Source organism: Pinus tabuliformis, chromosome 2_2 (genome assembly GCF_031772625.1).
Source record: "Pinus tabuliformis cultivar Carrire ecotype Pingquan chromosome 2_2, CPIR1, whole genome shotgun sequence".
Taxonomy (NCBI): Eukaryota; Viridiplantae; Streptophyta; class Pinopsida; order Pinales; family Pinaceae; genus Pinus; species Pinus tabuliformis.
In genome coordinates, this window is record NC_142300.1 from 75879551 (window position 1) to 75951639 (window position 72089).

Sequence of the window (72089 nt, forward strand, 5' to 3'; positions counted from 1 at the left end):
TTGACCGCTTCAGGCAGACCGGCTTCCAGGTCGACCTCCACGCAGATTCTGGCGCATGTATATTGGCCCTTATGGTCAGCTTTATCAATGAAACGACCTAGCCCATTTCCGATCTTTTGCAGGGATTGATAGCTCCAGCAGTGTATCGGAAGGTTGGGAAGGTGAACCCAGACCGGCGCCTCCTTAGGGACATCAACGGAGGGGTCGAAGTCGGGGCTCCATTTATTCAGGTACAGACCTTGATTACCCATAAAATACGGCCCGTTTCTGAACACCAAATCCCGGTCTTCTTTGGTTGTAAACTCGAAAATGAAGTAGCCTCGTCCCACAGCATAGCAGATCACATTGTTTTTTAGCTGGGGTCTCCAGTTCCTCTGAATCCATTCGTCCGTGATTTTTGTGGATGGCCAGCGGCCCATAAACTGTCCTACTAGGCCTCTGTCAGCCAGAGCCAGGGCGATTTTGATCGTTTGTTCCTCTGGGAGATCAATCTCAGGTATCTCTTCTAGTTTCTTGATGAACTTTGGCACCTCTGTAGCTTTACGTTTCTTCCCTTGCTGTTTTAATAGACTACTGAACGCCTCTGCAGATGAGACTGGAGGGTTGGGAGCGGCCTCCCCGCCCCCTGGACCGCTCATGGCAGCGTCAACCGCAGGCCTGCGGCTCTGTTTCGTGCGGCTAGGTTATTCAGAGCAGCGTGCAGACTCGATAAAGTTTTTTTCCATTCGAAGGATCATTGCATGCCTGGAATGTTACAGGAGGTTGGTTGTTTCTATTTTCTATCAGCTAGGGTCCTATTAGTGATAAGCGGTGGTTTAATGGTATTTTAAGGTAGTTTCAGTAGTCAGGATTAAATCACGATTAGTGGTAAGGAGTTTTTGAAACGAGGCGAACGGTAAGGTGTTATTTCTCTAGGAAGTATTTGAAGTTTGGGTCGTCTTTGGGACCCTTGAATTAGAAATTTGATGGATTACCTTAGTGTTTTCTTGTTGGATTTGGATGAGTTGGTAGAGATTACAATGGAGGTCGAGAATAAGGCTAGAAGACGATCGAAGAGTTGTGCAAAAGCTTCATTGTCTGAAACAGGAGAGGGAGAGGATATTCCCGCTAGGAGAAAGCTAGATGGGGGTAGGCAGGTTTTTGTTGGTTTAATTTCCATGCCACAGAAGCCCTGACCTCACAAACATAAGTCGATTAAGGTTTCAGCTCATATCATAGTCTGGATTTTGGAGTGGATGTGTTCTAGGACAGGGTGGAGAGTCTCAAATTGTAGGCACTAGTCAATAGGTGGGAGTTCACTAAGATGGATTGGGACACTTTGAAAGGTTGGTTCAATAAATTTTGGACGCCAATTCTAAAATATCGACTAAAGGTTAGTATCCTCCTCAATGGATGGTTCTGATTTCACTTTATCATTCCAGAGGATGCAAATAAAATTGTCTCTCTTCCTTGGGTCAGGGGACAACGGTTTTTTTCTCTCCAAAGGTGGAATGTGGGATTTAATCCCTTAAAGGAAGTCTCACATTGTAAGACCTTATGTATGAAGTTGTTGGGACTTCCTTTAGAACATTGGTCAAAACAAACAATTATGAAAATTGCCAACAAGATTGGAAAATTCTTTTATGTGGAGGAGGGGAGCTTGGGGAAGCTGGACAAGAGGGTTGCTTGGGCATTGGTCGAAGTGGATTTTAGTGGAGGCCTGTGGATGGATATTGACTTATATTTGGGGCCTTTTTCCTTTTGATAGGATATTGATTTCTAGGGAGTCCCCTTTAGATGTTTTGGGTCTCACGAGATAGGACATTTGGTTGTAGTTTTCCTAAAGAGGTTTGGGGGTAGTAGAACATTTCGGGCACGAACATATGATAGTGGGCCAGTCTCCAAGAACCAAGAAGGAAATTCTAGCGTTTTGATTCATGAAGTGACAAAGTTTTTAGGTACTCCTTAAATTTAACTCCCCCCTTTACATGAATATTATCCTTCTAAAAATTTGGTTGCTTGTGCTTCTGATGACACAGATTTACAAGATGTTGATATATTGTTTAATAATGGATTTAACCTTCATAGAAATTATATTAATTCTACTATCCATTGAAACCTTAAGGGGTCCTCCATGTACATCCTAACATCCCTATCCCAAGGCCCAATAATGTTTGACAAGGTCATTGTTTGCTTGAGGTCTCCATCTAATGTCCCAGTCATGGGCTAGATGTCTAGTCATCCAAGTTCTCCTGATCATCCACGTTGCCCAAATATCAGATTTGGGTTTTTTGTGAGTAATCCATCCTCATCATTCATTGATGAACCTAAATTGTGTTCATTGGCCCACAACGATTTTGTTGGCACACTGGTGCTATGCATGGGCACTGCGCATTCACACAGTCACCCCATTTTCATCATATTTGATTAACCAAACCATCTCTGAACCATGTCTTTTTTGTATGAGTAAGGTTGTTTAAAGTTATAATAACGTTAGGTATCCTTTGCAATGTAGTTCATCGATGTTTCCGGGTTTTTTTCCTTCCATTTCCTTAATGTTGTGCAAAGCAGGTGCTGCGCACAAAAACAATGAATTTTTTCCACCTATCCACGTGCCTTGAAATCACTAAATTTTTAGTTTCTCAGCCTTACATGAATTAAGTTTAAATTATTAGAGGACTTACAAAGTTTGAAATCACCTTAAGCCTATCCTTTGGCTAATTGAAGTGTCTTTTATCCTTATCGTTGCATTTAGGGTGCTTCACACAGGACAAAACAAAGTATCTTCATCCCTTTCCATTACCAGCTAGAAATTGTGGTATTTTTTATTGTTTTTATTCATTTAGGGTTTGAAAATAATTTTCAACTATGTTTTGAAGTCCTAACCTTGATAAAACATCAAACCCTAGCCCAAGTTTTGTGTCTTCAAAGTCTTGTTTGTGGAAATGACAACTCTAGAGAAGAAGAGGAAGACAAATGGAGTAGAGATTTTGAGGTTTGAACCACAAGATCCCTCACTTATGAACTCAGACCCTGCCATCAGGGTAGCCTTTGAGAAAATAGGTTGTGTCAGATTTTGTGAAAAAATACAGGAGTATAATGTGGAGGTGACCAAAGAATTTACCCTAAATTTTTTATGGAGATGAAGTAAAAGTTGGTGAATTGGAATTCATCATGTCAGAAGCCACCATAACATTGGCCACATAAATAAATCTGGAGGGGGAGAAATGGTTCAAAGGAATGCCTTTGGAGTTGGAGCATTATAAGAATTTCATGAAACCAGAGTATAAAAACTAGGAGTTTGGTGTTGTAGTGCCTAGTGACTATTTATTGGAACATTACAACAAGCTTCTGAAGGTAATTTAGACGTACTTCACGTGTGAAGTCAGATTCACCAGGGTCTATTAATATCACTTCAGGCTCCTCATGCATATCTCAAATAAAAATACCCTAAATCTACCCTTTTACATCTTCAGGAGTTTAGGCAGGATGGTTGAGAGAGTAAGAATGAAGAAGGGCATGGTTGACTCAAGATTATTTCATTTTTCACTAATAAAATTGTTGGTATTAGAAGAATTGCAGAAAAGGAGACATGTATGGTAGGATTTTCTAACCTCATCTAAGTTTACAATGTAATTTGCTGGATGTCCATAAAGAATTTAGCAATCATCGAAGAAAAAGGGTAGAAAACTATAATTCTCACCAGAGGTAGTGGAGATTCTAGTGCCAAGAAAGCCACTCACCAAGGCAACTGCTAAAATATTACCACTGGAGAGGATAACTGAATAACTTGTTGAGCCTTGGGAAATTCAAGCAAAAACAAGTTCTATGGATGAGAAAGACAAGCAAATTAAGGAGTTAGAGAGACAATTAAGAGAATCTCACTTAGTTATGTCCCAACTGCAACAAGAAAACATGAAACTAAATAAGACCATCCTAGGAAAAACAAATCAATCTAGTGAAGACCTGCCTATGGTTAAAGCCACACAAACTGTTGTCAAATCTAAGGGAAAAGGAAAGGTAATTAAGGACGAGGTTAAGAAGGTAGAAAACCAGTAACTAGGGTTACAAGAGCCTCATCTAAAAAGCTACAAATCAAAGAAAAGAAGACAGTGCAAGAGGAGAAGGAAGATGAAGGGAAGTTCACCTTCATGAGGATGAAGAAGAAATTAAGAGAGACCCGAGATGAAATTGTTGAGCTCAAGAAGCAAGATGAAAATACTAGGAAATATTTGAGTGATCTTATAGACATCTATAAAACAACCATGGATGATGCTAATTACATGTTGAGCAAATCCCTTCCTCTACAAAAGCAAGTAAAGAACATCGACATGCAGCACTGGACATTGAAGAAGAAATATAGAGATGTGAAGGAGGATATTCAACAGGCTCAGTAGAGACTTCAACAGAAGGACAGGGAAATCCTAGATTTGCTGGTTGAGGTTGTTGAAGAAAAGAAATCAAGTGAAAAGACGAGTGATAGCTGCTATGCAGGATGAGCTGCGAAACTAGGGTTTCTTGAAAGGGTATTTTTGGAAAAAAATTGCTACTTATAGGGCATGGATACCTTCATTACAATCAACAAGGCATCAACCAAGAGTTTTTTATTAGTGTGCAATTATCTACGCAATTAGAGAAAGAATACTCTTTTGTTGCACACAAGTGTTGCGCATAGACACATTCAGCGTTTTGAACATAATTTTTTACCCCGGTGTTGGCAAAGGAAGGATTTTATCATGCTATTATTTATGTTTTACTATGTAAACACTTCACTCATGATATTTTGTACAAGTTCGATATATTAGGTGTGTAGGCTATATTATAGTTAATAGTCAAAGATACTTTCCTAGTTTCTAGAATAATGGTTTTTTCTTTTCTATCTTTATGTAATCAGTTCCATCTATTGGGGAATAGGTGGGTTTCGACCTCCTTTGATTTAGAAACAATATTTTATATATAGTGGATGATTTTGAATGTAGAGGGGCTTGGCTGTTAGTTGATTTTAGAGAGAATAATTTTTGTGCACTGTAATTTTGAAGACTTTTTGCCAGTGAATGAATGGAATAACAGGTGATTTGCAGGGATTCTTGTGTCAAAATTTTGGTGGCTTGTGCTCCTTTGACTTGTGAGTTATCTTATGTGTTTTTCATCCCTTTAATGTACATCTTTATTTCTTGGAAAAAACCAAATGATTGATTCAGAATTCATCCTTAATGATGCTCTGATTAGTTTTCCAAGTTATTAATGTTTTCAGCTTTATAACAACATTTTAGAATTCATTTATTGTTTGATTCTCTAATGTGCTTGTCCTTCACTTTTTCTTCGTTCACCTTCCACAACAATTTCGTCTAAAACCACCACCAAAGCTACCTACCTTTCCCTTGTGGATTCAATCGCCTCTTTTCCCTCATATCACTGGACAAAAAAGTTGATTTGGCGTGACTCCATGCCCAATGGATCTACCTCTTTCCTCATCAAAAAACATCTGAAAAACCAAACTTATTGAGTTGATTACCTAGCCTAATATCCTATTTGTTGAAGTAAACTGAGTGAGAGAGCCCTCTCCAAGCTAGAAGGGCTAGATTCTGGCCTAAAGTGGTTTGTGGTTACCTCTGCAATTTTCCTCCTCAACCTAGGAAAACTACAGATTGTTAACATTCTAGCAACCCTACTAGGGAGTTGAAAGGTTCCATATTCCCTGGGAAAGACTATCAAGTTTTAGATCTGAATGGTGATTATGTACAACAATCAGACACAATAATTTTGTACCTTTCACTTGGCGACTCCAATCAAGCAGAATCCAAATTTTCAAGTTCCACTGGTGTTTCCACGTTTTCAAGATGAATTCTCAATTTAGAAGGTATGCTCCCATGAATATAGATCATAGTTTAGGATTTCCAAATCGAATTCCTTTCATAGATTGGTATACTTATTTGCCAAAATTTAGAGATCAAGAAAAAGAGGATGTTGCACTTCATTTGATGAGGTTTCATATGCATGTGTGTAAGTTAAAGGTTCATTTTCATGAGGACTGTTTAATGAAAATATTCATGGAAACTTTAGAAGGAAAAGCTAGATCCTAGTATGAAGATTTTCCACCTGCTAGTTTGTGTTCTCTTACATATTTTCACACAATTTTTTATGAGCATTTTAAAGAACTTTGTCCTTCCGTGTTGTTGGTTAAAAAGTGTTGTGCATATTTTGAAGATTTCATTCAATATCTGGAAAATATTTATGGTGATGAGGAGTGTATGGATGATGAAATTAAGGAAGCCCTTTATGAATTTTTATCTCAACATCAAGAACATAAACTAGAAGTTAGTTTCCATGAAATTCAAGAGAAATTCCAGCAGGTACTAATTCCCTTGGCTGAAGATGAAAAAGAACTGGAATTTAATGATGAAGTTCACGTTCTATCCCCTGAAATTGATGAAGATAAGCAAAATTTTTGTAAGTTTTTATGTGAATCCTGATAAGGATGAAGATAGTCAGGATCTTGAGGTGGAAACTCACGTTTTGTCCCTTAGGTCTAATGAAAATGTTCATATTTTAAGAAACCAACATATGGATGAGGATTGTCATTCGAGTTTTTCTTTATACTTTTCATTTTCTGCATTTTCATTTCAAAAAAAACCTTGCCAATTTCAGGTTTCTGAAGTTATATGCATGGAAAATTTATATAGTGAACATGTAAATGACAGTCTTCAAATAAAGTCACACAAGAATAAGCATAATAGCCAATAAATTCTGCTAATCAACTCTTTAATACAAGAGAATTTTATCACTGAGTTCCAAGGAGATGCTGAAGAACAACAAGTTGTTTTGGATCCTTCGAATGATGGAAAAAATATTTATAATCTTACATCCCTTAAAAACACAAAGCCAGAAAGTTTAGAAAAGCACAAAGACGTTGTTTTTGTTGAAGTATATGAAAATACATTTTCAGGTGTACAAATAACAACTGTCCTATTTGAATTTTTTCATCAGCATTTGAAGTCTTGTCTTTCGGATGATATGAATACAGATTTTACCAAGCAAACTGTTGTTTTTCCTTTTGATAATGACCATGAGTTTTCCAGTGAAAGGTTTGAAGGCATTAACAAACAAGGGGAAATTCTCCATGAAGTAAATCTATTATATTAATATAAGACAAGGTATAATTACAGTGAGGCACGGGCCTCAATAGTGCTGAGCATCGTTCATCAAAAAATATGACTGTCTAACCTTGACTGCCCCAACAATGGGGAAACCAATCCATGAAAGGAAAAAAACCACGCAAGGGTTATCAGTTTTGTCCAAAAAACATAACAGACATTGCATAAACATAACAGAACTAAAAAATCATAACCAAAATTGTCCAGTCATCAGAAAAAGCATCCATTTGGCAGAGGGCGACACCTGGCTGCCAAGTGTCGAATCTAGAGGTTGTCTGGGGCAGGTATTTCGTCAATCAGGCACACATACTGGTACCAATCATCCTCTTCTACTGACGTATCGCCTCCCTGAGTTGGGTTGGCGTCTGCTGAGTTGCCTGTAGCTGCATGCCGTCTGGACGTGTCTCCCAGCCTGCTTCCTGAAGCCTGCGTGTCACCAATTATGCCTTCATCAGCTTGCTGACTGCCAACAACCACTTTGTCATGTGGGGTGACAACATCTTCGTGGAGCTGCTGCTTGCTTGGGTTGCGATTGCATTTGTTTCTTTGTGCTGCCTTATGCTGCTCAGCATTGTGCTCACGCAGAGCTTCCAGCAGGTTGATTTCTTCAGAGAATGTGATGGTTACGGTAGCAGTGATAACATGTCGATGCAGGGTGCTGAGGAAGGGGAAAATTGGCGGTGTGGACAGCGGCATCCCTCCTTCCTGTGCCTTGGAGCTGAGCTTTTCCCCTACCGCTGTGGATGTCGGGATACTGTCCAGAGAAGGAGCCGTAAGGATTTGGAATGTCAGTTGAGGAGGAGGGGGAGACAGAGTTTGGGCTGGGCGTTGCACGAGGATGGATGCTCCCTCCACAAGTGCCTCCTCTCCTGCTCCGCATTCGATGGCAGGATTGAAAACAAGGCTGTCAATGGGGAGATTAGTGGAATGACTGCGCCGAGAGTGAAAAAAGGAGGTCTGAGCGGGAGCTAAATCGCAGAGCTTGGTGTGGGAGAAGTGAAACCCGTTGCCAAGGTCTATACAGCTGAGCAACCAGTAGTGGCTTCCCATTATAGTGCGAGAGCAGGGCTCTGCAGCTTGAGGAGGACAAACGCAATGGAGCAAGGGAGGAGAAATAACATTATGGTCTGCGACTTGAGTAGGAAAAACGCAGTGGAGCAGAGGAGGAGGAATAACATTATGGTCTGCGGAGGCCATTGCTATGAGCATTATGGTGAGGTCTTGGCCAAAGCACTCATTTAAGGTGCCATGAATGCCCTTCAGGTTGGCATGGGAGAAGACGCAGGTGGCCATGTGGCCAGTCCTCACGCCGCCCAACCGTCTTATCACCTTAACTGACTTGATTATCACCCACATCCGGGTGCACTTCTTCATCCTGTACTCTTTCAATCTGCACCAAATCATTGTAATCTTGTAACTGGAGAGTAGTGGCAATAGAATTAAGTGTGCCTGCATGTAGAGTCCTTCCACTGTCCACTCCAATGTTAGCTAAAAGATCAACCACTTTGTTGCCACCCCTACGAATGTGTTTGAGGGTGACTGCTCTATGGGTAGAGAACCATTGTTCAATGAGCTCTAGTCTTTCTGCTAATCTCCAACTGCTGACCACTTTGTATGATGGCATCCCCTGCAGAATCTTATTAACCATGTTAATGAGAATCTGAGAATCACCTTCAATTAAAAGTGGGAAGAAACCATGGAGTTGAGCTAGGAGGAGCCCCTGCCACAGCCCTTCTAATTTAGCCGAGTTATTCCTATCCCAACCAATTGAGCCTATGAAGGTTAGAAGAGGTATGCCTTTATGATCCCTGAAGACTCCTCCATATCCTGCTTTGCCTGGGTTGCCTTTAGAAGCTCCATCGAAGTTGAGTTGTATCATATGTTGGGGCAGAGGATGCCATTTTTTTGGTATCTTTCTTTGTGAAGAATATTTACCATGATTTGATTGCATCTCGTTCCACTGAAAATTCTAGTTTGCGCATATATTCTGTTCCTGTGGAAAGGAGGGAAAGTCTTCTTCATACCGGGTTTGAAGCATTAAGGTTTCCAGTAGGTTTTGACAAACGTTATTCCATAGGACATCTAAAGGTGAGGATTGGTCCTTAAAGATGCGACAGTTTGTTTCTTTCCAGATTGTCCACATGAGGAGACCTGGGATAAGTTTCCATAAAGTGTTTAACAGTTTGATTTTATATGGACTGATTGCCCAATTGCACACAGTTTTGATGACATCCTCTTTACTCTGTCCGTATTTTTGGCATATGAAGCTTACTTTTTCCCATAGTCTGTTTTCCAACAGGCAAGAGTTCATGAGGTGCACAGTGGTTTCTTCCTCCTATTTGCAGTTGGGACACATAGAAGGCCCATGAAAGCTTCTTTTCCAGAGGTTGTCCCAGGTGAGGATTTTATTTTGACATAGCAACCAGAGGAAAGTGGATACTTTTGGCCAAATGGTGGGGGCCCAAACTTTGTTCCATAGTGGATCCTTGACTGTGTGATTCCTTATAATTATATTATAAGCCTCTTGTGTAGTGAAGGTTCCTGTTGCCTCGTAACCCCACCTAATTATATCCTTCTTATCTGAATAGTGTATTTTCCTGTTTGAAAGTTCTTCTTCCAGATTTTCCTGAATGGACTCTGTGCCTTGCCTAATGATGTGGTTCGAGCTTATCCATTGTCTGTATCCCTATGTAGTAGTGGGCCTCCAGTGTTGGTTGACCTTGACCATCAGTTGCCCTTCCCAGTCCTGTATTTGGTGAGGTTTGATCAGGTCCTGTAGCTTGGGTCTTTGTTGCCAAGAGTCTTCCCAGAATCGAGCATTATTACCATCCCTAACTTCCCAGAAGCTGTGATGTTGGATTAAATCCTTGTGTTGTTTAGTTGCATTCCAGATGAGGGATCCTGGGCCAACTTCTGAGAGTCGGATTAAATCATCTATTGGGCGATTGTTGGCATATTTTGTTGCCCAGAGGATAGCCTAGGGAGTATGCGGCGCCGAGATCCATTTCCACCAGATGCGTGCTCCCATGACCGCGTTACTGTGTTGAGGATCACGAAGCCCAGTACCTCCAGAGTTTTTCGAAAGGCAAACTGTATCCCATTTCACTAGTGCCCATTTTCGTTTTTGTCTTGTATTTCCCCACATAAAGGTTTTTTGAAGTTGTTTGATTTCTTTTAGGACCCATTTTGGTGTTGCCAAAACAGAAAAAAGATAAAGCGGCATGGATTGCAGCACAACTTTGATTAAGACTAGACGGCTTGCCATGTTGAGGGCTCTATAAGTCCAGGAAGATAGACGAGCTTCCAATTTTTCCAAGAGCAGTTGCCAAGATGAGTGCTTTAAAGCAGTATCAGTCATGGGAGCGCCTAGATATTTGGAGGGGAGAGCGGCTATCGAGAATCCAAGGATCCGAGCAATTGAAGATTGAGTGATAGCAGGGGTATGAAAGAAAAAGATTTGGGATTTAGCCTTGTTAATGCAAGCTCTAGAGGCATCCGAGAACTTTGTCAAAAGGGTTTTTAATTTGAGAGCTTCCTGGACCGAAGGATGGCTAAATAGCATGTTATCATCCATGAATTGTTGGTGGGTAAAAGCAGGGGTGTTGGGAAAGGAGAGTCCTCTTAATTGCTGGGTATGAAGAGCTTCTTTGATGTTTCTTCCAAGCCCTTCTGCCATTATGACAAACAGAAAAGGGGATAGGGGATCGCCTTGTCGGATTCCTCTGGAGGGGTGAAAGGGGGTGGAAGGGATCCCATTGACCAGAATGGAGAAGAAGGTAGACGTTATAAGACTCATGACCCATCTAACCCAGAGGGGGAGAAGCCAAAGGCTATAAGCATCTTTTGTATGTACTTCCAGCTTAAACTATCAAAAACTTTAGAGAGATCAATCTTTAGGAGCATACCTGCTTTTTTGAACTGCTTTAAGGAGTGAATAATCTCGTGAGTGAGAATGATGCCATTCGTGATTTGCCGGCCTTCCACATAGCCTGATTTCTCTGGCGATATGAGTAATGGAAGCAGCGGTTTTAGTCGTGAGGCAATAACTTTGGAAATGATTTTGTAAATGACATTACAAAGAGCAATAGGCCGGAATTTATCCAGAGTCTGAGAATATTCTTCCTTGGGGATGAGGGCAATGAAGGTTGCATTCAAAGAGGGAAGCATCCATCTATTAGCCCTGGATTCCTCAACAACTTGCTAGACCTCCTCTTTAATTAGATCCCAGAAGTTATGGAAGAAATTGGAAGTGAAACCATCAGGGCCAAGCACCTTTCCTTCTTTGAGTTGTCGCATGGAATTCTCCACTTCCTGTAAAGATATTGGCCTGAGAAGGAGTTGATTGTGTTCCTCTATTATGATTTTTGGGATATTCTTGGTAATTTTTTCTATAGTTGGCAATCGATCTATCTGAGGTTCTTGGTGTACCTTCTTAAAATGAGTAAGAAGCTCTTGTTATACATCCTCATGTTTTTCCAGTCGTTCCCCTTGCCGATTCTGGATGTGAGTGATGTTGTTTTGCATTCTTCTCTGGATAGTAGTGCGATGAAAGAACTTTGTATTTCTTTCGCCCTCCTTAAGCCATATAACTCTCGATTTTTGTTTCCAAATCATTTCTTCTTGCTTTGCTCTTTCTGATATTTGCATCTGAAGGTGATGTTCCTGTTTTGAGAGTACTTCAGATCTTCCTTCCGTGATGATCCTTTGCTGCAGTTTTTTCATTTCTTGATCTAGAGCATTTTGTGGTTGGAAGATATTTTCAAAGGTGAGTTGATTCCATTGTTTGATGTTATACTTGAGATTTTTGAGTTTTTGTTGGAATTGATACATTTTTGAGCCATCTAGGGGTTTGAAATTTTTCCAAACCGCATTTATCAGGTTGTGGAAGTCTGGATGTGGCAGCCAGAAGGCTTCAAAACGAAAAGGCCTTCGTGTAGTATTTCCCAGCCTCTGCCATTGGAGCACTATAGGCCAGTGATCTGAGCCTGTGAGAGGTAGGATCGAAGCCGAGAAGTCCCCTCCAAGATGGATTGCATTGTTGAAGAGCAAGAATCTATCCAATCGAGAGGCAATTTGATGTGCACTTGCTCGTTTGTTGTTCCAAGTATAGATTCCATTGTTGAATGGCATATCTGTGAGCCAGTTGTTTTGGATGAAAATTTTTAAATGAATGCTTTCATTATCCAGTTTGGTCATGCCCCCTCTTCTTTCTTCTAGCTTTGTATTCATATTAAAATCTCCTCCTATAATCCAGAGTGGATGAGTTCTTTAAGAGTTGATCAAAGATAAAGTGTTCAATATGTCTATCTTATTCATTGCCTCCTAGGGGAAGTAGACATTGGTTAGGTGACCATGCACATTTGTCCCTGTAATATGGAAGGTGGCTTGAATGAAGTGCTTACTCGCATGAATGTTAGTAAGTGTGAGAGCTCGTTCATCCTAGACTATTGCTAAGCCTCCTGAGGCTCTTGAGGCATCCACTGCTACTGCTTTACTACCTGGCCATGCTTTTGCAAGGGTTTGATCCAGTGTTGTAGAGTTACATTTAGCTTCTTGCAAGAAGAAGACTTGAGGTTTCTCCTGCTGAATCATGTTTTTTGTCAATCTGTATTTCCCTGGGCTGTTGAGCCCTCTAATATTCCATGAAGTGAGCTTCATGATGCATTGTTGGGAAGGGGATTGTAATACTTTGTAAGCTTGGAATATCTTCCTGATTCAACCAACATTTCTCCAATGTGGATGGTTCTTTGAAGAACTGTTTTCCTGCCTCTTTTTTATTGTCTTTAGAAATGTTTTTACCATCCCATTGACTCCCAGGCTGGATGCCTAGGGTTCTTTGCTGTTGTGCTCTAGAGAGGATGACTTCTAAGTTTTCCAACTATCTTTCTGGGATCTTGTCATATTCTTTTGTCTTGCAAGCTTATTCTAATCCAAGTATGTCCAGCTCTCCAATGTCTATGTTCTCTGGCTCCTCTTCCATGTGCTGGGCTTCACTTTGTTCCTCTGCTATTTTTGTTACAGTTGTGATTTCCGACTGCATGCTATCAACCTCCATGCCCTGAGTATTCCATTTCGAGATCATACTGGGTGAGGCAGGGGTGAGATATGTGGATTGCTTAGACTTTTGGGCCTTCTTTGAGGCCGAGGGAGTGAGTTGTGGAGTCATCTTGGGTATTTCCTCAGAATGGTCAGGGTTCTCAAAGTTATTTAGCTCCGGTTGGGCTAGGGTCTCAAAGCTATTGCTGGTGGATGGCATGGAAGCATTGGCGACAGGTTTTTTAGGGATTGAAGAGGGTTTTTTGTGATTCTTTTTGCGGTTGGTGACTTTGGTAAATCCATCTGAGTTAGGTTTATCCGGAGAGGAAGAGTTCGAGGTTTTCAGATTTGAAGGACAGTCACGAAATAGATGGCCAAGGGCATGGCATTTTCTGCAGCGAAATGGAACATGCTCATAATCTATTGACTGTATCCATTCAAAATCATCATGATATAAACTTACCGCATCCGAGAGAGATTTGTTGAGATGCATATAAACGTAGATTCTGGCGTAGGAAGTATATCGTTTGAGTTTTGTCTCCTCTGCAATCTTGATGAATTCCCCTAAACCATTTCCAATATCTTGCAATGAGTCTTCATCCCAGTACTCCAGAGGGAGGGAATGGAGGCGAATCCAAACTGGTGCCCAGCTTAAATCTTCTTTGTCCGGATTGAATCTTTCAATCCAGTCTCTCAAATATAGGCCCGCTGCATTAAAAAAGTATGGTCCTCCGTCAAGAACTCTATTTCGATCTTCTATGCAGTTGAAAATCGCTGTAAAGAAGCCCCGAGGCCCCAACTGTAGGGTAATATGCCATTTCGATTTCCACTTGGCTACGATCCAGCCATGCAAAGCTTTTTCTGTAGGCCAGAAGCCTATAAACTTCCCAATCAAGGCGTGATCCTTCATGTACTGGATTTGAGTGTTGATCCGGTGACTTGGAAGCTCAATCTTAGGTCCTTTAGCTGCTATAGGCTTACAGGTTGCCGACATCGCTTTGGTCGCCTCATTCCTGTCCGTACTATCTATCGGTGTATTAGGTCTTGTTCCCACATCTTCCTGGGTCTTCTTTATGATATCTTTCGCATGCATCTGAATGTTTTTAGCATCATTGGGGGGAGGCACTATATCCTCCCCCTGGGGAGTGTCCATTGCTTGCGCGCTATTCCTTGTCGTATTGTTTGTCTTATTACTGGAGAATGATGACAGAGTGTCGTGGTCTGTGCAGGTCTGTTGTTTGCAAGTCTGACCCAAACCCTAACCCTCCATGTTCGCCCTTCCACCAGTTTCTATACCAATAGTTCACAACTAGTGGGATAGTTAAATTCTCCATGATTTTAAGGATCATTTGGAAAACCTATTGAAATATTCAACAAAACTGAATTTTGTGTTGGTTATAGATTATATAGGTCAAAATCACCTAGAGTTTGAGTGGCCAATTTTTAAAAATTTCTTTCTTTTTGAAGTAAACGAGAGTAAAAAGTAATCAAATAGTTATTTTGTTGATCAATTACACTGGAATTTCAATATCACCTAATTAGGCAGATACTTTTAGCAAGTTAGAGTAGGAAATGGCATGAAATGATCTGAATTTGAAACTACTTGAAATTTGTTTGCAAGGTATTCAATTCAGAATTAAACATGTTTAAAAGATTTCCATGTCTTACAGAAAGAAAACACATGAAATTTTGAGCTGTTCATGACCCATTTAAGCATAGCAGAGTTATTTCCTTTTACTGTTAACACATTAAAACGAATTTTTTCTGCAAAATAAATCAACCACAAATGCAAAAGAAGTTGATAAAGCAGTTCACCCCCTCCAGGGTTACGTCTGCTGGGTCCAAAGCTCCCAACCGGGCTTGTCCTTGTTTTTATTAAATGCTAAAATTGAAAATACAGCTGAATAGAAGCATCTACAGGTGAAATAGATGGAAAAAATGGATTCAGAACACTTGAATCCTTCAGGATTGACTATTGGATCACCTCCAATGGATACATGCAACCCTATACATTCTTCACAAAACTGGGCCCTGGTGGCTCCTAGAACTTTCACGGCTCCAAAACCTCTGCAAATAACATCATATGGCTGTAAGACCTACACCAATGGCTTTAGAAGGTCGAAAATACCCAAAATATAAAAAACAAATCGTCCAAAACCAACTTTCCTAGCCAAAGTTATGGCCATTTAAAGTTTCTCCAGTTTGCCCCTAGAAAAACTCCAACTAACTTTAGTTAACTCCAGATAGCTCCGCCAATTATGGCGGGTCCGCCAAATTTGGCGCTCCTGCCAAAATTCCGCCAACTTAACTGCAGTTACATTTAATGTTTGGGTGGTTGCCTCGGATTTCGTGCTGGCGGAATATTCCTTTTTTTTTTTTTGAAAAAACTAAAATTTCTAATGTTATGGACAAATTCTTCTTTTTGCCATAACTTCCTCATACGGCGACCATTTTTCGAACCGTTTGTGGCGCCGGAATCAGGAAGACGAGCACTTTCCAGTCATTCAACTTTGAACTAGTTCTAAGCACTTTAAATTTTGAGCATTTTACGACACTTAGGACATGAGCACCTGATCACGCCTCCCCATTGGGAAGCTTTTGGACCCCAAAAGCCTTCAACTACCTGTTAAAGAGGTGAGGGTATAGATCCCTCACTCTGTCCACCTCCATCCACTTTGCCTGGTTCGGTTTGCTGCCTTTGAAACCAACCCGAACATAATCTACACTGCCCCTCCTTGAAGTGCGTGTCCTTCTGTCAAGGATTGTATCTTCTTTCAGCTCATCTAAGAATTTAGCGAGAAATCTTCTATAGATGGTAGCTGAACAACATTTTCATGATCAACAATCAAAGGACGTTCATACAAACATAAGTTCTCCACATTGACAACAGAATACATTTGCATGTAGGAAGGCAAATCTAATTGAAAAGCATTATTTCCAACCTTCTTGAGGATTTTGAATGGACCATAATGAGTAGGCTTAAGCTTTTTACCTTCTCCTTGCATCCTTTCCTTACTAATGTACAACCATACCTCATCTCCTTCTTGAAACTTGTGATCGACTCTATGCTTGTCATGTCTTTCCTTATACTTGCCTTGACTTTTCTCAAGCTGTTCTTGAATTCGCTGATGTATTTGCTGAATTCTTTCAATGAATGAACGAGCTTTGTCAATGTCACTATGTCCCTCAATGGCGACATCTTTCTCAAGAATGAAATCAAGATGTGATTTTGGCAAGTAACCAAAACAAGCTTCAAACAGTGAGGTGTTTGTGGAAGAGTGCTTGGCACGATTGTAAGCATGCTATATGTAGTGTAAATGTTCATCCCAAAGCTTGGGATGCTTGCTGCAATAACCTCTCAAGAGGTGCACAATGGTTCTATTCACAACTTCGGTTTGTCCATCTGTTTGCGAATGGAAAGCAGTACTTTTCTTCAACTTTGTGTCCATCATCTCCCATAGGTTGGACCAAAAATTCCCTACAAATCTGGAAACCCTGTCACTAATAATGGAAGTAGGCAAACCAAAGTGAATCCATACATGATGAAAAAATAATTCAGCAGTTTGTTCAGCAGTTATAGTTTTCTTACAAGGCATAAGTATACACATTTTGCTGAAACGATCAACTACTACATATAAATAATCATGCTGCTTTCGAGATTTTGGCAAACCTTCTACAAAATCCATAGAGATGCTCTCCCATGGTCTAGAAGGTACCGGAAAAGGAGTATACAAACCAAGCTTCCTGTTGCTAGGCTTGCTTGTAGCACATAATGAACAACCTCTTATGAACCTTGAAACAGAATCTACCATGCGAGGCCAATAGCAATACCTCTGTAGATGTGCAACTGTTTTGCTCACACCAAAATGGCCAGCAATAAGAGAAGAATGAGCTTCTCTTATGACATTTATCCTCTCCCCCTGTGGTATACACAACTTGCCCAAATGAAACAGCAAATTGTTATGCATGTGATAGTCATTTTCCTCCACATGATTTCCTTTACTCAAGTTAGCATACACATCTTTAAAGTCATCATCAGATGCATATTGTTCTATGTAACTATCATGTACAATGGAATCATTCTTAAGTAAAGTAACAACACCAATAATAGGCCTTGAAAGCATATCAACAACCTTATTCAAAGTACCTTTCTTATACCTTATTACCAAATGGAACTGTTGCAAGAAGCCCATCCATCTGAAGTGTCGTGACTGTTGTAACTTGCTTTGTGATTGCAAGTACTGTAAGGGCTGATGGTCGGTATGTATAACAATTTCTTTGCCCATCAAGTAGTGTTTCCACTTTTTGACGCTTTGTACCAACTCATACAACTCCTTATCATATGTACGATAATTTACAACAACACCATTAAAAGTTTCAGAATGAAAAGCAATAGGCTTACCATGCTGTAGAAGAACTGCACCCATAGCATAATCACTAGCATCAGTTTGTATCTCAAATGGCTGTCACAAATCCGGTAATGCAAGGACTGGAGCTGAACTAATCTTCTCTTTCAAAGATTCGAAAGCTTTTTGCTGCTTGCCTCCCCATTGGAAAGCATGCTTCACACTTGTCACTGCATGCATAGGAGCTGCTATAGAAGAGAAGTTAGAGATAAACTTCCTCCAATATTGAGCTGCACCCAAAAAACTTCTTACCTCTGTTATGGATTTGGGAGTAGGCCACTTCACAATAGCCTCAATCTTAGCAGGATCAATTCTCAAAGCACCTCCTCCTACTATGTGTCCCAAATAAACCAAAGAAGTCTTTCCAAATTCACACTTTGACATTTTAAGAAATAACTGATTCTTCTTCAAAACATCAAGTACTTTTCTAACATGCATGACATGATCTTCTCTAGACTTGCTGAAAATTAAGATGTCATCTAAGTAGACAATAACGAAATCATCAAGAAAAGGACGCAAGACATCATCCATTACCCGCATGAAAGTTGCAGGTGCATTGCACAAACCAAACGGCATCACAAGCCACTCAAAGAGTCCTTGTTTGGTTCTAAAGGCTGTCTTCCAAATGTCACTTTCTTCAATTCTTACTTGATGATATCCACTGCGCAAGTCTAGCTTAGTGAAATATCGAGCATCTTTTAGCTGGTCTAGCAAATAATCTATCCTTGGGAGTGAGTAACGATTCTTTACCGTTATCTTGTTCAAGGCCCTGAAATCAACACACATACGCCAAGTGCCATCTTTCTTTGGAATCAATACAATCGGTGACCCACATGGCGAAGTACTTGGCCTTATGAAACCCTTGTCCAACAAGTCCTTGATTTGCTTCTTTATTTCAGCATTCTCCATAATAGACATGCGGTACATGCCTATGTTTGGAAGAGGACAATCTGGATGCAAATGGATTTCATGCTGAATCTCCCTCTTAGGAGGCAAACCTGTTGGCTCCTGAAACATCTCATGATATGCATCAACTACATCATACAGATCTGATTTAAGTTTTGGATCACAATTGTCAAATGACTTATGATTCACATCAACCTTGGGCTTAATCATAAGAAGAACAAAATTCTTACTTGAATTGACCAGCCTTTTTACCTGTCCTACATTCACCATCGCTATATTTGTCTTCTTGCGATGAGCTCTAACAATGAACTCCTTGCCATCTTTGAACAGATGATATTTGTTTTCATGGCGATGAAAGATAGCTTTCCTGTCAAAGAAGTAAGGACTTCCCAAAACAATTCTTGCTATATCAAAAGGTACCACATCAAGTTCAACTGTGTCAATAAAATGTGCAGTAATTGCAAAGCGCAATGTGCAGTTTCTTGAAACTTGTAAATTTGCATCCTTGCAAATCCATCCAAGTGGATATGGCTTCGGATGTGGAACGGTCTCAAGTTTAAGCTGCTTGACCAAGTCCTCTGATATAAGGTTTGCTTGTGACCCACTATCAAAAAGTGTGTCAATTTTAGTATGTTTTGAAATCACCCTCACATGAAACAGTTCAATTCTTTCTTCCTCATTAGGAGCTTGTACATGGCAGTTTGAGGTACTAGTGCTGGCTTGATTTTCAATTTCTTTTCCCTTCAAGTTTTTCAAACCCATGGCTGCAATTTTGGTTTCATCACCTGAATCTTCCCCTAAATCTTGTGGTGTAGATGTAGTAGCAGCAGTTTTCTGTTTCCCTTTGGATTTGTTAAATTGAGGTCTTTTTTCAGGATATAATTTCCAACAGTTTTTCTCCTCATGGCCTAGTTTAGAACAGTGTTTACAGATCACTTTCTCACTCTCCTGTTTGACAGATGCATTCTTTTTGCCCTTTCCCTTGGAGGTTTTCTCTTTGTTTTTCCCCTTGGGGGGCTTGTTTCTACCCTCTTCAAATGTGTTTTTTCCCCTTGCCTCTAAATGGGTAGCTTGGACACAAACCTCGTCCAGGCTAGTAGGGTTAAACATCAAGATGGTGTGTCTAAGGTAGCTATGCAAGCCACCGATGTATTTCAGGAAGGTTTCTTGGGTCTGTAAATCTACCCCTAACAAGAGAGCTCTTCTCCTGAATTCTTGGGTGTAGTCTTGGACACTCTGACCCTTAAGTTGTCTGAAATTTTGACAATTCATAATGGCCTTCTGCATGTAAGCAAGACGATAAAACTGTTTTTTAATGGCTAACAGAAATTCAGGCCATGTTAAGGTAACCTTACCAAATTTCTTGATCTCCTCTTTAGTCTTGGCCTCCCACCAGACCAATGCTGCTCCATCCATTCTCAAAGAAGCCAACTGAATCTTTGTGGCATCATCATGCATATTTTGGATCCTCAAGTAAACTTCTAACTGCCTAATCCAGTTGTCAAGCTTTTCTGCATTCACTTCACCATTAAACATAGGTAATTCGAATTTTACATCAAGCTTCAAAAAAGGACTTTTTCCAGAGGATCTATGCTTATGAATAGAAGAAGACGAGGATGAAGAGGAAGAAGGTGAAGATGGGGGTGGTGGATCACCATTTCCTCCATGTCCTTTCTTGGAATGATCATCATCCTTCTTACCTCCTGAAGAGCCCTCTCCTTCATGTGGATGTTTGGACCCTTCTCCAGCCAATTTCTCATTTCTTTCTTGGTACAATATCCTCACCATTTTAGTGAGGTCCAAGAAAGCCTTTCTGAAGACTCTTTCTTCTTCTCTTGGATCTGTCTCTATAAGAATTTCTCCTTCATGTTCAGACATCCTTGAAGCTTCTGCTGAGACTCTTGAGGGTGAAATTGAAGGTGGAGGTGATGGCTCTCTAGCCTTCCTTGACTGAGGATTCTCTCGTTCTCTAGTCAACTGTCCTTCCCCTCTTTTAAGTTTCAACCTGGTAAGCATCAATACTTTGCAAGACAGTTAGAAGATCTTTGCACAAAACCCTGAGTTTTGATACCAACTTGATCTGAATTTGAAACTACTTGAAATTTGTTTGCAAGGTATTCAATTCAGAATTAAACATGTTTAAAAGATTTCCATGTCTTGCAGAAAGAAAACACATGAAATTTTCAACTGTTCATGACCCATTTAAGCATAGCAGAGTTATTTCCTTTTACTATTAACACATTAAAACGAATTTGTTCTGCAAAATAAATCAACCACAAATGCAAAAGAAGTTGATAAAGCAGTTCACCCCCTCCAGGGCTACGTATGCTGGGTCCAAAGCTCCCAACCGGGCTTGTCCTTGTTTTTATTAAATGCTCAAATTTAAAATACAGCTGAATAGAAGCATCTACAGGTGAAATAGATGGCAAAAATGGATTTAGAACACTTGAATACTTCAGGATTGACTATTGGATCACCTCCAATGGATACCTGCAACCCTATACAGTCTTCACAAAACTGGGCCCTGGTGGCTCCTAGAACTTTCACGGCTCCAAAACCTCTGCAAATGACCTCAGATGGCTGTAAGACATGCACCAATGGCTTCAGAAGGTCAAAAACACCCAAATAAAAAAAAAATTCGTCCAAAAGCGACTTTCCTAGCCAAAGTTATGGCCATTTAAAGTTTCTCCAGTTTGCCCCTAGAAAAACTCCAGCTAACTTTAGTTAACTCCAGATAGCTCTGCCAATTATGGCGGGTCCACCAAATTTGGCGCTCCTGCCAAAATTCCGCCAACTTAACTGCAGTTACATTTAATGTTTGGGTGGTTGCCTCGGATTTCGTGCTGGCGGAATATTCCTTTTTTAATTTTTTTTTGAAAAATTAAAATTTCTAATGTTATGGACAAATTCTTCTTTTTGCCATAACTTCCTCATATGGCGACCATTTTTCAAACCGTTTGCGGCGCCGGAATCAGGAAGATGAACACTTTCCAGTCATTCAAATTTGAACCAATTCTAAGCACTTTAAATTTTGAGCATTTTACGACACTTAGGACATGAGCACCTGATCATGAAATAAGCTTGCTTGGGCAAGCATGAATTTTAGTGTGGTTTTTAGCAGTAAGGTGTGCAACTTTAGTATTGGTGCAGTATTGAATTAGTTTCAATTTTCATAATGGTTTCGAGTTAGATTTAGGATTTCAACAAGTTAGTTTGGTTTAAATTGTAGTGATTGTAGAGCAGACTCCATGGCCACAATGGTTCAAGATACTAGTCTATTGTGTTCTTGGCACCTCACAGGGAGGTTTCCATCCCCATTGGAGCCAATATTAGGGTCCTATAATATAGGGGTCAAAGTGTATTCATCTAAATATTCATTTTGGGGGTGTGTTTGCAAGATTTAGCCTATGAATTCACCAAGTATGATAGTCTAAGGGGTATTTGTACAAAAGATTCAAGTAATTTCAAATAGGTTTAAAAACCATTTAGTTGTGGGTGACATCAGTAAATGTACAACAATCATCATTACATTTCGCATCATTGTATTTTTGTTGCGCTCAACCTTTTGATCTTCCTAAAGTACCATTATTTCCAAAGGAGGAATGAATTTCTCTACAAAGCTATCAAATTGCATGCAAGTTCATCCTTCAACCTTTAGAGTTCATAGACATTTCATCTCCAGGGGCTTGAAAAAGATCAGTTTTGTTGCTACACACAGGCTGTAGGGGAACACTTCACAAAGATCAAAGGATCAATTATCCTCATCAAATGCGGGTTCCAGGTGTGTGTGTTGATTTCGGGGTTCTATTCTGTCAAAATTTGAAATAATTTACCAATTTCCAACTAAAAAACCGAGTTTGAAACCCAAAATTTCTTACTTACAGAGTGTTGCACACACTGGTGCTGCGTATGCACATAGTCACCCCATTTTCGTCATATTTGACCGACCAAACCATCTCCGAACCCCATATTTTTTTTGTATAAGTAAGGTTGTTTAAAGTTATAAGAACTTTTGGTATCCTTTGCAACATAGTTCATTGTTGTTTCTGGGTTTTTCTCCTTCCACTTCCTTAACGCTGTGCATAACATGTGCTGCGCACAAAAACGATGATTTTTTCCACCTATCCACCTACCTTGAAATCATGAAATTTTAAGTTTTTCAGCCTTACATGAATTAAGTTGAAATTATCAAAGGTCTTGGAAAGTTTGGAAGCATCTTGAGCCTGTCCTTTGGCTAATTGAAGTGTCTTATCTCTCTATCACTGCATTTAGGGTGCTTCACACCTGAAAAAACATAACATCTTCATCTCTTTCCATTACCAACCATAAATTGTGGTATTTATGTATTATTTTAGTCATTTAGGGTTTGAAAAGCATTTGAACTCCGTTTTGAAGTCCTAACCTTGATAAAACATCAAACGTTAGCCCAAGTTTTGTGTCTTCAAAGTCTTTTTTTTTTTGGTGATGGAAACTCTAGAGAAGAAGAGGAAGATAAAGGGAGGAGAGATTATGAGGTTTGAACCACAAGATCCCTCACTTATCAACTTAGACCCGACCATCAGGGTAGCCTTTGAGAAAACAATTATTTTTCAACCTATCCACCTGCCTTGAAATCATGAATTTTTTTAGTTTGTCAACCTTACATGAATTAAGTTGAAACTAGACGTCTTGGAAAGTTTGGAAGCATCTTGAGCCTATCCTTTAGCTAACTAAAGTGTCTTTTCTCTCTATCATTGCGTTTAGGGTGCTTCACATAGGACAAAACAAATCATCTTCATCTCTTTCCATTACTAGCCATAAATTGTGGTATTTTTGTATTGTTTTAGTCGTTTAGGGTTTGAAAAGCATTTTCAACTCTGTTTTGAAGTACTAACCTTGATAAAACATCAAACCCTAACCCAAGTTTTGTGTCTTAAGAGTCTTTTTTTTTTACAATGAAAACTCCAAAGAAGAAGAGGAAGACAAAGGGAGGAGAGATTGTGAGGTTTGAACCACAAGATCCCTCACTTATCAAATCATAGCTTTCCATTAGGGTAGCCTTTGAGAAATCAGGTTGTGTCAAATTCTGTACAAAAATACAGGGGTATAATGTGGAGGTGACCAAAATTTTTTCCCTAAATTTTGATGGAGATGAAGTAAAAGTTGGTGAATTAAAATTCATCGTGTCAGAATCCACCGTAGCATCAACCACAAAAATATCTTTGGAGGGGGACAAATGATCCAAAGGAATGCCTCTGGAGTTGGAGTATTATAAATATTTTGTTATCACTGCGTAATTTCTTAGGCTGTAAAGGAATTGCAGAGGTAACCACAAAACCACTTTTAAGTTTAGAAGCTAGCCCTTCTAAACTCAGAGAGGGATCTCTTTGTCAGATTTAGCTTTGTTGCTTTAGGATTTTAGGCTAGATGTAAGGTTCAAAGTTTGGTTTTTTGAATTGTTTGGTTGAAATTGCAGAGAAAGGCCATTGGGAAAATGGAGTCAAAGGCCTTAGGGTGATCAAATGCAGAAATATCAGAACAAATGTAACAGGGCAAGGTAGGCAGGCTATTGGATCTTCGTAGCTTGATGGAGTGATAGAGAGGAAAAGCTTAAGGTTCGATTAAACATAGAGAAGTTAAGAATTCTATATTTAATTTCAGTTTGAAAACATAGATATTTCTTAAAATCCAAGACAAAGTGTAATTAGATAACTTCAGCCTTTCATTTTCTTTAAACAATATAGATTAGAATAACATATGGAAAACAAAGATACAACGAGTTTACAAAAAGAAAAACATCACGAGTTCGCTCGACCAAGAATCCTAGAACATATTTATGTATTAATGAAATGATCACTTTCAGCTTAGTGAACAAATTTACATCAATTTCATGCTTTCTTCAACCAGATTCCAACATTTGTACTTTGATTTATGAAGTTCTTAAACAAAATTAGCAAAAAATATCTTGAGTGAAAACCTCAAGATCTTCTACAAAATATCCTAAACTATTTGTAAAAATAGAACAAAAATATAGAAGCTAAAGCAGCTATAATGCTCTGGCACTATTTTCGAGGTTTTTTGTTGATGACTAGGCCTGGAAAAGTGCTACCTTACTTTTGGGGTAAAAACCATCTTACTTAAGTAATTCACACAATTCGTCCCATCTTTTTTCACTTGGAGTGGAGAATTTTACTAACTTTTTGAAAGTTTCAACCACATTAGTATACTTTTGAAATGTAGGTTTGATGACAAATAAGTGTTTGATCTCATGTTTGTTAGACAGATCAAAATCCAAAGCTTCCATGAAATATTTTCCTGTGACGCTTCCTTTGATGCCAATGAACTTTGATTTATCCCTTGTTATGCGGTAAAATTTCTGGTGATACTATTCTAAACTAATCAGTTTGTCTCCAATTCCTGTTAATCCGGGCAATCCCTTTTGATTAAGCACATTAAATTTCTTGTGAAATTTCTGAATGATGGACTCCATATTGTGACATTTATTCTCCAATTTCATCATAAGGTTCCTTTTTGCAAGGACCTTCCTCAATTCCAAAATTGTCTTCATCCTATCTGCAATTTCTAATTCTTCTAATTCTTCCCTTGTTTTAGAATTCGAAAGTTTGATGAGAGCAATAGCTTCACCAGGATCCTGTCCTACATTTGCTTTTACTTCTTCAACCAGCTATTTTGACCCCTGTATTAATTCTTCCTGCTAAAAAATAATCTGCATTGAGGGCCATATTTCAGTCATGGCCTCATTTATTTCTATCCATATACTCTCTTTAACTCGTGCCAATGTTTGTGCCATTGTTGATTCACTTTGGAATTTCTCAATCTACTGCGTTAACCTATGTGTTTTCGGAAATTCTGTCAAGTATACACTATCAACCTTTAGTTTATGCTCCTGAAGGTTCTTCAATTGAGTTTTCAGCTTCTCAATTTCTTGTCCTCTGATTGACAGGTCATCCATTGCCTTGATAAGTTCCTCTGAAGAATCTATTGAGTGCCCCTCAACGGTGATAATTGTTGAAGTAGATGCCCCTGCTACTAATGTAGATGAAATAGGGACTGTTGTCAATGGAACTGTTGCTAATTGTGTTGTTTGTTCTCTCTCTTTTAACAACTTCTCCATTTCAACCTACATTACCTTAATCTGTCCACTTTGTTCAATTAGGATCTTGAAGATATCTTCTTTTTCCTTCTCAAGCTCCCCAACTTCCTTAGTTTGTAGGTCTTCTATGGATGGAAGCTTGAGATGCTTCTTTAGTGTTGCAATATCAACATTCTTCCTTTTGACAATCTCTTCTGCTGCTTTCACATTGTTGGGATCATATCCCAATTTGATTATAAGGTCTTCTAATGATTTGATCTTTGTATCTTTGGCGAGAGAGGAGATTTTTTCTAACTTAAGCTGAGATTGGATATTATTCAAAGAGGCTTGTAGCTTAGAAGCTGTCATTGCTGATGTAGTCAATGTAGAGTACAACATCTCCCTTGTTTGCTTGTGCAGGTCTATTTGATCAATTGGATGAATTTGATCAGTGTTGAAGGAAAAAATAGATTTCTTATAATCTTCAGGGGTCTTTGGGAAATGAATTTGAGCCTACAGAAAGGATATCTGCATTTACCCTTTCTCCGTGTCAAAAGAAGATAGTAGCCTAAGCTGTGAGGAGGTTGTCTGCTTCCAAAACTGTGTATATGTTGTAGCTTTTAGTTACTCATTTTTCTTCTTGATTTCTCTGTACTTAGCAAATATGTTTGGTTCATCTTGGTCATGAACCAATTCTCCTGTTTGAGAAGTGTCCACTAGATCTTGGGAGGCCGAAGAGGATGGATATCCTACAAAAATGTCCTCAGTCCTCCTTGAAGAATGAGGGCCTGTCAAAACTATTGTCTGTACATTTTCCTCTTCAAAGGATCCTTCTGTTGCTGGAGTAGTCTTCTGCCTTTTCTTTGTAGATTTTAAACTCCTTTTCAGGTATTTCTGTTACTGTAGGGGAAGCTTACCCCTTGGTGTCTTGTCATGCTTCTCTTGTGGCGTAGGAGTCTGTGTTGTTGTAGTGGAGAGTACCTATTCTTCTATCTCCTACAGAGTGTTTTCCTTCTGCTGATCCTGGTTCACATACTTCTCGATATCTAGTCCGAAAGTGTGTGAGTAGGGAGTAGTCTTCTATTCTACTCTCAACCTTGAAATGATTCTAAGGGGGTCATGGGACTAGGTGAAGCTCAATGTGAAATTCATTTGCTTCAGGAGGATGTCTGCTTCTTTGGGTGTTGCTCTACTATTGCAAATGAATGGGCCCACTTGTGTTTTTATCTTGAACTGTTATTTATTCTTTTCCGCCAAAAATGCAACTCATCCATATTGATCATCTGTCTTATGTACTCCAATGACAACATCCTCATTGGGACAAACTTTGGAAATATGCAAGGTGGAAATTCACAGCCATAAACCTTGATCTCTGTATAGTTCTGGTACAAGTACCAATCTCTTGTTTTAGTCTGTTCACTTAGATGGAGGAACCTTTTAACTTCTGGACCTATTCTTGCCTCAATATCATTGTTTAACAAACATGAGACTGTGTATAAAAATCAATCAACATACTATGTGAAAGTAAATTCATTGGAGTGCTTCCTTACCAAGGAGGTCAAATGAATTATTGATTAGGGATTGCCTCGCTCATCCAATTTCTATAAAGGAAACTGAAACCTATCTACTTGATGGTAAAAAAACAAATAAACAAGTATTAAAGCATATTTGAAAGGTCCCTCTATGGATAATTTTAGGAACTGATCATGGATTGTATCTGATATAAACTGACTGTCATTGAAGATGGAGGGAATTTCCCATGTCGTGAAGACTGATAAAAAACCAATAATGGCCTCATAAACCCACTGATCGGATTGGTAGCCCAGTAAACATGAAACAATAGAAATAATTTGCTTGGTCATCTTTGGGAACATAGAGGATGAATATGGGGGATTTTTCTTGGGTAATTGGGCATCCTCAGGGAGAAAAGTATAAAAAATCTTAGCTCTCTATGGGAAGGTTAGGTTTTTGTAGAATTCCATGAGGGAATCTACTGAAAATGGTTTCAAAGAGTCAGAATTTTTCAATTGGAGCATTTGGGAGATGGATTCAGCTGTAATGGTGAAAAGGATATCATTATTATGGGCCACAATTTCCCTCTAATTGGAGATAGTGGAATAGTCACCATGACACAAACTCAGGGAAATGGTAGGTCTGAGGGAAAATGAATTGTGGTAGGGAGGATTCCCACAGACCCAATTCATCACTGAGGTCAATAAATTTCTGTTTCAACCAGTTGTGGAGTTCATACAGGTCGAACTCACAACTAGTTTCAACGATCTTGTATTCTTGGTCTACTAGGGGTTGGTGGCCTAAATCTAGAACATGGGGTAGTAGGGGGTTGTCCTTTGTGACTTTATATTTTCCTTTGGGAGCCATGCTGGAAGGAAAATAGACAGGAAATTTTGAATTACCCAGGAAAAAATAGATGAAGATTGGTGGTCGGATGTAGACTAGTGACTTGATGCACGGTTGTAGTGATAGGTTCCACTAACTTGGTGCTACAATAGGCTCTAGTTTGGAGGCGGGGCACTGTAACAACTCTGATACAATTGTTACCTTGAAACAACAAAACAAGGGTGGATAAAACCGTTTTCTTTGATAATATAGGAAAAATGGTTTACCGTTTCAGTTTAGCGGTTGGAGGAGCAGGTCCATTGTCGTGGGAAATGATAGATATTAATTGCTCAATGGTTTGATGATGAGGTGGCGGAAGTGCCAGGTGGTAGCAGTGTATTGGGGAGAACTGGGGATGAGAAGTTGATTTTGCAGAAGGGAAATAGGCAAATAGGGGGATAACACGTAGCGGCGTGGTATAGGTCTAAGGTGGGGATGGGAGGTCCACCTAGCAGATGGTGAATGGGGCGTAAGCAGAGTGGAGTTACTGGTCATAATGACAGGAGCAAGATAGTGGACTTCAAAGGGGGAAGCGACAGTTTTTGGTATTAGGTGGGAGGGTGGTGCGAAATGGATGTGGAGCAGACACGTCGCTAAGGCGGTATAGGAGGGAACCACTTTTTGGACCCCCCACCTCCTTCAGTTAACCGTCAGAGGGACGGAGGGTGGGGGTCGGGGGTGGGGGGGGGGGGGGGGGGGGGGGGCGGCGAAGCTCATCACCTGCCGTTGATCCGAGCGGGTGAGACCTTCACCATCCAATGTTGTGTGAACTTTATTTAGAAAATGATCAAATGACATGTCACGTTAAACTTTATTCAATGCTATATACATTTGCACTTATACCATGTAAAGAGGGCTTATTACATTAAATTTATTTCACTGTCAATTAAACCACGATCAAACAATGTAGTTTAATTAATCAACTTTAACTAATCTAATCAACTCAAAGTTAAACCACGATTAAACAGTGTGGTTAACCAATTTTATTCTAACTACTGTAATTTAACCACAGTTACATTGTGTGGTTAAAACATTCACTTAGCTAAACTAATTATATTTAATCAAGCCTAATCACACTTAAACGATGTGATTAAACTAACTAAGCCTATTTATCTAACTTCAATGTGGCATTTTAACTGGAAGCACATTATTCAAACTTTCTAAGGTATTACTGATGCATTTTTTCATTTTTTGAGTGGTATTTAGACTTGCTCACTTATTTTTAGGGTATTTTGATTCTTTTTCAAATTTCTCATATATATATATATATATTTCTTTTTTGTGTCCCCTTTCTTTTCTTTTTCTTTTCTTTTGGAAATAATTTGTAGAAAGGAAGATTATTTACAATAATCATATACATGAAAATTCACAGATAATCAACTTATGATCCTATAGATTATAGGACCCTAATAGTGGCTCCAATGGGGATGGCATGCTCCTTGTGAGATGTCAAGAATGTTGTAGATCAGTAGCCTTTATCCATTGGGCATGGAGTCCTTATTTTGTAGATAAACTGATTACTTGTTGTTATTCTTAAATATGGGTAACAAATCACCAGAAGCTCAGGGCCTTCTCTTCAGGCTTCAATTTCTGATGTTAGCCACCTTCACTCTTGCAGTAGAATAGTAAAATGATATATACAATGATTCTAAATGAAAACTAATTTAACTTTGAGGAAAGTAGTGTTTGAGAAGTCTGCCATTGACAGGTCCACCAGGCAGTACTTCTTCAGTCAATTTCTTCAAGAAAAATGCATTATTTCTGCGGAAGGCTGCAACTTCGTAGAGTCCCTTCCATAGATGATCAAATTTCCCATGTTTTCCTTTGTCCTCATTACTTGAATCCCATTTCAATACTATATCCTCTAGTTGAAAATTAGTTGCCTTAGTCCTTCTATCATGGATCTTTTTAATCTTATCCTGAATGATTTGATTTTTATTGTAGACTTCCTCCCTGGACTGCTGCAATTGTATGGACTGATTAATTCTTCTATGTAAATCATTGGTTTCTACTTGAGATTCCTATCACAACTTTAACACAGGAACTCCCAAAGAGGCGGGGAAAACAACATCAACTCCATATACTATTTGGAATGGAGACATTCCAATAGACTTTTTGGTGCTAATTCGGTCAGTCCACAGGGCATTAATAAACTTTTTATACCAGGATTTTTTAGTCTCCTGCAGTAGATTTTTGATGATGTTGACTAAACTCTTGTTGCAGGACTCAACTAACCCATTTCCTTGTGGGTAATAGGAAGTTGAGTGTCCTAATTTTGTGTTATAATTATGACAAAACTATATCATTTTATTTGATTTAAACGCTGCAACATTGTCTGTTATGATCTTATGTGGGCATCTAAACCTAGACAAAATGTTACCTTCTAAAAATTGTATGATGATCGTGTATGTAGCCTGCCCGGTTGGGATAGACTCAATCTGCTTGGTAAAATAGTCAGTGGCTGTCAAGATCCATCTATGTTGAGCTGAGGAGCTCAGATGGATTTCTCCAATGAAATCTAGGCCCCACTGTTGGAAGGGGACCTCCATTGAAATAGGCTTTAGGGGTAAGGGCAACAACTTTCTTTTACCTTTAAAATTTTGGCATTGATGACATGTTGAGACCTTCTTGTATACATCTGTAAATAAAGTGGGCCAATAGAAACCAACTATGAGGCTTTTATTAGTTGTGGTTTTCCAATATAAGTGTCCTCCACAGTCTCCTTGTTGGAATTCTTGCATGGTCTTATCTGCTTCATCCTTCACTAAACAATTTAACAAAATACCCCCAACATCTTTCCAATACATATTCTGATCTAAAATGCAAAATTTCATAGCTTTTAACTTAAGAAATCTAGCTTTAGTTTTAGTTAAACCAAGAGGAGCTTGTAAATTTTGTAAAACAAAAATGATATCTGCATACCAAGGAGAGGTAGAAAATTCTTTTGAAACTTGTGGAGCAACTATGAAATTTATGTTAAGAGCATGGAAATTTGGCTCATCCATTAGCTTAGCCAATCCTTGCCCTTCAATAAGCTTGGTAGGTTTTATTTGAATATCATACTCTAGGATGACTGCTATCCACTTGCCTCGTTTTCCATCAGGATCCGTCTGTGTAAGAATATATTTTACCAAAACACTAGGAACATATGCAATGACGTGTGAATGTAAAATGTAAACTCTAAAATATTTTCATGCTTTTACCAATGCAAAGGCTTGTTTCTCCATGATGTTATATTTTAGGGATGCATATCTAAAGGCCCTGCTAAAGAAACCAATAGGTTGCTCAAATCCTTCACTATTTTTCTACAAAATAATAGTTGCAATAGTATGTTTAGATGCAAAAGAAAAAATCATAAAATCCTTTGTAAAGTCAGGGCTAATTAAAACAGGAGTTGTTGTTAAAGCTAACTTTACTTCATTAATTTTTTTTTGGCTTCAGTGTTCCATTTTATCTCAACATATTTCTTTAGCATATCAGTGATGGCTTTTAAGATCTCGACCAGGTTTGGAATAAATGTTATGAGGAAGTTTATGTGGCCTATAAAAGATTGGATTTCTTTCTTGTTTCTGGGAGGGTCAATTTTCTATATGGCTTTGACTCTATTAGGATCTATCCTCATCTGTTTTGAAAACACGGTTATATCATCTAGGTAAATTACTATGAACCTGTTTATTTCATCAGCAAATGCATAGTCCATAGCTCTATGAAATGTGGCCCCTACATTCAGGAGGCCAAAGGGCATCTTGACATACATAAAGGTCCCCCAAGTTATAGTAAAAGTTGTCTTATGTTGATCATCAGGGTGAACTAGAATCTGATTGTACCTTGAGAAACCATCCAACAAAGAAATTCTACTAGAACCAACTACTCTTTGTAAAATATGGTCCATTTTAGGGAGAGGATAGTTGTCTTTAAGAGAGACCTTGTTTAAATTCCTAAAATCTACACAAAGTCTAATTTCTCTTGTTTTCTTCCTAGTTGGTACTAGATTAGAGACCCATTTGAGAACCTCAAGGGTACATTGATTTTAGCATCAAATAGTTTCTTCACTTATTTCTATATTAGAGGTAATAACACTAGATTTACCCTTCTTAATTTTTGTTTGAAGGGTTTTTTTTCTTCTCTGATGGGGATGGTATGCTTTATGATACTAGTATCATAAGATTTTAAGTCCTCATAACTCCAAGCAAACACATCAGAGAATTATTTAAACAATTCAATGTATTTTTTATTTTCTTTAGGAGGCAAGGATTTAGACAATTTTACAATTTTAGGATTTTCTTTTGTTCCTATGTTATAGTCCTCTACCTCATCTCCTATAGGTTCAATTTTTGGCTTTTTGGCCACATCGTTGAAGTAAAAAAGCTCTTCCAATGGAACCAATCCTCTTGGCAGCACATTGTCTTTTAATTGCAAAACCTCAAGTTCTTCTTGATTGTCATCAGTTTCATTTAACACTATTTCTTTTTCATTATTATTTACATCATTATCAATATCATTATCTACATCAATATTCACACACTCAAACTCATCTTTCATTTGTAAAAAATTCTCTATTTTCTCATCATTACCAAAAACTTTCCAATATCTTACATTATCAGGGACAACTGGCCTGTGTTTCACTTCCACCACATATTTCCTATTGGGATGGAAAGGCATTTTGCAAGTACTGGCTGAAACAACCAAGGCATCAACTAAAATATTTTGGCTTCGAGGGATAATAGACAAATCATATTCAGAAAAGCATTGCAAAAAATCTAAGACTGCATTCCTATAGGCTCTTAGTCTAGGGTGTTTAGCAGAATATTCACCCTTAATTTGATTGATAATTAGCTCAGAATCCCCATGCACAAAAATTCTTTTTGCTCCTAATCTCTTTAAAATTTGTAGCCCTAAGATCAGTGCCTCATATTCAACTATGTTATTGGTGCACTAAAAATTAAGTTTGTAACCATGTCCCTTTTCCATATTTGTTGATGAGTTTACAATGAAAACACCTGCCCCTGCTCCATCCTTACTCATAGCCCCATCAAAATTCATATTCCAAAGAGATTCTCCCTCTACATCCTTTTCTTTAGTATCCAATTTTATTACTTTTGTATTACTGATTTCAGCCTCTAAGTGTGAAACTTCATTTTCTACACATTCATTATTATACAAGATAAATGAATCCATGTTTGAATGTACTGAATACAGGGGATAATTGTTGGGTTTGTCTTGAATACTAACCATGTACTTCATTAGTGTCTCCCTGTATAATCTTCTTGGCTAACCAGACATCAAAATGGTAGCATAATTCATGTCCATTTGTAAAGTGCCTTGTAATTTTGTTCCCTGTGATCTAGAGAGAGACATTCTATACTTAGGAGGTATGTCTACTGTTATAGTGTCCATCACCAAGCTCTTTTCCGGCATTTGGACTAGAGTAACACATAAATCTTTGGTTAATCCTAAGCATCTTACCTTACTTGAATCAAATGAATATAAATATTTGTATGGCCTAGTTATGTCTAAGCCTAGCTTCTCAATAATAGCCCTAAGCATTAGATTATGTGAGGCTCTAGAAGCAAGCATATAATTGTGTATAATTTTATCATGAATATTCAAGCTAATGTAGAAGGGGGGCAAATTTCCATCCTGAGATTTTACTTTGACTCAGGCCCAAACAATAACTCAAGTTGGTCATCAGTGAAATTGACTATGCCTGTCGCTTCCCCTATGTTCAAGGATTTTATGACTTGTGATCTATATGCATTTTTATTGATTAATTCAGTGAGAGGAATAGAAATTTGTACTTTAGTAACTTCATTTTAAATGCTAAAGGATGTAGGAGGTTTTTCTATTTCTTTAGTAGTTTCATCTTGTTTCTTAAAAGTTTCCTTCTAAGAATCATCTTTAGGTTGACTAGTAGAAGGGGTATCAGTTTGGGTTTTCTTGGGAGGAGTGTCAGCAACCTTTTTATTCCTCAAGTTATATTGTCTATGTAATTCCATAATTGTGCTCTGATATCCTTGTTTGCAGTGTTCGGACCCTAACGGAATGGATTCTGGTTGTGAGAGTAGGAAAACGTCTCGCTCTTCCTCAGTAAGGAAAATGTGGTCAACTTCAGTTTCCTCAAACAATTTTATCTGATTTTCAATAGGATCTTCAAGTATGTCAGCTTCCTCATCTGCATAGTTTTCTTGGAATGGAGGTCTAATCTGTTGCTAATCATTTTGGCCTCTCTGCTTTCTTTGTTTAATCTAGGCTAGTTTTTCCTGAAATTTGGATTTCTAATTTGGGGACCACCTTGGTTTTCCCTTGGAGGGTCTCTATCATCTATAGTAATTATCTCCATCATTTTCTCCTTTGTTTTTACTAAAGTATCGAACTTAACATCAGAGGAAGAAGAAGCATGTTCCTCTTTTATGGTAACTCTCCTTTTGGCCTTCAGTCTAGCTCTCTTTGCTAACAGATTGTCTTCAACACTTATTGCATTTCTTCGCATTTCCTCAAGGGTTATAGAGTTTCTTTCTCTTAATTTGTAAGACATATCAAGGTCAAAACCATTTGGGAATTTAATCAGTGCTAGCCCTGGAGGAGGTTTTATCGCTATAGGGATGGAGTTATAGATATTATTAAATCTGATACAATAGTCCTGAACTGTTTCACCAAGGGCTCTTTTGATACTTTCATACTCTGCTAAGATTTGTAGAGGGTTCTTTTTCACTTCCCATCTTCTAAGGAAGGTTTCATGAAATTGAGTAAGGTCTAGGATAGAACGAGTTGGTAATCCTTTAAACCATTTTTTAACCTCACCAGTGAGACTTTGAGCAAACAATCTCATTTTTAAATCATCATCATCTATCTCTTGGAGGTCTAAGTAGTCATTCATTTTATCAATATGCTACTGAGTAGTTATGGGCCTAATGCTATCAAATTGAGGAATCCTACTCTGGTAATCTTGAGGCATTGCATTGAGTTGTGCAGGTAGGACCAAGGGGGCATAACGAGCTGCCATGATTGGTAAATGAGAATGAGAAGATGATGAAACTTTAATAGGTGTGTATGTGGGAGGGATTAAAGGAGGTGGAGCAAAATCCGTTGAGTTGGCATAGTAGTAGTGGAGGTAGGTACTATGGTAATGAGAGAAGTTATTAAAGGAATAGTAGAAATAGGAGGAATTTCTAGTGGGATATAAATACTAGGTGTAATTTTTGGCGGGGTTGGGAATGAAGCGGTAGAAGAAGACAATGAGGCTTTAAGTGAATGATGGATCAGGGATTTATGCACAACCTGACCTAACTGGCTTACCAGAGCTTCAAGCTTGTCAAATTGTTTGAATTCATCATCAACAGAATCTGATTTAACAGTTTGAGGTTTGGATATATAAGGTTTTAGCAGGGTTTCATCAATCACAGTTTTAGGCACAAAGATGTCAGATTTACTTCTAAAAACACTATTCTCAAAAGATAAATCAAATTCTATATCTTCTAAAGTGACAAAATTCTCATGAAGGGAATTAACCCTCTGTAGAGGACCTTCACTTGATTCACTCTCAGATACACTTTTCTTTCTAATTTTATTTTCTCTGGATTATCTACAATTTTCGACGGATTTGGATTTGGATTAGCTCTAGTATATATTCTTTTAGGAGCCAAATATACTATTAAGTATTCACAGATAAAATTTATACAAGTTTTAAAGTGGAAAACAACTTGAAATGTATCTATTTCAAAGCCACAAACTTGAAATATCTTTAAGGTCTAATGAAATCTTTACCAAGGAAAATTAAATTTATATGAAATATGTTCGTTCTCCCCAGTGGAGTCACTAGGATGTTATCACTCCATAATTTCTCAGATTGTAAAGGAATTGCAGAGGTAACCATAAAACCACTTTCAGGTTTAGAAGCTAGCCCTTCTAAACTTAGAGAGGGATCTCTTTGTCAGATTTAGCTTTGTTTCTTTGTTAGGTCCCTATACTACTAGTGTAACCCCTTATTTTTATTAGTACAACCCCCTTATTATATTGTTGTGCCCATGTAGTCCTAATATTGTTATTATTGTGCCCCATAAAAGCCCACTATTGTTATTATTGTGCCCTTACATTATTATTGTTATGTCGGCTCTCATTATATTATGACCCCTTAGACTCCTATATGTAGAAAGGAGGTATTGTCATTTGTATCATCTAAGAATTGTTCATTTGTGTAATGTAAAGGAGGTTCCCCCTCGAAGAGGCTTATTTCTAAGGTTTTGATATATGTTTTCTATCTTTCTGTGAGCTGGTTTCATAACATTTGGTATCAAAGCTTTGGATTCTAGGGTTTTCGCTGCTCCAAAAAGGTCATCGTGACATTTGCGCTATAACTTTTGCTCTGTGACATTTCAGATGCTAAAAAATACCATTTGGGTTGAAATCGTTCTGAACCTCGGGTCCAAATTTCAGAGCCTTTCGCACTATAATTGTGGAGATATGATTCGAGGAAGTTGGCCTTTTTGTAGACTCCCGAATTTCATTCCAAACAGGTGACCTGGGGAGAATCGTCATAACTTTCTCTCTGAGCATCAGATTGAAATTTCGTCAGAAGTTAAAGAAAGAAGATGGACTGTAGTTTATTGTGTGTATTTTTCAGATCTGAAGGTCAAAACAGTGATATGTGGCAAGTCATACAATTTCGCTATTCTGAAAAGGTGTATAATCAGGTCATCTTAGGAGATTGTGCATAACTCTTTCTTGGAGAATCTAATTTCGATCAGACTGGAGGCATTGAAAAGAGGACACAGAGGACTACAGCAGGTCGTGATTTCAGAACTGGAAGATCTGAAATTACAGAGCTACAGTCGTTTCAAGATTGAGCTCCTAAAATCAAGAAAAAGCGAGATGAGGAAGTTTGATGGCAAGGATCTGATAAATTGGATACTACAGATGGAGATATATTTTGATCTACATGGTGTACCACAGTTACAAAAGGTATGTATTGCATCTTCATATTTAGAACCGGATCAATTTTTATGGTATAAAGGGCTTTGTTCTTATAAACAACTTGTTACGTGGTCAATTTTCATAGAGGAAATGATAGCACATTATGAGGATACAAAGAGCAACACCTTCTTTAGAGCAACACCACAATAATTGGAAGAAAAAAGAGAAAAAGGGCTTTGTTACAAAGTGGAAAGAAAAATTATGGCAACAAGGAAGTCTACCCCTCACAACTATAAAGATGGAAGTGTTGTTTCTCCTAGCCTTCCATAACCTACAAGGGTTACACCACAACAATTGGAAGAAAAAAGAGAAAAAGGGCTTTATTACAATTGTGATAACAAATACATTAAAGGTCATAAGTGTGCAGAGAAGAAATTATTTTACATTGATTGTGGAGAGGAGGAAGAAAAGGATCAAGAAACGTCAAAAGAAGAGTATATACACCAGGAACCAACCCCAGAGAAAGAAGAAATGAATCCGACCATATCTTGTAAAGCATTGGAAAGAATTACCACTCCTAAAACTCTCAAGATAGAAGGACATATCAAGAAGAAAAAGGTTCAAGAAGTGAAAGATCACATCGAGAAAGAAGAAATGAATCTAACCATATCTTATAATGCATTGGACAGAATTACCACTCCTCAAAATATCAATATAGAAGGACATATCAAGAAGAAAAATGTTCAAGAATTGAAAGATCACATCGAGTCTCAAGAAATCAATCCGACCATATCTTGTAATGCATTGGAAGAAATTACCACTCCTCAAACTATCAAGATAGAAGGACATATCAAGAAGAAAAAGGTAAGAGTGTTGATTGATTTAGGCAGTACCCATAGTTTAATTGATTGTAAGATAGCCAAGGAATTGAATTTCTTCCTATATCCAGCACCAGAGTGTCAAGTGATGGTTGCAAGTGGAGGAACCATAAATTGCTCTGGAAAGTGCCATAATATCAAGCTATCCATGGGAGAATATGTATTGAATAGCCAAATGATTTCCATTCCAATGGGTGGTGCTGATGTTTTACTAGGAGTCCAATGGCTACAATCTTTGGGTACGATAGCTTTTAATTTTCAAGAACTTTTCTTGAAATTTTTTTGGGAAGGAAAGGAAGTTGAATTGAGGGGTATCAAAGGAAAACCTGGAAAGGTAATCAACTCTAATAGCATGAAAAAGCTTCTAAATAAAGAACAACGGGGTGTAATTACACAATTATGTTCACTAGAGGATCCCACATTGAAATCATGTATTTCTCTAGATCTCCAAAACATTATGGACAATCATTCCAAGGTATTTGAGACTCCTAAAGGCCTCCCACCTATTCATCATCATGATCATGCTATTCATTTGATTCCACAAAGTGTTCCTCCAAACATCAGGCCTTACATATATCCATATGCCCAAAGGAGTGGGAACTCATTCAAAAGTTGCAGAAGATCCCAGTTCAAATAGTATTGCGAGAACTTGACAAGGAAGGAAAAATAAAATTGGAACCTGAAGCAGTCACAGAACCGAGAAATCAAAAGCTACGAAATAGATCAATTTCAGAGTATCTCATCAAGTGGAAGAACTTACCCACTGAAAATTCCACATGGGAGGACAAGAATTTATACAAAAGCATCAAGAACTACTCAAGCATTGAGGACAACACTTTTTGAAGGAGAGGAGCATGTTAGGTCCCTATAATACTAGTGTAACCCCTTATTATTATTAGTACAACCCCCTTATTATATTATTGTGCCCATAGTTCCAATATTGTTATTATTGTGCCCTTACATTATTATTGTTATGTCGTCTCTCATTATATTATGACCCCTTAGACTCCTATATATGGAAAGGAGGTATTTTCATTTGTATCATCTAAGAATTGTTCATTTGTGTAATGTAAAGGAGGTTCCCCCTCAAAGAGGCTTATTTCTAAGGCGTTGATGTATGTTTTCTATATTTTTGTGAGCTGGTTTCATAACATTCTTTAGGATTTTAGGTTAGATGTAAGGTTCAAACTTTGGTTTTTTGAATTGTTCGATTGAAATTATAGATAAATGCCATTAGGAAAATGAAGTCAAAGGCCTTAGGGTGATCAGATGTAGAAACATTAGAACAAATATAACAGGGCAAGGTAGGCAGGCTATTGGATCTTCGTAGCTTGATGGAGTGATAGAGAGGAAAAGCTTAAGGTTCGATTAAACATAGAGCAGTTAAGAATTCTATATTTAATTTCAGTTTGAAAACATAGATATTGCTTATAAGCCAAGACAAAGTGTAATTAAACAAATTCAGTCTTTCATTTTCTTTAAACAATATAGATCAAAATAACATATGGAAAACAAAGATACAACAAGTTTACAAAAAGAAAAACATCACCAGTTCGCTTGACACAAGAATCTTGGAACATATTTCTGTATTAAAGAAATGATCACTTTCAGCTTAGTGAACAACTTTACATCAATAACATGCTTTCTTCATCCAAGTTCCAACATTTGTACTTCGATTTATGAAGTACTTATACAAAATTATCAAAAAATATCTTGAGTGAAAACCTCAAGATCTTTTACAAAATATCTGAAACTAGTTGTAAAAATAGAATAAAAATATAGATAACTAACGCTGTTGTAATACTCTGGCACTATTTTCTAGGTCTATTGTAGATGACTAGGCCTAAAAAAGTGTTGCCTTCCTCTTGCGGTAAAAAATTTCTTACTCAAGTAATTCTCACAATTCATCCCATATTTTTTCACTTGGAGTGAAGAATTTTACTAACTTTTTGAAAGTTTCATCCACATCAGTATACTTTTGAAAAGTAGGCTTGATGACAAATAAGTATTTGATCTCATGTTTGGTAGACATATCAAAATCGATAGCTTCCATGAAAGCTTTTCCTGTGATGATTCCTTTGATGCCAACAAACTTTGATTTATCCCTTGCTATGCGGTACAATTGTTGGTGATATTCTTCTAAACTAATTCGTTTGTCTCCAATTGCTATTATCTAGGCAGTCTGTTCTAATTAAGCACATTAAATTTCTTGTGAAGTTTCTAAACGCTGGACTCCATATTGTGACATTTATTCTCCAATTGTAGCATAAGGTTTCTTTTTGTAAGGACCTTCGTCACTTCCAAAACTGTCTCTGTCCTATCTACAATGTCTATTATTCCCTTGTTTTAGAATTCATAAGTCTGATGAGAGTAGTAGTTTCACCATGCTTCTGCCCTAGATTTTATTTTACTTCTTCAACGACCTCTTGTGACCTTTGTATTAATTATTCCTGCTCAAAATCTGAATTGAGGGTCATATTTCAGTCATGAACTCATTTATTTCTATCCATATACTCTCTTCAGCCCATGCCCATGTTTGTGACATTGTTGATTCACTTTGAACTTGCTCAATCTGTTGTGTTAACTTGTGTGTTTTCTACAATTTTGTCAAGTATACACTGTCGACCTTTAGTTTCTGCTCCTAAAGGTTCTTAAAGCTGAGTTTTCAACTTCTCAATTTCCTTTCCTCTGATTGACAGGTCATTCATTGCCTTGATAAGTTCCTCTGAAGAATTTATTGACTGCCCCTCAATGGTGATAGTTGTTGAAGTAGATGCCCCTACTACTGATGTAGATGCAATAGGGATTGTTGTCAATGGAACTGCTGCTAATTGTGTTGTTTGTTCTCTCTCTTTTAGAAACTTCTCCATTTCAACCTCCATTGCCTTGATTTGTCCACTTTGTTCAATTAGGATCCTGAACATATCTTCTTTTTCCTTCTCAAGCTCCCCAACTTCCTTAGTTTGTGGGTCTTCTGTGGATGGAAGCTTGAGCTACTTCTTGAGTGCTGCAATATCATCATTCTTCCTTTTGACAATCTCTTATGTTGCTTTCACATTGTTGGGATCATATCCCAATTTGATTACAAGGTCTTCTAATGATTTGATCTTTGTATCTTTGGCCAGAGAGGAGATTTTTTCTAACTTAAGCTGAGATTGGATATTATTTAAAGAGGCTTGCAGCTTAGAAGCTGCCATTACTGATGTAGTCAATGTAGAGTACAACATCTCCCCTGTTTTCTTGTGCAGGTATATTTTATCAATTGGATGAATTTGATCAGTGCTGAAGGAAAAAATGGATTTCTTCTAATATTCAGGGGTTTTTGGGAAAGGAATTTGAGTCTACAGAAAGGTTATCTGCATTTTCCCATACTCTGTGTCAAAATCAGATAGTAGCCTCTGTTGTGAGGAGGCTGTATGCTTCCAAAACTGTGTATATGTTGTAGCTTTTAGCTGCTCGTTTTTCTTCTTGATTTCTCTGAACTTAGAAAATATTTTGGTTTATCTTGGGCATGAACCAATTCTCCTGTCTGAGAAGTGTCCACTAGATCTTGGGAGGCTGAAGAGGATGGAGATCCTACAAAAATGTCCTTTGTCCTCCTTAAAGCATGAGGGCTTGTCAAAACTATTGTTTGTACATTTTCCTCTTCAAAGGATCCTTCTGTTGCCGTAGTAGTCTTCTGCCTTTTCTTGTAGAATTGAAACTCCTTTTCAGGAAGTTTTGTGACTGCAGGGGAAACTTCTTCCCTTGGTCTCTTTTCATGCTTCTCTTGTGTGCTGTTGTAGTGGAGAGTACCCGTTCTTCTACCTCCTGCAACGTGTTTTACTGCCGTTGATCCTAGTTCACATACTTCTCGATCTCCAGCCTGGGAGTGCGTGAGTAGGGAGTAGTCTTCTGTTCTACTGTCAACCTTGAAATGATTCCCAGGGTGTCATAGGTACAGGTGAAGCTCAATGTGAAATTCATTTGCTTCATGAGGATGTCTGCTTCTTTGGTTGCTGCTCTACTATTGCAAATGAATAGGCCCACCCGTGTTTTTATCTTGAACTATGATTTCTTCTTTGCTACCACAAAATGTAGCTCATCCATATTGATCATCTGTCTTATGTACTCCAATGAGAAAATCCTCATTGGGACAAACTTTAGAAATATGTAAGGTGGAAATTCAGAGCCATAAACCCTGATCTATGTGTAGTTCTGGTACAAGTATCGGTCTCCTATTTTAGCCTGTGCACTTAGATGAAGGAATATTTTAACTTTTGGACCTATTCTTGGCTCAATATCATTGTTTAACAAACAAGAGATTGTGTATAAAAATCTATCAATATACTATGTGAAAGTAAATTCATTAGAGTGCTCCTTACCAAGGAAGTCCAATGAATTACTGATTGGAGATTGCCATGCTCATCCAATTTCTAAAAATGAAATCGAAACCTATCTGCCTGATGGTAAAGAAACAAATAAAAAAGTACTGAAGCATATTTGAAATTTCCCTCTATGGAGAATTTGAGGAAGTGATCATGGATTTCATTTGATATAAACTGACTGTAATTGAAGATGGAGGGTTTTTCACCTGTTGTGAAGACTGATAAAAAACCAATAATGGCCTCATCAACCCACTGATCGGATTGGTAGCCTAGTAAACATGAAACAATACAAATAACATGCTTGGTTATCTCTGGGAATATAGAGGATGAATAGGGGGGATTTTTCTTGGGTAATTGGGCATCCTCAGGGAGAAAAGTATAAAAAATCTTAGCTCTCTGTGGGAAGGTTAGGTCTTTGTAGAATTCCATGAGGGAATCTTTTGAAAATGGTTTCAAAGAGTCATAATTTTTCAATTGGATCATTTTGGAGATGGATTCAGTGGTAATGGTGAAAGGGATATCGTTATTCTAGGCCACAATTACCCTCTGACTAGAGATATATCGGAATCGGCACCATGATACAAACTCAGGGAAATGGTAGGTTTGAGGGAAAATGAATTGTGGTAGGGAGGATTCCCATAGACCCAATTCATCACTAAGGTCAATAAATTTATGTTTCAACTAGTTGTGTAGTTCATACAGGTCGAACTCGCAACTGGTTTCAAAGATCTTGTATTCTTGGTCTACTAGGGGTTGGTGGTCTAAATCTAGAACAGGGGGTAGGAGGGGGTTGTCCTCTGTGACTTTATATTTTCCTTTGGGAGCCATGCTGGAAGGAAAATAGACAGGAAATTTTGAATTCCGGGGAAAAACTGGATAAAGACTGGTGGTTGGATGCAAACTAGTGATTGGATGCATGATCGTAGTGATAGGTTCTATTGACTGGGTGCTGCAACAGGCTTTGGTTTGCAGGCGGGGCACTGTAACAACTCTGATACAGTTGTTACCTTGAAACATCAAAATAAGGGTGGATAGAACAAGTTTATTTGATAATATAGGCAAAATGGCTTACCGTTGCAATTTAGCGGTTGGAGGAGCGAGTGCATTGTCGCGGGAACTGATAGATATTAATTTCTTAATGGCTTGATGATTAGGTGGCGAAGTTCCAAGTCACAACAATGTATTGGGGAGAAGTGGGCACGGGAGGTTGATTTTGCGGAATGGAAATGGGCGAATAGGGGGATAACACGTAGTGGCGTGGTATAGCTCTGAGGTGAGGACGGGAGGTCCACCTAGCGGATGGTGAATGGAGCAGAAGCAGAGTGGAGTCAACGGTTGTAATAATGGGAGTGGGATGGTGGATTTCAGGGGGGGGGTGGTTTGTGGTATTTGGGGGGGGCAAAATGGATGTGGAGCGGTCATGTTGTGAGGGCGGTATAGGAGGGAACCACTTTTTGGAACCCCCCCCGCTTCGGTTAACCGTCAGACCAAATCTCATCACTCGTCGTTGATATGGGCAGGTGAGACCTTCACCATCCAATGTTGTGCGAACTTTATTTAGAAAATGACAAAATATCATGTCACGTTAAACTTTATTAAAAACTATATACATTTGCACTTCTACCATGTAAAGAGGGCTTATTACATTAATTTTATTTCATTGTCAATTAAACCATGATTAAACGATGTAGTTTAATTAATCAACTTTAACTAATCTAATCAACTCAAAGTTAAACCACGATTAAATAGTGTGGTTAACCAATTTTATTCTAACTACTGTAATTTAACCATGGTTACACTGTGTGGTTAAAACATTCACTTATCTAAACTAATTATATTTAATCAAGCCTAATCACGCTTAAATGGTGTGATTAAACTAACTAACCCTATTTATCTAACTTCAATGTGGAATTTTAACTAGCAACACATTATTCAAACTTTCTAAGGTATTACTGATGCATTTTTTTCATTTTTTGAGTGGCATTTAGACTTGCTCACTTATTTTTAGGGTATTTTGATTCTTTTCAATTTTCTCATATTTTTGGTTTATTTATTTATTTATTTCTACACACACAAACACACACACACACACACATATATATATATATATATCATTTATTTTTTGTATCCCCTTTCTTTTCTTTTCTTTTATTCTATTTTTTCTTTTTCTTTTCTTTTGGAAATAATTTGCAGAAAGGAAGATTATTTACCATAATCTAATACATGAAAATTCACAAATAATCAACTTATGATCCTATATATTATAGGACTCTAACAGATTTCATGAAACCAGAGTATAAAAACCAGTAGTTTGGTGTTGTAGTGCGTAGTGACTATTTATTGGAACATTACAACAAGCTTCTCAAGGTAATTCAGAGGTACTTCATGTGTGAAGGAAGATTCACCGGGGTCTATCAATATAACTTCAGGCTCCTCATGCATTTATTAGGTAAAAAGACCCTAAATCAACCCTTTTACCTCTCAGGAGTTCAAAAAAATGGCTGAGAGAGTAAGAATGAAGAAGGGTATGGTTGATTCAAGATTATTTCATTTTTCAGTAATCAAATTGTTGGTATTTGAAGAACTGCAGAAAAGGAGACAAGCATGGAAGGATTTTCTCACCTCATCCAAGTTTACTGTGCAATATGTTGGAAGTCCATCAAAAGTTGACCAATCATCGAAGAAAAATGGCAGAAAACTACAATTCTCACCAGAGGTAGTGGGGATTCCAGTGCCAAGAAAGCCACTCACCAAGGCAGCTGCTAAAAGATTACCATTGGAGAAGACAACTGAGGAACTTGCTGAGACTCAGGAAATTCAAGCACAAACAAGTTCTATGGATGAGAAAGATAAGAAAGTTAAGGAGTTAGAGGAACAGTTAAGAGAAGCTCACTTAGTTATATCCTAGGTGCGACAAGAAAATAGGAAACTAAAGAAGACCATCCTAGGAAAAGCAACCCAACATAGTGAAGACCCACCTATGGTTAAAGCCACACCAGATGATGTCAAATCCAAGGGCAAAGGAAAGTGAATTAAGGAATAGGTTAAGAAGGTAGAAATAACAACAACCAGGGTTACATGACCCTCATCTAAAAAGCTACAAATCCAAGAAGATAAGACAGTGCAAGAGGAGAAGGAGGATGAAGGGAAGTTCACCTTCATGAGGATGAAGAATAAATTAAAAGAGGCCTAAGATGAAATTGTTGAGCTCAAGCAACAAGATGAAAAGACTAGGAAATATTTTAGTGATCTTATAGACATTTATAAACTAGCCATGGATGATGCCAAGTACATGTTGAGCAGATCCCTTCCTCTACACAAGCAAGTAAAAAACATCTACAGGCGACATTGGACATTGAAGAAGAAATATAGAGATGTGAAGGAGGATATTAAATAGGCTCAGTAGAGACTTCAACAAAAGGATAGGGGAAAGCTAGATTTGTTGGTTGAGGCCGTTGAAGAAATTAAATCAAGCAAAAAGACGAGTGACAGCTACTACGCACAGGTGCTATGCACAAGATAAGTAGTGAGACTATAGTTTCTTGAAAAGGGAATTTTTGGAAAAAAATTGGTACTTACAGGGCATGGATACCTTCATTACAGTCAACAGGGCATCAACTTGTAGTTTTTGATCAGTGTGCAACCATCTATGCAGTCAGAGAAAGAACACTCTTTTGATGCGCACAGGTGCTGCGCATAGACATAGTCAACTTTTTGGACAATTTTTTTACCCCAGCATTGGCAAAGGATGGATTTTATCATGTCATTATTTAAGTTTTACTATGTAAACACTTCACTCATGATATTTTGTACAAGTTCAATGTATTAGGTGTGTAGGCTAGATTATAGTTAATAGTCAAAGATACTTTCCTAGTTTCTAGAATAGTGGTTTTCTTCTTTTCAATCAATTCCATCTATTGAGGAATAGGTGGGTTTCGACCTCCTTTTACTTAGAAACAATATTTTATATATAGTGGATGATTTTGAATGTAGAGGGGGTTGGGTTTTGGTTGAGTTTAGAGAGAAGAATTTTTGTGCACTGAAATTTTGAAGACTTTTTGCCGGTAAATGAATGGAATAAAAAGAGATTTGCAGGGATTCTTGTGTCAAAATTTTGGTGGCTTGTGCTCTTTTGACTTGTGAGTTACATTATGTGTTTTTCATCCCTTTAATGTACATATTTCTTGCTAGGAAAAAACCAGATGATTGATTTAGAATTCTCCCTTAATGATGATTTGATTAGTTTGCCAAGTTATTATTGTTTTCAGCTTTAGAACAACATTTTAGAATTCATCTATTGTTTGATGCTCTAATGTGATTTTAATTCACCTTCCACAACAATTTAATCTAAAACCACCACCAAATATGCCTACCTTTCCCTTGTGGAAACAATCTTCTCTTTTCCCTCGTATCACTGGACAAAAAATTTGATTTTACATGACTCCATGCCCAATGGATCTACCTCTTTCCTCATCAACAAACATCTAAAAACCAAAATTATTAAGCTGATTACCTAGCCTAATATTTTATTTGTTGAAGTAAGCCAAGTGAGAGATCCCTCTCCAGGCTAGAAGGGCTAGATTCTAGCCTAAAGTGGTTTGTGTTTACCTCTGCAATTTTCCTCCGCGGCCTAGGAAAACTACGAAGTGCTAACATTATATAAAATTAACATGGTATTAGACCCGAGGTGAGGACAAGCCCAAGAAAGAGAGAAAATCAATCACTGAGATATCTGTTGGACTAAGAATACTAGACAAGTTTCCATGGCCTCTACATCTTACTTCAAGATTGAGGACAAGCTTAATGACAAATCTGACTATCATGCATGGAAGATGAATTTGGACCTGATTTTTGAAGAGCATGAAGTATTGGACTATGTGTAGGGAAAAGTGGTGGAGCCTCCCTCAAATGTACCTTCTTCTGCTAGAACAAAGTACATAAAAGGATACTCGGTTTCAATGATTTATTGGCTAGATGCACTCAAGAGGAGACAAGGATGATGGAGAGAGATCAATCCAAAAATGGCAATGAACCTCTACTTTCACTACCCATGCAAAGAAGAAGAATGTTGCTGGTCCAAGGAGACTGGGTCAAGGATCTAAGAAGGGATTCAAAGGAAGAGGAAAAGGTATATGCTACAAGTGCAATAGGTTCGACCACTATGTTAGAGAGTGTCCTCACAAGAAAATTCCTCCAAGGGTTGATAATAACGACAACAACAATTACAAAAGGAATGGAAATAAAAGGAACAACAATTATAACAACGAAGGAAAGAGGAATGCTCCAATTGCTCGATGGAAATGGTCGACCTCCCAAAAGATAAGAATTGCCAGGTATGATGAAATTAAATTTATAGAAAAACAAGATGAGTTTTATCTTATTTCTGCTCTATCTACTACCTTCCCTTCGGATACTATGGATCATTGGTTTATTGATAGTGGAGTCTCAAGGCACTTCACTGGATACAAGAAGGCCCTCTCAAATTTAGTTGAGAAGAAAAATAACCTAAAGGTTATACTTGGAGATAATTCCACCTACCCCATGAAAGGGATAGGAACTGTCACTAATCATTTGAATTACGGTCAAACCATACATCTACAGGAAGTGCTGTATGTGCCCGATTTGAAGAAGAACTTGGTGTCTATTTCTGTGATTGAAGATAAAGGCTTCCAAGTAGCATTCCTTGATGGAAATGTACGTATTTGGCATAGAAACCCTAAAGATGCATTTACTCTTGGATTTAGGGTTGACGATCTCTATCAAGTTGGTGGAAGTCCTTTGGGAGCTTTGGAAAGTAATACTTCTCTTCAATGTGAATTATGGCACCGAAGATTTACTCACTTACATTACAAATTATTACCTGGGGTAAGGAAGATGGTCACAATATTCCTGAATTTAATATGAACCATGAAGGAGTCTATCAGGGATGTGCATCTCAGAAACATACCAAGGGACCATTTCCTTCTAGTGGAAGAAAGACAACTGATATGGTCCATTCTGACCTATCTGGTGCCCTGCCCATAACCTCATTGGGAGGATACATATATTATGCAATCTTTGTGAATGATTTCTCACACAAAACATGGATCTATTTATTGAAGAAGAAGGATGAAGTGATCAAATGTTTCCATTCTTTCAAAGCATTGGTGGAAAATCAAACAAGAAAGAATATTAAGACGTTGAGGATTGACAATGGAACTGAATATGAATAAAATGAATTCAATGACTTTTGCAGAGTTGCTGTCATTAAGAGGGAGAAAACTATTCCATACTCTCCTAAGAAAAATGGTGTTGCTAAAAGGAAGAATTTAACAATGATGGAAGCAACTCGTGCCATGATATATGCCCAAGATCTACCGAAATTATTTTGGGGAGAAGCTGCCAACACTTCCGTATATGTTCAAAATAGGAGTTTGCATCAAGCTTTGGATTTGAAGACACGCGAGGAAGTTTTCACTAGTAAGAAACTTTATGTTTCTCATTTTAGAATCTTTGGTTGTCCCACATAATTTCATGTGCCTAAAGAGAAAAGGAATAAGTTGGAAGCTTTTGGGAAGAAAGGTATATTTGTCGGCTATAGTGAAAATTCAAAAGGATATAGAATTTATGTACCTAGTCAAAGAGATGTGGAAGTAAGCCGAGATGTTACGATTGATGAAGAAATTTCCCTTGGGAAAGCTAGAGATCTCCCCATCTCAAGGAAGGACGATGATGATGATGCTAGAAAATAAGAAGAAACTTTGTTGTATGAGCATATGCCCAATGTTGTTGGCCCTATGGATCCTATTGATATTCCTCCTGGTGATCCCTTTACCTTAAGGAAAATACCACTGTGCTCAAGATACTCTTGAAGATGTTGAAAGACATACTGCTCCAAGAGGGACATTTCACGAAAGTAAGAAGCCTAAAAGGTATCAAGGGTACTTGGATGTCATGAGTACTATTGTTCAAGTTGAACCTTACACGTTTGAATAAGTTGTAAAGAACCAAGTATGGAAAGATGCGATGAATGAGGAATATGAATCAATCTTGAAGAATGATGTCTCAGACGTGGTGCCTAGACCTAAGGACAAGTTTGTGGTCACCAAAAAATGGATTTACAAAATTAAAAATGGAGCTGATGGAAGTGCTAAAAAATATAAGGAAAGGTTCGTAGCTCGTGGCTTCTCTCAAAAGGAAGGAGTGGAATATTATAAAATATTTACACCGATTGCTCGATATACCACTATCCAATCTATTATTTCTATTGTTGCAAATTAAGGATGGAGCCTACATCAAATGGACATCAAGAATTATTTCTTGCATGGCTCACTTAAGGAGGAAGTCTACTTGGAACAACCTCAGGGGTTTGAAGTACAAGATAGAAGGACACATATTTTTTGGTCGAAGAAAGCCATCTATGGGTTGAAACTAGCCCCTAGGGTTTGGTATGAAAGGATTGATAACTTTCTTATGAAGTTGAGATTCAAGGATCTATGATGATCCAAGCCTATACTTTAAGGTTGAAAAGGACATGCCTTTTATTTTGGTCCTTTATGTTGATTATCTCTTTATGACTGGTGTAGACTCTCTCATATATCAATGCAAAATGGAGTTGAATTCCAAATTCGAAATGAAGGACCTAAGACTAATGCATTACTTCCTAGGCTTGGAGGTTTGGAAAAAGCCAAGCTATATTTTCCTTTCTCAAGGGAAATAGATTGTGAAGCTGTTAGAAAGATGTGGGATGGTGGAAGGCAAGTCTGTGACTACTCTGATGGAACTAAACTTCAAGAAGATATGTGGAAGTGTTGTTGGGCTTGATTTGGTAAATAAAATCCTTCTGAATATAGACAACTTGTCGGGGCCCTGATGTTCTTAGTAAACTCCCGGCCAGACATATGCTTCATTGTAAATACTTTGTGTCGATATATGGTTGAGCCTCATCAAGTACATTGGGTTGCTGAAAAGAATATCTTAAGATATATTCATGGCACTATCAACTATGGATTAAGATAAACTACCGAGAATTTGAGGATAAATGGATATTTTGATCCTGACTGGGCTAACAGTGCGATGGAGATAAAGAGAACACCAGGATGTTGCTTCTCTTTGGGATATGCTGCAGTGTCTTGGATGAGCAGGAAGAAGAAATCGATTCCTCTAAGCATTGTCAAGGCTGAATATAATGGCATGTTGTGAAGTTTTTTGGTTGAGGAAGCTCTTTACTCAGCTATTTGAGCACATCATGGACACCACCATTATCTATTGCAAAAATCAGAGTGGGATTCACCTTTATGAGAACATTGTGTTCCACGATCGGTCCAAGCATATTGATATCATGTACCACTTTATTCAAGATATGTTACAACAGGGAGCAATAAGGATTCAACACATTGGGGCAGATGAACAAATTGTAGACATTCTCACGAAGCCCTTAGGGAAGGTCAAGTTCTTAGTCTTTTCAGAGAGACTTGGAGTTGTGGAAGGACCCTCTCATGAGGGTCCTTCTTGTGTTGGATATTAATCTCTAGGAGATCCTAAGGGCCTGGGGTACTTCTTGGAGCTATGTGCAACCATAGGGTGAATGGTTCACTTTCCCTTATAGTACCATGTGTATAGGGTGAGTGGTTCACCTTTCCCCATAGGTACGTTGTGTATAGGATGAGTGGTTCACATTCCCTTGTGATATCCCATGGTGATATATGTGAGCATAGGGTGAGTGCTTCATCTTCCCTATGGCTGATGATATTTGCATAGGATGAGTGGTTCATCTTCTCCTATGGCATGTGAGCAGGGTGAGTGGTTCACCTTCCCCTGTGATACCCCATGATGATATATGAGAGTATAGGGTGAGTGGTTTACCTTCCCCTATGTGTGATGATATATGCATATGTTGAGTGGTTAGCCTTCTATTATGGCATATGAACACGATGAGTGGTTCATCTTCTCTTGCGGATGCCCTAGCATACATCCTACCCATGTAGTCTGGGACTCATGGGAAGTACCTCTCATCAGGCCAATGAGTTGGGAAAAGAGGATAGGGACCATAACACTACAGATGGATGAATCATGTACTGTCATACTCCCTATGTCTAGGATGCATGATGTTAAACAACTTTATCACTCAGGATCGAGTTAGATTGGGGTTATACCCATGGTTATGTGGACTGACTTTTGTCATTGGAGAGTGGCAAGGTCTTAGGACTTACTCTCGATTGATTCTTCTTATTATCTATATCAATATTGTTGATAAATTGTTGTAGTTGTTGCAGCACCCTCCAAAATTTTGGCTTACACTCAACTTTAGAGCCTTCCTTGGTATTGTACATTGTTTTCGCAAACATTAGAGCTTATTCCATGAGCTCTCTTGCAGTGTTTTGTTCCCTTTTGCATGTTGGGTTAACCGTCGTCTTTTGGATTTTTTGGTTGTCATGCAATGTTTGAAAGCCTATTCTGATGATTTCAAAGGCATGTCTTTGTGTATATGAGTTGTTCTAACTATGTAAGCATTTGTCGTACCCATACACAAAGTCCTGAGCACTGTCACACAAGTGTTGTCACGATTGTTCCAAAGTCTATCTTAAGTGTCACACTTGTCGTATCTTGTAGTAAAGCAGTTGCACATAGGGAAATGATTTCTTCACATGTTTGGATGATCTATGTTTTGTGTTGTCAAAGTATGCTAAGTGTGTGATCACAATCAAGGTTCATCATAGTACATCACTTTTCCCACACCTAGCCATTTTCGGAAAACTTCCCGGTCAAACAACTTAGCTTCACCAGACCCCTTCTAAATTGTGCACTGCACAGTCTCAACCCTTTAAGTTGTGACCTTGCTGCTTGGCACTGCACAATGCGTAGTTCCTATCTCTTAGGAATGCTACAGTACTCAGTTCCTGTGCTCAAGCCCCGTTGCATAGCTGCGCAAAATCCCAACCTCCCTTGACTCCCAAAACTACACATTTGGCTCTACTAGTGTCCATTCCCTCAGCCTGACCCCACTTTCTCCAGAAACTACATAATCTTGTCCTCCAAGCATCTCTGAGCTGCACATTGTGCAGTCTCAAAGCTCAAGCTCTCCCCCCTAACTACTAGAACTGCGTACTGTGTAGTCACTGAGTCCCTCTTCCCAGCTTGTCACTTGTTTTCGGCTCAGTTGGTGAATTAAATGCATCATCGTAGGATAGGGTGTTTTCAGACTGATGTCGTATCATCATGAGTGAATTTCAGGAACATGTACCCTGTCATGTCATGGAAAAATGATGGAGAGGGAGAAGAAGGAGGGAAGCATTCCTAAAGACTCTCTTGTAGCTAAACAGACAAGTTGATAAATCAAGAGAAAGCGAAGGGACACAAGTTTGCGACCACCATCAAAGAATGAAGATAATTAAAGATTCCTCATATCCAAGCCATATGAAGGTGAATAGAAATCATATTCAATAAGACATCCAACACTTAGCAACAAAAGTGACTTGACATTGCCACATCATCAAGTGGTCCATGTCAACAGTGTAACGTCATGAGTGGTCATATAGCACATCACTATTGTGGATCATGTATATTGTATTCAAATGTATTATAAATTGGAAGTCCAAAGGACCCACATGTAATGTAAAGAGTCGTGTAAGATGAAAAGTCATAGGAAGTCAAACAATCATGAGGGTAGTCAAAGAGTCACCCTTGGTTATATATTCTCCCTCATTGTATAAGCAAAGGAATTTTCACCTTGGGTCCTCTTGCAAGGCATTAGAGAGATCATCTAGTTCTTTTAGGAGCAAGGAATGGCTCCAATTCTCCACTATTGGGGCTAGTTATCTACATTGTAAACATGTGACTTGTAACTTTTACTTAATAACAGAAGCCTTCAAGGCTAACACGTTCTTCATGAATTGACCATGAATGTTTGTAACACTATTATGTGGATGTTTGTATTTCATGTTTTCTTTCACATGTGCTAAGATAGTTGAACTATTTCGGTTATTTTAGTACTTATCTTATTTAGAATGTGTTGTAATGGTATTTATTTATATCCCATCCCTGTGGACTATTTCCCCAGGATATTAGACAAATATTTCTTTATTTGTTGGTTGTAACGACCATCACATCTGCTATGGACTATTCTGTTGGATTATAGACAGACCCTTCAGGTTCATGTGTGTCTCTTCTTGGGTGGTAATACTACCTCTCACTTATAGGCTCACTTTTCTCCCTCCCTTTGTAGTAGAAGAACCTTGAAATAATTGCAATAGAACACTCACAAAGCACACCTTCTTGCTTTTGAAAGATACCATAGCATCCCTCTCTCTTACTGATAGTTAGAGCCAATGCAATTCTTTAAGAATTCAACAACCAAGTGTTTATACCGTATGGGACTCCTACACCAAACTTTGTGAGGTCTAATTGGGAATTCACATCACAGGGATCCCCTAAATGTTGGCGAGTCCAACACTGTCAACATTTATGGCGCTAGAAGGAGGGAAGTGAGTGTTTGATGGCTAATAACCCCATCGAACCCAACATCTCATCTTCTGGTCAAGGTAGAAACATTAATTACACCTCCCCTACTCGTTCTTCTGAAATTGGTGACTCTTCTTAGCCCAAGCCTGAACATGAAATCCCATGTGATCAAATTTGGGCCATTCGCCCTATAACCCATCAATTTTCAAAAGTTGTTGGATTGAACCTGGGAGTAATTAGTCTTCCATATTATCTGAAGAAGAACAAGATCACCCCCATAAGGATAGTAATTTCAAATCTTGAAGACATGGTTCTTTCCACTCTTGAAGAATTAACAGATTCTGTGGAAAGGCAAGAAGAGGCTCCACTCTTTCACGGTGGTGACAAAGATAACATTCTACTTTCAGACAAAACTTTCTGTGGGTCAGGTGGAGAAGAGGAAGAGGAAGAAGAGCCATCAGATTCTGATAAAGAAAAGGAGGAAAAAAAATAAGAAGACATGGCGGACCAAGATTTGGATTGGATGACTCAGGGCCCACTTTCATTTTCGAGTGTCTGCATAAGATGCCAAAGCATTTGGAGAAGCTCTTAACGAATTATGACCCTAATAAAATAATTAAGGTTGAAGACCATCTAGACAACTTTTACCTACATCTTCAAACACTTGAGGTACTTTATGATAATGTTGCATGTAGACTTTTTCCATTTATCTTGGATGGTAGAGCAGTTATATGGTATCACACCTTCCTCCGAACTCCATCAAAAATTGGAGGGGGTTTAAGAATATCTTCCTTGAAAAATTTGCTGATGATAAGACCTCGACCATGTTATTGAAAGAGTTGGGTAATATTAGATGTAACAAAAGGAGAAAGTTAAGGATTTTAATAAGAGGTTCAAGCGCATCTTGAACAAATTTCTGGAGAACATGAAACCTCATGACTCCATCACAATAGATTACTACAATTCTTCCTTGCCAATAAGCATTGCGCAGTTTGTCTAACGAACTGTAAAACAAATACTAATGGAAAATTATGAAGAGGTTATCGTTATTGATAAGGACTTACGTGAAATTAAAATCATCTCAGACGATGAACGAACAAAAGGCTCCAAAGACATAGGTAAATGGTCTCAGGTCTATGTGAGAAAGGCCAAAGAGAAAGAACCATCTGATATTGAAAGCTTGAATCGTCTTGTCAATACTCTGTCAAATGAGATGGAATAAATCAAACAGAGGTCAAGTGAGACCACTATGAGAAGCAAGCCTCCCAGATTCAACTTGTTCAGAAGGAATCCAACTTCTAGCAGTAACAACAACCAACCGACAAAGTCTGCGTAGAGGTCCAATGTTGTATTGAATATTGAAAAATTGGGGACAGATCAATACTATTCGTATCATCATGAACATCATTAAGAGAAAAATGCCCAAAATGGAATCAGGCCATGAGCATGCTTGCTACGCATCTTGTTGATGTAGTTATGGCTGAAGAGAAAACTGAGCCTGCAAAAGAAAAGGAAGAAGCTACTGCAGCCAATGAAAATCCAAGTGGCAGGCATGCAGTAAACATGTTCAATTTTATACTCACAACCAAAAAGAGTACTGTGGATAAGAAGCCTTCGAGTGACGGTCCAACCCGGAAGCAAACCAACTGGTACAACCTGAGAAGCTAAGGGCTAGCCACTACAGTCGAGTTTCCGAAGTAGAGATTTAAAGAGAGTTTGTTAAGGAAAATGAGCCCATCGGTCAACTCAGTGTAGGACACTCAGAAAGTCTAGGAAAGTAGTCTCAATGAAAAGTGCTTCTGCGAGCAGTAAGGATAAAACCAACACTCCAGATGCCACAAACCAAGTTGCATCCCCAGACACTTCAGTCATTCTTCCTGCTGTGGACTACAACATATTGGATGACATGAAGAAGGTTCATGTGAACATTTCAATGTTTGAGTTAACAAAGACCACGAGCCAACGAGACATCCTCTTATAGAAACTTGGGCAGACCACCAAAGGTAATGCTACCTCTTCAAGAAAGGGATCTAGTAAGTCTTCTTATTCCCTTGAATATGTAGTTAACGCTTTAATAATGGATGCAAATATTCTCTGCCACATTTTCTGTTAACTTTTGAAATCTTTAATTTCAATGTACAAAATTGCTTAGTTGATTCTAGTGCATCGGTGAACGCAATGCCATTATCTGTTGCTAACAAAATCAATGAAAAATGGGACAAAACCGATGCATATATTATTCAGTTGGATAGAAATCATGTCCATGCGATTGGTGAACTCAAATATGTCGTCACCTGTTTATCATCTGATGGATAGGTCCACCAATGTATCAAAATAGTTATTGTGGACATTCCAAAAGCATATAGAGTGTTGTTGAGTAGAGACTAGTCTAGCAAGTTACAGGGGTACTTTTCCACAGACTGGTCACATTTATGGCTTCCGTATAAGGGAAAAAATAATCAAATCTGGGTAGAGTCAGTAAGATATATGAAGCACACTTTCACTCCCTTGAATGAGCAAAATGAACCAATGGATTTTGCAGAACTACTTTTTGACAATTTCTTCTTGGAAACCCAACTAGGGTGTTATCTTGCACAACCATCCCCAGTCCCACCAGATACACAGTTGGAGCTCCTTCCTAGTCCAACTAGTGATAATGAACTTTGTACAGTTAGTAGTAGTAGTAGTAGTACTAGTGTAGTTCCAGTCCCTGTACATATGATATGTGGAATTTGTACTTTGATGGTTCCAAAACGTAGGAGGGCTCTGGAGTTGGTTTCGTTTTAATAGACCCGCTACAGAGAAAGCATTTGATATCTATCTGCTTGGAATTTGAGTGCACGAACAACACTGCAGAATATGAAGCATTCATCTTGGGCTTGCAAAGAGACATTGACCTCGATGTTGCCATCCTAAAACTAGTTGGTGACTTAGAAATTGTGGTGTGACAGGTACACAATACCATACATTGTGTGTCACATCATGTTAGAAGTTATCAACAAGAGGTATGGTGTCCGATTTCACATTTCCAAGCTTTCAATATTAATTCTGTTCCAAGAATACATAAAAAAACTATGGATGAATTAACAAATGCTTTTGCTAGGTTGTCACCATTGAGGGATGATTTTCATATTGAAATTATTTATAAGCCTTGCATCCCCGACAATATCACTAATTTACGCATTTTGGATGATGACCACCGTGCTTCACGACGAATGTTGATGTGTTCAAAGATGCAACGCTCGATGAGGACCAGCACAAAAAGGAATTGCAGGATGCAACTAGTGCAAGTAAAGGAAATCTCATCCCCAAGGGTGTGGTATCATTAGAGAAGTTGTATGACGTGAAAAATCGCTTCTGGGTACCTATGAATGCTAAGACCCACATTTCCACACTGTCGCGTGAACAAATTATCTTGGGAACATAAAATGATCCAAGGTATGTCAATCTCGGTACTTGTTACACACCATAAGAGATAAAATTCCTTTATCCGCTTATTCAAGCAATACCGAGATGTGTTTGCGTGGACATATGATGAGCTTAAAACATATGACACGTGAATCATCCATCATGTGATACTGATAAAGGAAGGGGCTAAGCCATTCCAACAGAAGTTGAGAAAAGTACATCCAACACTTGTGCCTCTTATTCAAAAAGGGTTGAGAAAAATGTTGGATGCCCAAATCATATACAGAGTGCAACACTCAACGTGGGTGTCAAATTTGGTCCCAGTGAAAAAGAAGTATGGATAAATCCGCTTATGTGTAGATTTCTGAAATCTCAACCGCACCTCGGACAAGGACAAGTACCTCGTGCTATCCATGGAACTAATATTACAAATAGTATCAGGGTTTGAAATGTTTTCTTTGTTAGATGATTTTTCTGGATACAACCAGGTTCTAGTTGAAGAGACTGATAGACTTAAAACCTCATTCTGAATGAAGTGGGCATGTTCGTATTTAGATGAATTCCATTTGGGATAATCAACGTTGGTGCAACATTTCAACATGATATGGACATTGCCTTCCGCGGAATGATTGAACGAATCATAGTGGTTTATCTTGATGATGTAACAATGTTATCCAAACAAAGGTTATACCACATATGCCACTTAAAGAATATTTTTGAGCGATGTTGTAAGTACGAGATATCCTTAAATCCAAAGAAAAGTACCTTCATGGTGTCCGAGGGTAATCTCTTGGGCCACATTATTGCCAAAAGTGGGATTAAGATAGACCCAGATATGGTTAGAAAATCATGCAAATTCCCTTCCCAGTGAATAAGAAGGCCATGCAGTCCTTCTTGGGGAAAACCAACTTCCTCTGCAAGTTAATCTCCAACTACGCTTAGATTCTCAAAGAAATACAGGAGATGGTGAAGAAGGATGCAGTTTATAAATGGGATAAAAGGGAAAAGGATGGGTTTTCCCATATTAAGTAGGCTATAACAGAAGCACCCACCTCGCACAACCCAAATTTCAATAAATATTTCTTACTCTACACTTTGCTTCTGAAAATTCTCTTGCCGCTGTACTCACTCAAAACGATGAACTGAACAATGAGTGGCCTATCTCCTTCATGAGCGCAAGTCGGCAAGGACTAGAGCTTAACTACCCTACCATGGATAAACAAGCTTCTGCAGTATACAAGGAGGTAAAGCATTTTCAGCCATATCTATTGGAAAATCATGGTGTTATCTTTGTCCTGCACCCAATAGTTAGATCACTTCTTGTTCAACAAGAGATGGGTGAAAGGAGAGTGAACTAGATGACCAGGTTGCAAGAATATAATTTTGAAATCAAGCCAACTCACACAATCAAGGGCCATGGTATTTTTCGAATAATGACAGAAGCAGTAAATGCAAAGGGGGAAGAATAAGATCTTTTAGGATGGGAGCAATAAATTGAGATGCACAATGTTGAGTGAGCCTCCCCCACTACTAGCACAAACTATCGGTACACGGATGTGCGCCAATACCTTGAGCATGACACAATTTCGTCCCACTTTTCTGCACGACATAAGAGGGCACTGAGACTTAAAGAATTATCCTATCAGTTGGTGCATGGGGTGTTGTTCAGAAAGCACCACAACAGAGTACTTCTCAGGTGTTTTGAAGCACATGATTTAGAAAAGGTATTGTGTGATCTCCACGATGGAATAGCTAGGGGACACTTCACAAGAAACAAAACAATGCATAAGGTTATGCGAGCTAGCTTTTACTAACATTGTTATTCAAAGATGCTCATGCTTATGCCCACAAGTGTTCGATCTGTCAGAGGTGTGCCAACAAAAACAATAAATCAGCCACCCCACTGCAACCCATTGAAGTGGAAGATCCTTTTGAACAATGTGGCTTGGAAATTATTGGGGAAATTTTCCCGCATTTATCAAAGCAACATTGCTACATCCTTACTTCCATCGATTACTTCACGTGGTGGATAGAAGCAGTTCCACTCAGACAGGTGAATGACCAGGAAGTCACTAGCTTTATGCAGCAAGACATCATTTCCAGGTTCGACATTCCTACTTCACTTATTTTCAACAATGCAACATACTTCTCGTTGCTAAGAATTTACGAATTTTCATTGAAAAATGGTATTATATTAAAACATTCAACTAGTTATTATCCGTAAGGGAATGGTCTTATTGAATCAATGAATAATAACCTAATCCGCATTATCAAAAAGATCATATTCTCTGAGCAGTGAAACTGGCACTCTGCTTTGAAAAATGCCTTATGGGCTAACTGAGTCAAGCCGAAACCTTCCCTGCACACCTCCCCTTAATTCCTAGTGTATGCAAAAGAAGCTATCATCCCACCCAACATCTACTTGCCTACTATCTAGCTCTCACAAGAATCCCAAGGCAAGCCATGTATGTTAGTGCAACGCAAGATGAATACCCTTCATAAATTACAAGAAGAAAGGTTGAAAGAAAAAGAAAAAATTTCACTTCATCAGAATCATATCAAGAGGTGGTTCAACAAGAAGTCTGCAGGGAAAACCAACTTCAGTGTGGGTGAATTAGTCTTAAAGTGGGATAAATCTCACTAGGAAAAAGGAAAACACTCTAAGTTTCAGTGCCTTTGGATTGGGCCATTCACGGTGCAAGAAAATCTTGGCCAACACACTTATCGTTTTCAATCACTTCACGGGAAGATTGACTCTCTCCTTGTCAATGGTCATTAATTAAAACATTATTTTCAATGAATATTTGGGGTTGTTCCCTACATTATGTACATATTCTTTTCTTTTGTTGTTTATTTGGTTGCTTGAGTTTTGTTTTGGTTTTCGTTATGTGAATAAGTGTTGTGCATGTACATGTTGTGGCTTCTAAGTATGTGTGTGGCCGAACTATAAATAGTCTTGTGACACTTCAACATTTGGCTAGATTTCTATCCATCTTCCTTGTGTTGGTTACCTCTTTTGGCCGATGAAGTTCCGATGGAAAATACGATCCATCCGTAAGGAGAGTTTTGGTTCAACCATGAACCCATGTCTAGTCCAAAAATCTCATCCCTACACTCAATATTTATGTTTTGGTGTCTTCATACCTACCCAACTAGTAGAACGAGAGAAGGGGAAAAATCTAAACGAGGAAACCTAAATCAGAGGTCTCTATATGCTTCTCTGAAGAAACAATCTCTTATTCTCTCAATAAGTTGGGATCCCTCTTCCGACTCAAAATAAATAAGTGTCAATTCACAGTTCTCTTTAAAATAAATAAATAAAGGTGAAAGAAGATAAATGCTTCTTGCACAAAGACGTGAAGCAAGAAACTCAACCGAGGTACTATCCAGGCTCAATGGTAGTGGAGAAATGTTTGTGTTCTTGTGTGACTCTGCCGAGGTACTATCTAGGTCTACTGGCAACAGAGCAACATCAGAGATGAAAAATAATACTATGAAAATCTTAAGCTCGCAAGCTACACTACCCTTCCCAACTCGAAACATTGTGATATTGCTGAATCTTATGTTGTGTTCAACTGAGAAGGTAGAAGGGGGACCATGTCTATTCATGGGGTAAGTAGGAAGGCCAAAGTAATTTTCAGGATGAATGAATACTCCCTCAAGAACCGAGGCCCTACACAAAAGAATTTAACCGAGATAGAGAAGTTGGAGTTAAACCAGTGTGTTGCCAAGTGTTGTAGCTGCTGCAACACCTTCCAAAAATTTGTCTTACACTCAATTTAGGAGCCTTCCTTGGTCTTATACATTATTGTCGCAAACATTAGAGCTTATTCTCTTTTTCATGTTGGGTTAACCGTCATATTTTGGCATGTCTGGCTGTCATGCAATGTTTGCAAGCCTATTCTGATGGTTTGAAAGGCCTGTATTTGTGTATTCCTGAGCACTATCGCACAAGTGTTTTCATGGTTGTTCCAAAGTCTATCTTAAGTGTCACACTTGTCATAAAGTAGTCGCAGAGAGGGAAATGATTTGTTCACGTGTTTGGATGATCTATGTTATCGTGTCGTCAAAGTATGCTAAGTGTGCGATCACAGTCAAGGTTCATCACTGTACATCACCTATCCCACACCTATCCATTTGAGAAATCTTCCTAACCAAATAACTTAGCTTCACCAGAACCCTTCTGAAATGCACATTGTGCAGTCTTATCCCTCTAAGCCATGACCTTGCTACTTAGCACTGCACAATGAGCAGTTCTTGTCTCTCAAGACTGCTGCACTACATAGTTCCTGTGCTCAAGCCCCAACCTTGACCTCCAGAATTGCATAATTATGTTCTCCAACTTGTCTTGAACTACGTACTTCACATCTTCAGGCCTCAAGCTCATCCCCTGAGTGCTTGAACTATCCAACTCCACAAAATACCAACCTCCCTTGACTCCAAAAATTATGTAGTTAGATATGCTAGTGTCCATTCCCTCAGGTTGACCTCATTGGCTCCAGAAACTGCGTAGTTGGGTCTCCTAGTGTCCATTCCCTTAGCTTGACCCCACTGGCTCCAGAAACTGCACAGTCTTAGAGCTCAAGGTCTTCCCCCTTAATGCGAGAACTTCACACTACACAGTCATTGAGTCCCTCTTCCTAGCCTGTCACTTATTCCAGGCTCAGTTGGTGAATCAGAATGCATCATCTTAGACTAGGGGGTTTTTGGATTGATGTCATCTCGTCATGAGTGAATTGCAAGAACATGTACCCTATCATGTCATGGAAAGATGATGGAGAAGGAGAATAAGGAGGGAAGCATGCCTAAAGACTCTCTTGTCGCTGAACAGACAAGTTGATCAATTAAGAGAAAGCGAAGGGACACAAGTTTGCGACCACCATCCAAGACTAAAAATTATTGAAGATTCTGCATCTCCAAGCCATACAGTTGTAGGTTTTAACCCCGTACAAAAATTACCTACATACGAATTCTAAAACACAGAAAATAAACAATGCGAGAGCATAACACATAAAACACATATACACAGAGATTTCCCCTGGATCCACCGGGACTACCAGCTTGATTTTTCATTATGTTCCTTTCAATGTTATAATACATATTTATACATGCCGAAGCATCCAATACCATGGACTGAAAACCATCGCATCCAATACCATGGACCGAAAGCCATCGTGTCCAAAAACATGTGCGAAAATCATGCACAAAACCATAGGTGGGTCTGCCCAACCTAACATAGGGTCCAAAACCAATTTTTTCCGAGGCGCTGCCCCGGACCCCATAAAGTGGGGTTATGGGTACACCTCAAACCCCCTGTGACCTCCCCCCTTGTAACCCCCAGTTAACTACGTGGGCTAGTCGTGGAAAGAATATAACACAACCCAACATTCTCCCAATTGTTGTTTTCTTTCCGTAGGGGGCCACAAGAGAGCTTAGTCATTTTTCTAGCCCTGAAACGCCCATTGTTTCTCTACACCAAGAGAACTTCTCAAAGCTCACAGATTTTGTTAATGCATCTGCAGTATTCTTCAAAGTGTCCACCTTTACCAGCAACACCTTTTTGTCTTCTATCATATCCCTCACAAAGTGATACTGAACATCAATGTGCTTTGTCTTTGAATGATATGCAGGGTTCTTTGCCAAGAAAATTGCACTTTGGCTGTCACAATCTATCCTTATAGCTTCCTGTACTAACCCCATACTTGAGCACAATCTCTGCAACCAAACTGCTTCCTTGCTTGCATGGTGGCTACCATGTATTCTGCCTTTGTAGTTGATAGTGCCACTACAGATTGTTTCTTACTCATCCAACTGACTGCACCTCCAAATAGGTTAAACACATACCCACTTGTAGATCTTCTCTGATCCAGATCTCCAGCCTAGTCTGCATCAATAAAGCCATGAATATCCAACACTCTGTCCAATCCTGGTCTTCCTTGGTAGCACAAACCATAATCACTAGTGCCACGCAAATACCTAAAAACCCGCTTCACTGTTGTCTAGTGCTCCTTCCCTGGTTTTGACATAAACCTGCTCAATACTCCCACTACATGTGCAATGTCTGGTCTAGTATAGACCATTGCATACATCAGGCTACCGACTGCACTTGCATATGGAACACGGGACATGTTCTCTTCCTCTTCTTGTGTCTTGGGACACTGTTCAGCAGATAACCTCACGCCTACAGGAATAGGAACCTTCACTGGTTTACTATCATGCATATTAAACATCTGCAGTATTGTCTCGACATACTTCCTCTGGTTTAACCAGAGCTTCCTCTTTGCTCGATCTCTTTTAATTTCCATGCCCAAAATATAGTTTGCAGCACCAAGATCTTTCATGTCGAATTTGGAGGACAATTGGGTCTTCAAATCCTGGACAATTTCTTTGTCATTTCCAACTAGCGACATATCATCCACATACAAGACCAGATAAATAACACAGTCACCAATTAATTTAAAATACACACTGTGATCTGCTTTACTTCTGTTGAATCCAAGTCCTCGTATAAATGTATCAAATTTCTGATACCACATCCTTGGTGACTGTTTTAACCCATACAGAGACTTATTTAACTTGCATACCAATTCTTTCTTACCCTTCACCGCAAAACCTTCAGGTTGCTTCATGTAGATTTCCTCTTCCAGATCCCCGTGAAGAAATGTTGTCTTTACATCCATCTGTAATACCTCAAAATCAAAAGCAGCAACAACAGATAAAAGTAATATGATAGAAGTTATCTTGGCAACAAGAGAAAAAAATATCACCAAAATCAATTCCCGGCACCTGGGAATAATCTTTTTCTACCAACCGAGCTTTGTATTTCTCCACTTTTCCTTCTGCATTTGTCTTCTTTTTCAACACCCATTTAATGCCAATGGGTTTCCTTCCAGCCGGCAACTCCACCAGATCCCAAGCCTCATTTTTGTGCAAAGATGCCATTTCATCAACCATGGCCTCTTTCCAGAGTTTTCCATCCTCTAAATCCACTGCTTCCTTCATAGTTTTGGGATCATCATCAGTAATAGACAAAGAAAAATTTGAACAGAAAGCAGATGGACTATACCTTTTTGGCTGCCTTCTTTCTTGAACTGATCTTCTCATAGCGGGAGTTTGTGGCTCTTCATCCTCTGATTCCTCCTCTGCTATAGAGTCTGATTCTTCCTCCTTTAGCTCAAACTCTATCTTCTCAGGTTCCTTTGGTTGGACTTCATGTTTAATAACATCTTTCACCTCTCTGAACACCACATCTCGACTGTACACAACCGTCCTTGTTACTGGGTTCCAAAGCTTATAACCCTTTAAACCATCCTTATACCCAATAAAGATGCACTTTTCAGGTTTACTATCCAACTTGGTTCTTTTGTCCTTTGGAACATGTACATATGCATCACATCCAAATACCCTCAGATGTGAAAGAGAGGGTTTCTTACTAGTCCATACCTCTTGTGGAGTCTTATCCTCCAACGCTGGTGAAGGTGACCTGTTGACCACGTAACATGAAAAATCCACCGCCTCTGCCCAAAATTCCTGTCCTAACGCGACACCACTGAGCATGCTTCTTGCCCTTTCCATCAACGTCTTGTTCATTCTTTCTACAACTCCATTTTGCTGAGGTGTATAGGGAGTAGTCTTCTGCCGTGCTATACCACACTTCTTGCAGAATTCTTCAAATTCCTTACTGAAAAACTCTCCACCATTATCTGTCCTCTACACCTTTATCTTCTTCTCTGTCTGGTTTTCCACTAGAGCCTTAAATTCTTTAAACCTATCAAAGAATTCAAATTTCTTCTTAAGGAAATATATCCATGTATTCCTTGAGAAGTCATCTATAAATGATACATAGTACACAAACTTACACAGTGATGGAACCTTCACAGGTCCAAACACATCACTGTGCACAAGCTCTAATATATGTTTCGCCCTCTTACCACCAGAGGGGAAACGCACCCAATTCTACTTCCCGTATACAAAATTTTCACAGAAATCAAAATCCAGAGAGCTATTACTCATACCTTCTACCATACCTTTACCATGAAGTATTCGAAGGCCCTTCTCTCCAATATGTCCAAGCCTTTGATGCCACAGCATGGTCTTTTCTCTAGAGACCACTAAATTTTCTGCTCCACTTTTAGGAACCACGAAACTATTGCACCCATCAACAACAGTGTTACCCTGCAGCTTGTACAGAGTTCCAATCCGAACTCCCCGAATCAATACCAGTGCTCCCTGAACCATCTTGTAGGTATCCTTCTCAAACACTGTTTTTACACCTGCATCATCCAACTTACTAACAAAAATCAGATTTCTGGCTAATGCAGGAATATGTAGAACACCCAGAAGTGTTCTAACCCTTCCACCTTGCAGCTTCAACTTTACTTTTCCACGACCAATGATTCTAGCATTCCCGTCATCCCCCAAGAAGACATCACCACCATCATATTTCTCATACTCACAGAACCACTCTCTATGGGGAGTGAAGTGAAAGGATGCACCTGAGTCAATCAACCATGCCTCATGATCTACATGTGTACTTGAAGAAGCCAAGTACACATCCCCACCTTCATCTGAGGTGGTTTTCGCCTCTCCAGAAGGAGCCTCATAAGATCCCTTTCCTTTGTCAGGAGCTTTAGATTTATAGTCCCTTTTGAAGTGGCCTTCCTTTCCGCATTTCCAGCACACCACCTTTACAAGTTTTCCTGGAGATTTAGATCTCCCTTTAGATTTAGATCTCCCACTTGATGACTTATTTTTATTTCTATTCTGGGACCGTCCTCGTACAGACAAGGCATCACCATTTTGGCTCTCCATATTTTTCTGTCTCATCTCCTCTGTCAGCAAGGCTGAGACTATTTCATCAAACTGCAAGGCAGTTGCATTGCTACCTATTGCAATAACCAGACTATCCCACAAATCTGGTAGAGAACACAACAAACTGATGCAATTATATTCATCTGAAATTTTAATATCAACAGATGCTAACAGACTTACCATAGTATTAAATGCATTCAAATGCTCTGTCACCGAGTCTCCATCTTTCATCCTCAGGTTATACAGCTTTTTCCACAGGAACAGTTTATTCACCAGAGACTTAGATTGGTACAAAGTCCCTAACTTGTCCCACAAAGCCTTCACCGTAGCTTCCCCTGATACATTCAGCAATACTGAATATGAGACAGATAATCGTATTGTGCTCTTTGCCTTCCGATCCAACTTCTTCCATTCTTCATCGGACACTCCCGTTGGTTTAGTACCCGGATCTACCGCGATCCACTGATCTTTATCCACCAACATATCCTCCATCTTGAGTTTCCACAACTCAAAATTTTGACCATTAAATTTCTCGATCTCTATCTTTCCACTGCTCGCCATCTTCTTTCACCACCAGAATCGATCTCGCAGATCTCCCACTGAACAGGGTCTACCACAGGCCCGAGCGAAACCCCTCAGCAACAAAGGCATCCCCTTGAAGCCAAATCTACTTTGATACCAAATGTAGGTTTTAACCCCGTACAGAAATTACCTGCATACGAATTCTAAAACACAGAAAATAAACAATGCGAGAGCATAACACATAAAACACATATACACAAAGATTTTCCCCTGGATCCCAAAATCGAGACTACCAGATTGATTTTTCATTATGTTCCTTTCAATGTTATAATACATATTTATACATGCCGAAGCATCCAATACCATGGACCGAAAATCATCGCGTCCAAAAACATGTGCGAAAATCATGCACAAAACCATAGGTGGGTCCGCCCAACCTAACAGAGGGTCCGAAACCAAAATTTTCCGGGGCGCTGCCTCGGACCCCATAAAGTGGGGTTATGGGTACACCTCAAACCCCTTGTGACCTCCCCCCTTGTAACCCCTAGTTAACTACGTGGGCTAGTCGTGGAAAGAATATAACACAACCCAAGAACAGTGATGAAGAGAAAGCATATTCAAGAAGACATCGAATACTTAGTAGCAACAGTGACTTGACATTGCCACATCATCAAACAGTCCATGTCAGCAGTGTCATGTTATGTCATGTCATGAGTGGTAATATGCCACATCACTATTGTGGATCATGTATATTGTATTAAAATGTATTATAAAGTGGAATTCCAAAGGACACACATGTAATGTAAAGAGTCATGTATGTTGAAAATTCATAGGAAGTCAAACAATCATGAGGGTAGTCAAAGAGTCACCTTTGGTTATATATACTCCTTCATTATATGAGCAAAGGAATTTTGACCTTGTGTCCTCCTGCAAGGCATTATAAAGATCAACTAGTTCTTTTAGGAGCAAGGAGTGGCTCCAATGCTCCACTACTGGGGCTAGTTATTTACATTGTAAACATGTGACTTGTAACTTTTACTTAATAACAGAAGCCTTCAAGGCCAACACGTTCTTCATGAATTGACTATGAATGTTTGTAATACTATTATGTGGATGTTTGTATTTCATGTTTTCTTTCACATGTGCTAAGATAGTTGAACTATTTCAGTTATTTTAGTACTTATCTTATTTATAATGTGTTGTAATGGTATTTATATATATCCCATCCCCATGGACTATTTCCCCATGATATTAGACAAATATTTCTTTATTTTTTGGTTGTAATGACCGTCACATTTGCTGTGGACTATTCTGTTGGATTATAGACAGACCCTTCAGGTTCATGTGTGTCTCTTCTTGGGTGGTACTACTACCTCTCACTTAGAGGCTCACTTTTCTCCCCCACTTTGCAATAGAATAACCTTGACATATTTTCAACTGAATACTCACCAGGCACACCTTGCTTTTTGAAGATACCATTGCATCCCTCTCTCTTGCTGACAGTTAGAGCCAAGGAAAATCTTTAAGAATTCAGCAACTGGGCCTTTATACTAGATGGGCGTCCTACACTAAACAATGTGAGGTCTTATTGGGATTTCACGTCGGGGATATCCCTTGAATGTTGGCGGGTCCAACACCGTCAATAGAAATATAGGGGCACAATAGTATGTAATTTCTCTTACTTGATAACTGCTTGTGAATACTTTTTATTTCTCTTGATTAAATTCTTCTTTAGCTTAATTATTATTGTGTTCTCTTAGTCAAATAATTATCAAAACATAAACAATAATGAGACAAAGGACACAAGAAATAGGCAATCAGATAGGGCCAAATCCTCTCTAATATTGAGGGGAAAAATCACAAAATTCTTCTTCTTATATATTCTTCAATTAATGAAGTCCAAGACCTAGACCCTTGACCATTAACCTCTCCAAGACCAAGTCAATTCTTCTTCTTGATGAGTTTTTCTTCTACAAATTCAACCTTAGAAAAATAACCTTCCATTAGCAAAAAATTCTCCTTCGACCTCTCTTTTCGAACCTGCAACCTCTTGACTACAATTCAACCTAACTGTAGAAACCCTAGGCCACACATATGAATGTCATTATGGAGAAATCAATCTCCTTTCTTCTTTGCTTGGCAAGGTATTTCTTATTCACAAATTTATCTTGAAATATAATCCTTTTCCATCGAAATTAGGTTTTCTAATGTGACTGAAAATTTCGGCTTCCTTGCTACAGTAAGAGCCCTAATACTCCTCGCACGTGTGAGATATTTCAGCCTAAAATCTAATTCTGAAATTTTGTTCTTGAGCTTCTTTCTTCATCCTCTTTTATTTTCTCTTATGATATTCCTTATGATCGAACTTGATGAAGTGAAGTGTCCCCTTGAATGAGGTTGAGACCTTCCTTATATAGGCTCCTTGTCACTTGATATGAGGCCAACTTATCTTTGTTTAAGGCTGACATGTTGCTGGTGTAGCAGACTTGATTGATATCCCTTGACTTGAACTTGGAGGGTCATTTTGGTTATTTCTTTAACTCAAATAATTTTCTAACAATATGTAACATGCCCAAGAAGGGTCATTCATACATGACAATGACTTCCTAGATTTGTAGACTCAATGACAAGCCCTAGATGCTCTCAATGGGAGCTTAACCTAAAAATAAAATTCTCTTGAGTATGAAACCCATGCCTCGAGATCAGCAATAATAAATTTAATTTTCTCATTGCATAAAATACATAAAATCATGATTACATATGTCATTATGAAGACTGAACCTAGTTACATATTTTAACACTCCCTCTTATCTAGGGAGGTATTCATAATCCATACAAGGTACTTGGAAATTATCAATATGAAGAATTCTCATAAGAAGAGTCGGATTGGTGACCCATCTGTATAACATCATATCATTCAACATTGTCAGATAACAAGGCCTTGAATAATGGATCTATCTCTTCACAAGATCAAAGAACAATGTTGGAGAGACAAATTAATTATAGGCACCATCATCATTATCTCTTTCGGAACATACCCCACTCAGGTTTTCTCAAAGCATGTTCCATCAAGACTATTCTTATCTTGTATTTCAAATCCTCAAAGAATATGGGTTCTCTACGACTACTCTTATCTTGGATGCCCTACCACATCCTTAAATAGTATCAGATGCCAGATGCTTACCCAATCCTCATTTTGTTCTTCCAAAGTGAAGACAAGAATGATGTGTCCATCTCTCCTCATGGCCTTCATTAATACTTATGGTTGTTAGTCCTAGTCTACTACATGACACATGAAGTAGAGAACCATATCTGTCACTCCCTCTTAAACATGGATGACCAACCAATTCCATAAAAGGAATGTACCCAAACTCCCTCTTATCTAGGGACTTGCTTCCAACAAATATCTAGGTGGAGATCATGGGACATTCAATTTATTAGATGGCTCCCTCTTCGAATTTCATGAATTTAATCTTCTTTGATATGGAGCCTTCATCTTTTGGGACTTATTCGTAGGGAACATAACATACATCACTTTTACTTATAAATCATGTCAGCCATGTCATCCTTCCTTTCATTAGAAAGTGATCCATTTGTCCATATTTGACCGACCTTCATACCTTGCTACATTACTCACATCATGTTTCCTTTAGGATATTTTATCCTACCACATGAGTATTAGTTGTAGATTCCATCTATAGCTCTTCCCTTGGTAGCCCTGCATTAGCCCATTCAGATATTGTTAAAAAAAAATGAACATTAAATCAAAATTACCTTTGTGATGGTATTTTCATCATGACATCTGCTTATTGTAACATCAACATCCTGCATACATATTGACAGATCTCCAGAATTATATTAAATTTCAAGGGTCATATTCCTTTCCATACTTCACGAGAGTGTCATACCTTTTCCATGGAGATGTCACAGTCAATCCTTCTAGTTAACAAATGTTGATTTCCTTTTCTATGTGATTATAGTTGCATGCTTCCCGATCTCTCCTTACTTTATTCCCATATTTCTCCTTAGGAACTTCCATTCATAGTTCCTTCATTTTTTTTAAACCACCTCATATTCCATATGATGACTTATTATATTGATTTTATCTAGGCCATATGTGAACCATGCCTTCATGCATCCTTCCAAAGGAGGATATCCCTTGATCTTGATCATTTTCATGAGGTAGATAATTTTTCCATGCTATCTACAACTATATGACATGACTCAATTTTATCAAATACAAGCATACATACCTCATCTCTTCCTTTTGGTCATCTACAATTCCTTCGGAAACTTCCTTTTCCATGATTGAAAGTACTTAAATCATCTTAACATACTGCATTCCTTTGTCATCATAGCATCATTCAAACAATGAATCCCATCCAAGTTGGAATTCTCAGTGAGACACTTGCTTCTTCCAAAAGTTGAACCTTCTAATGAAGATTCCAATGAAGGATCTTGATTATCCTGATTCAGAAAATGATCGTGTCTAATGATGTATGATTAGTTTTTTACTAGATGACTTTATTTTCCCCATAAGTACTAGTTATGCTTCTAATGAGGTTACCAAGAGCTACATCCTTTATGGATGACTTCCATAGACTTCTATTTCAACTATCTTTCATGCTTTTTATGATGATATCTCGAGATCTTGATTCAATTGTATGACTCTATGATGCCATATCCTAACATGATGCGCCCCATCATGCTTCTAATGATTTCTAACATGGTAACTATGCTTTACAAAAGAAACCTTGAAACACAAACTTGAAAAGAACTAGGTGAGGAAGACTATCTCAATCATAGTAGAGATCTTTTTCTTTCTCCTTCTTGGATTTCATCTTTTCAGCTTCTTCAACTTCTTCGTGAAATGGGATTCTTCCCTTCCTCTTTTCTTATTGTCCTTCTTGAGATTTGGACAATCTCTCTTGTAGTTTCCATATTCATGACATCCATAGCATTGAACCTTCGACATGTTTTATTATTATTATTATTATTTTTTCTAAGGACCAAACTTCCCAAAATTCCCTTTTCTTCTATCCATGGCAGCAAATTCTTGAGCTTGCTCGCTTGATCCTACATCAATTTTTGCCTTCAGCCTGGTTTCTTTGATTTGGCACAATGACCATAGTTCATTGAATGGAGTAGCTTCCTTCTACCCATAGATGCTAGATGTGAAGTTGACCATTCCTTTGGTAGTCATTTCCTTTTCATAAATTATTTCTCCCAACTCTTGGAGTTGGTCTCTTATTCTGACACCCTCATAAAGTATGAGGCTATTCCATCTTCTTTTGATATCTTCATCTTGTAGAGTTATTGTCTTAAGGAGATCACTTCTCCTGCAGTGCTTATGGAGAACAATTCTACAAGTTTGTTATATATTTATTTTGATGTTTCTAATTTTGACACATATGGAATGAGGGGATCCTTGATGGATTCCATGAGAATCCTTTGAACCCTTACCTCCCCTTTCAGGTACTTTTCAAGAGCTTGAGCTTCTTCCTTTATAGGTTTTGTGATTGAACCCTTAACATGTTCCACGACTTCATTTTGTATGAGGATAAAAACTTTCCTCTTCTTCCATGTAAGGAAGTTTGATGACCCAACCAACTTGTTGCTCTCCTTGCAAAAGGACATTTTTATAGATTCACATGTGGACATAAAGATGCTTACTTGTGAGGATACTCCTTGAAAATATCTTCAATATTCTTCCTTATTGAGTTTGATGAAGATATGGTAATAGAACATTTCTTCTTGAAGAAGATGTCTTTTCTCAAAAGTGATCCTTAACGCAAAGAGAGGGA